At 39.9% G+C, this 72,089-nt stretch overlaps 1 protein-coding gene across 1 annotated transcript; it reads left to right on the top strand.

Annotated features, from left to right (window-relative positions):
• The first annotated feature begins 35,656 nt into the window (after positions 1-35,656).
• Positions 35,657-59,908, top strand: MEX3C (mex-3 RNA binding family member C). The gene is made up of 2 exons (XM_079109350.1): positions 35,657-36,528; positions 56,884-59,908. Exons 1-2 carry the CDS (start codon positions 35,787-35,789, stop codon positions 58,107-58,109), a joined length of 1,968 nt encoding a protein of 655 aa, XP_078965476.1. The 5' UTR covers positions 35,657-35,786; the 3' UTR covers positions 58,110-59,908.
• Positions 59,909-72,089: the final 12,181 nt, after the last annotated feature.

Here is a 72,089-nt window from a genome sequence, read left to right as displayed (position 1 = left end):
AAGGAGGAAGTCTTGGCCACTCATTCAATAAATATTGTTTCAAGAAAAGAAAGCTGAAATCCTGCCAATTGGCAGGAAACTACTAATCCAGCAGACTTAGGGACACAAGTACATTACAAAATACTAATTCTAGTGCTGGTTGAGGTAATGCACACAGGTAATCCCACAGAAGATGAAATAGGAGGATCACAAGTTTAAGGCCAGCCTCAGCAACTCAGGGTAAGAAAGACCCTGTCTCAAAATAAAAATTTTAAAAGGCTTGGAATGGAGTCAGAGGTAAAGCACCTCTGGGTTAAATCTCTAGTGCCATAAAAGAAAAGAAAGAAAAAAAAAAAGAAAAAGAAAGGGAGGGAGGGAGGAAGGAAGGAAGGAAGGAAGGAAGGAAGGAAGGAAGGAAAGTTGTCTTGAGTCTTAAAATGTTTTAGTGTTCATTTTTTTATGTTATACTACTAGTTAAATTCTTATTATAGGCCAGTATCTACTGTGTAATAACCACTGGAAACATTAGCTATGTAATTCTTAACTTAAAATGCCATTTTAATAGTTTTAATGGTGAAGTTCAGAATTATGTGGTTAATATAGCATGTGGGGAAATAAAAATACTAATAAGATATAGGAAAAAACCCACATCAGGGAAGACAGTGATCAAGATGCAATAAAAAGTATGCTGGTAGAAGACACCTATGCAATGCCACCAACTCAGGAGTCGGCACAGCAGCAGATGAGGGGTCTAGTCAGTGTTCGTGATCACAAAGATACTGCTTAGTCTGTGTGAGAACCCAAGAAACAAGAAGCATCCTGATGATCTAGCTCATTTTCAGTGATTAGTTCTCCAGTGGGAGACAACGTCCAGGAAGCACCTGGCCCCATCAATTCACTCAACAGCCATAAAAGGCCTTGAATACTGATGAAGTCAGGATACCTGGAAACAGCACCTGTCTCCATTCCTCTCATTTACAACTTGCTGGAACAGGGGCCCTTAAAGAGAAAAAAAAAAAAAAAAAAAAAACTGGGAAAGATAAGAGACACCATGAGCTGTGCTCAGCCCTCAGTCTAGTGCTTGTCTCTTGCCACCTCTTTTCTTCAAGGAACCGGTCCACTGCCAATCTTTTGCCTGTCACACCTACGATGTTGACTCCAATACCCCCAATCCTGTCTTCTCTCCTATGTGGCGGGTATTTCTGCATGAATGGTTTTTGTTAAGAAATATTATCTTTTTCCACAAGAGCTTCCTCCCCAGGCTTCTTGGGTTCATCTGCTTTCGTTATTTTCCTCTCCATCTTCTCCCGATCACTTAGGCTCCTCACATTGGCCTCTGAACAGTCACAATAGCCTGCCAAGTGATTCTCTAGTCCCTCCTCTGTCCAATGCACCTGGCACACAACAGCCAGACTAACCTACCTGAACTCAACCTTCATCTTCACTGTGCTCAGAAACCGTCACTGACTTCCTAATGGCCTGTAAAACAGCCCAAAATACTTGTGGGGCACTACAGGTGTGATGTAGGGTGCTCAGGACTTCTTCGTTCTCCAACCCTATTTCTCCCACTGTCTCTTCATAGCAATTTCTCGACTTCGGCACTGCTGTTGATGTTTGGACCTGGTTGTTGGGGCTTGTCAGGCACATGGTAGAACTTTTAGCAACATCTCTGGCCTCTTCCCAGATGATGACAACCAAGAATGAGCCTTGTGGGAGACAAGCTCACCCACTTGAGAGCATCATTCTGCAGAAAGGTGTTATGGTTTGAATCTGAAATGGTCCCCCAGCAGCTCATACATTGAAAACTGATCCCTGATGCACCATTGTTCAGAGGTGGGGCCTTGGGGGTGACTGGATCATGAGGGCGCTGAGCTCATTAATGGTTTAGTCCACCGATAGCTTCAGACCATAAGAGGCTGGCTGGGAGGGGCTCTGTCATAAGCAAGCTCTCTTTTCTTCCTGGCCTCCATGAGGTAAGCCGCTTTGCACCCTCTGGTGCTCCCGCCTCCCACACATGATATTCTGCCTCACATCAGGCCCACAGCAAAGGGGTCAGCCAACCACGATTTCAAACTGTGAACCAGAATAAATCTTTCCTCCTTTAAGGTGAATTCCTCAGACGTTTTATCACAGTGAAAGAAAGCTAACTAACATAAAAGGCCACACTCCTTGAAATGCAGGTCAACTCATTCTGCCATCAAAACAAAAAGCAGGCATTTATTTATATATTTGTAAATAAGTGTTTGTGTCTCCTTGCTTTGCCTTATTGCTTCCCCTTCTGGAATCCTTCAAAGGGCTTAAAACCTTCAGGGGAATAGAAGTCTGAGGTTCCAGCAAGATCAAGATCATACAGATCTTACCATAGCACACGAAGCCCTCCATCTGCTGGCCCAGGCTCGTCCCTTCTGCCTCATCTCCCACCAGTCCGCCTTTGTCTTCGTCTTCATGTCTTCCTGGCTTGGCTCCAACACACAGTTCCCTTGAATGCACCACAGCTTTCACATTACCCATTCTGCCTGCACAACCAGGGACAAGAGGGCCACAGATTCTCCTTGCCTGGACCACTCAGGGTCCTAAGCATTTATTTAGTGCTTCTCTAAATAGCCTGTGGCCCTGTGCACACCCCAGCAATATCCCTAGCAAACTTTATTGGCATCGTACATTTATTTCTCTGATTCCCATGTTAAACCACAAGCAACCTAAAGCCTAACTGTGTATCATACCTGTCATTGTTTCTACAAGGCCGAGTACGGTGCTCCTGCATGTAGTCATAATAAAGACAGCAAATACGTGTTCAGTGGTAACTGTATTGACTACCAGGAGCTAATTTTATTTATTTATCAAAACATATTTTTATTAACTCAAAACAACCACAAAATGGAAGATACCATTATTACCCACATTTTAAAGGTGAGAAACCCCAACTCATACTAGAAAATAAACCAACACAGGCTAGTTTCAAACCTTACACTCTTAAACCACCCTATTAAGAGATAGCTAATAAATGATATTGCATCTAAATAGGAAAATCAATATATACTATGCTCTGGTCTTCTTTCCTAAGAACCAGGTTCTACCTGCTGGCTTGAGTCCTGTGGTACAACAGCAGGAAGGAAGAGAATATTTGGGCTTTGTATTAGTCAGGGTTATCCAGAAAATAGACCCAAAGTATGCGGAGAGGGAGAGAGAGATTCATCTCTTAAGAAATTTGCTTTTGTGATTGTCTCCGGCCTTCAGGACAGGCCAGGAGGCTGGAGACCAGGGAAGAGTGGATGTCATAGTCGAGTTTGAAGGCTGTCTAGAGACAGAATTCCTTCCTTCTTAGAGCATTTCAGTCTTTTTTTAAAATCATAGAGGGTAAACTGCTTGACTCAAAGTCCATTGGCTTAAATGTTAATCATATTCTTAAAAATACCTTCACAACGATATCTAAACTGGCGTTTGAATAAATGACTAGAGAGTATGGCATAGCCAGGATGACACATAAATGAACCAGCATACTTTTGGACAAATCTGGGGCAAGTGAGAATTGGTATATTCTACAGCAATCACTCCCTCTCACCTGCTCAATAATAATAATCATCTGTCCCACCCATTTGAGATGGGTTTGATGTGCTTTCTTGTTTCATCTTTGATTTCTATTTCTCTTTTTTCCTTAACTATACTAAAAACTCCTTCAGGCAGGGAACATGATTTTTAATTCTTTATATTCCCCTTAATACCTTATCCAGAGATAAGCATAAAGTAGACTCTTAGAATGTTTGAAATAAAAGAATGAGTTTGAGGAAGGATAATGAATATAATAAACTGAGAAAATGCTTGGGATAGATAAAGCCTTAGAGTTAGTGAACGAACTGCCAGAGGCAATTTGTCTAAAACATAAAAATGTCCTCTTCTCCTGCCCTCTCCAGGTTAAATTCCCACCTCTCTAGAATTTCTTAACATTGCCAAAGTGATGTTTATCTCTAAAGGGTCCAAGAATGGAACCATATTGGATGGACATGAACTCCATAGTGGTCTGTGACCCAGAATGTCTCAACCAACAAGAAGCACGATGGAGATCGTGGTAGAGAGAATGGCAGGCTTGTAACCACAGGGCTTGAGTCAGCAGTGGGTCCCCTGGAACGAGAATGTTTTGAGATATGTGTGATGACCTGGTAGAGCATGTGACTTCAAGGAATGGTCAACATGAGCAGAATCCTCCTTGCCAGGCCAGGTCTCTGCGGGCAAGACTCAGACTTCCTGACGCTTCAGTCATGTTGAGTGGCCTTTCTCCACTGCTTTTTCCTGCCATTTATATTTTATATGTGCCATCTTCACACTCTATTGTAATTGTGTGTTTACTTGTCTGGGTCTCTTACTAGACTAAATCTACCTTGTTCATCTTCCCATCTCCTAACACCTTCAGCAAGTGACTGGCACACACTTGGTAGGGAGAAGACTTGGAAGGAAAAGCAGAAAGGGTCATGCCCCTCAGGCCCAACCAAGAGAAGCAGTGCTACGCCAGTGGAAATGCAGTCTAATTCTGACTTGCCTGTGAGCATGAAAGTGAGCAGGGAACTGGAACTTTCTAGGCCTCGGTTTTAACATCTAATAGACAAAGAATGTGTGCTTTAGAACTGTATGAACATTCAAGGAAAAGGAGAAGTTGCATTTTTTGCCTTGTTTTGTTTTTTAACATAATTGTGCAAAAAATATAGCTAAGGTTGGGGGTGTCGCTCAATGGTAGAACACTTACCTAGAGCGTGCAAGGCCCCAGATTCTGTCCTCAGCACCACAGAAAATAAGCAATATATATATTTTTTTAATTTTAAACTAGGGCTGGGGATATAGCCAGTTGGTAGAGTGCTTGCCTTGCAAGCACAAGGCCCTGGGTTCAATCCCCAGCACTGGAAAAAAAAAAAAGGAAAATTTAAACTAAGCCTAAAACAGAGATTTGATTATTTTATGGGAAAGAAGGAAAGGAGAAAGGAAGGAAAGATGGGAAGGAGAGAGGGAGGGAAAAAAATGGAGAGAGACACATCATGTTAACCAGAACTCTCCCTAATTAGAATTTGGCTTAAGAGACTGTATGATGTAGGGCGATTTGTTCTCAAGTGCAAAATAATATAACTATATTTATGATATTGGGCATAACAAAATCCATAATTTGAAGACCCAGAGATTACAATCTTGACAATGCATAAGCAACCATACTTTTGAGAAAAATAAAGAAAATGTTATTTGAACTATACCAGAGCACTAAAATAAGTGAAAGGGGGCAGTCTAAATTATTTTTTGAAGCTAATATAACAATGATAACAAAACCAAACAAAAAGTCATAGCAAAACTTCACACCAGTATTCCTGTTAGCATCAATTCAAAACCCTAACAATAATAAATACAAGAGCAAACAAAATCGGGCAGCTTCTAATACTCCATGACTAAGTAGGACTTATTGCAGGAGTACACGGTTATTTCATTATTAGGAGATTTAATATGTAATTTACCGTGTCTGCAAATGAAAGAAAAAAAGATCATATAATTATTTCCATGGATGCAGAGAAGATATTTGACTTAAAAATATGTAGTCCATTCTTAATAAAATCTCTTATTAGATATACAGTCTCTTTAATTCAATTAAACCAATATTTATTGAACATTTTTTATATGCCAGACTGAGTTCTAGGCATTCAGGATAAGACAGTGAGTAAATAAAATAGACAGAAAAAAATCTCTGCCCTCTTGAGACTCACATTTTAGTGGTAGAAACCAACAATAAATAAAAATCACCATAAACAAGTTAACTACCTAGCATAGTAGTATGAAGAATAAAGTAGAAGATAGGAAAAATGAGGAGAGTTCAGAGTGAGAGGCAAGAGTGACCCGTGAATTGAGTGGTTAGGGTCAGCGCAGTGAGGCAGACGGTGACATTCAGCAGAGTGGAAGGAGACGAGGGCACGGCCATGTAGCTCCCTGGAGCAGGGGCTCGGTGGCAGAGGGAGCACAAGGGTCTAGTTGAACATCAAGGAGGCCAGTGTGACTGGAATTTACATTAGTATAAGGTGTGAGGTGTGAGGTCAGGCATGGGGCTTGACGTGTGACCACTGCAGCCTCAGGGAACCACATCAGGAGGCAGAAAGCACAATATCTTCCACCAAGATTCCTTCCATCGGGAAAGAAAGTATATCCCGAAGCTCTCTAGCAGTCCTCTTAAAACCGCTCATTTGCCCCTAAATTAATCTATACATTTCACACCATCCCATTTTTAAAAACCAATAGAATTGTTTTAATGTGTCAGCAGATGCTCAGATTCTTAGGTGAGAAAAAACAAGCAAAATTAAATACAAAACTTCCAAGACAGAAGCACAAATAAGGAAAACACCCATTATCAGCTAGGAAGATAACCAGATAGGCCTTTGAAAGAAAAGAAGTTTAGATTCCTACCTCAAACCTCAGCCTAAAATAAATTTCAAGTTTTTCAAAAATGGAAGAGACCTAAGTAGTTGACAACAGTGGATAGAAACTAATTGTTTACTATAAACTCTTGGGTCATTTTAAATTTTGGAGTGCATGCATAACATATTTAAGATTGATTAATTATTTAGTATTCCAGCTCTTATGTAAGCAATATAATATAAGAGAACAATCACAGTCCTGAGATTCTAGAGGTCTCTTCTGGTACTAACGTTATGCTACTGTAATTAACTGGTAACTTGGACAATTAACTTGGGCAATTCATTTCATCTTCTTTTCATATCTAAAGTATTAGTATTAGGTTAGATGGATTATTCTCTGAGTTCTATTACTTTTTTTTTTTTTTTTAGGGCTGGGGATCAAAGCCATGACCTCACATATGCTAGGCAAGCACTCTACCAATGAAGTGCATCCCCAGCTCTCTTTGAGTTCTAAAATTCTCTTCTCTAACACTCTATGTTTAAGTTTACAAACCAACTTAAGTGCTTTTTTATCTACTGTAACTAATTTTGATGGTTCTTCTAATAAATTTAATAAAAAATAAATAAACGGTATTCAGTGCCCATTTCATTCACACCATTACAACAGAATTAAGACAACACCAGAAGTTAGGAGTTAATCTTGGAGGTAGCTGGATCTCCCAACAACCAACTCAAAGATAAGGGAAGGATTGCCTCAGGAGATGGATGCTTAGAAGGGGTGAGTCTGTGACTCGTACCAAAGGGACACCACAGTCCAGGGTCAGTCAGTAGCCCATGGCTCAGAGATCTTTGAATTTTTTTTCTGTGCTTCCAAAAATATAATCTACAAAATTTTTCCACCAAAAAAAGGAAAAAGAAGAAACATAAATCAATCTGACTACTCGTTGACAACTTTTAAAAGTATGGTGGTGGTGATGGTGGTTTCGATAATGGTTTAATTTAATCTGCTCTGTCTGGACCTCAATAGTCTTCAGACCTCTACCCTTAGGCATCAAGCTTCTAAGCAGGATATTTAGGGAGAGAACTAAACAACTTCTGTTTGAAACTGTCCTTGAGGAGTTTTCTTACCCACCCTCCCGGCCACCACTGGTCCCCTATCACTTGTCCAGAAACACTGACTGACACTTTTTTTTTTTTTTTTTTTTCTTTTTGTAACCTTCAGTCCCTCCATTTCTACTTCCATCTCCAGCCAAAATGATTCCTAGAGCTCACAAGGTCCTCTCAGACACATGCCCAACCTAATTCTACCCAGGAAACAGCTGTCAGCACATTTCCTTTGGGGTTTGTATTTCTCTTTAACTTAAGTAGGTCATTGCACTAAAGGAAGTGTAAAGACGGAATGAATGAAAATAAGCTGCTAGATCTGGCTGGTGTGAGATCTGTAAAAACTTGGGGAAATGGGCAGAGTGGCAGGGCTGGGCCGGCAATGAGCCTGCCATGAGCCTGCCAATGACTCAAATCTTACAGCATTACTAGTCACCCAAGCAGAACCAACGTTCAAGAGACTGCAGTCTTAAAGAGGTGACGTCACTGTCTTGCCTACGTCCATGCACATTTCTTCTGCTGGAGAGGAGAGTTCAGCAGAGGACAGAAGATAAGTTCCATGGAAGGATGCCATTTGCACATTGAGAAGGGGTGCTTGGGCTGAAAAAGTAGAAAGGGGTGACCTGAAATGCAAAGGTCTTACTAACAGTTAAAATTAAATTATCCATTTCTCACCCAACCAAGATACCCCATCTCTCTTTGAAGAGTCCATTCATGTAAGGAGAGAACCACTGTTTACAAAGGAATATCCCCAGTTGGATGCAGGGTCATGAGTAAAATAGCCTGTAAATTAGATTAGACTGGATGAAACCAGAGTAAAATGGCAAGTGTCATCTTCTGAGGTAAAAGGAGGAGTCACCAAGAGGAAATAGGGACATTGTAGGGAGTGAACACAGCTAGCAGGTAGCAGCCCAAGTGTATTCCTATAATTGATGACACAGTTGGCCCTCACATTCTCTCAAAACCACCTGGAATCCTGCTTTTACCAACTGCAGCAAAGTCCACTCTGCTACCTCAGCACATTCCTTACTCCATCACAGACTATGGTCTATGCCGTTGCTCAGCCATTGCTACAAAACCTACCAGGCTGGAGATGTCTTGACTTCCAGGAGATATGATGGTGGAACATCATTAAATTCACAGGTTTTTATATTCATATCTGAATATATGACCAGTGTAAGTACACATCATGTACAACCACAAGAATGGGAAGTTATGCTCCAAGTATGTACAATCTGTCAAAATAACTTCTGCTGTCATGTATAACTAAAAAGAACAAATTTAAAATTTGCAGGTCTTATCATTGTTGCCCTGGAATTTTTTCACTTCTTTTTCTTTTCTTTTCTTTCTTTCTTTCTTTCTTTCTTTTTTTTTTTTTTTTTTTTTTTTTTTTTTTTTCTTTTCTTTTTGGCAGTGCTAGAGATTGAACCTAGGGTCTTATGCATGCTGGGCAAATACTTTCCTACCAAGCTATACCCCCAGCCCTGCCCTTAAAACCTTGACTCTGAAGTTATATAGTGACACAGACATCTGTTGATCCTCAAAGTGAGACTGCTCCCTAAGACCCTCTGCTCTCTCGGAATGCACACACTTCATTCATTCATTCATGTATTAAATATGTGTGGGGCACCTAGTATACAAAAGGCAGCATGTGAAAGGACACAAGGGCAAGAAATGTGCCCCCTTGAACCTGCGCTCTAGTGGAAGAAGTACTGACTAACCTGGAGAGGTAACAATGTGAGCTGTGCGTGTAATTTTAAATTTTCTAGTTGTTTTAGTCAGCTATTTCGCTACTGTGACTAAATGACCTGACCAGCACCACTGTAAAGGAGGAAAGGTTTATTTGAGAGCTCACAGTTTCAGAGGTCTTAGTCCGTAGAAGGCCAGCTTCATTCTGTGGGGCTCAAGGTGAGGCTGAACATCATGGCGGGAGAGGGTGGCGGAGGTAAGCAGCTCACATCCCAATAATCAGGCAGCAGAGAGTCCACTCACCAGACACAAATATACATACCCCAAAGCCACGCCCCAATTCCCACCTCCTCCAACCACACCCCACCTGCCTCCAGTTACCACTCAATTAATCCCATCAGGGATTAATTCACTGATTAGGTTAAGGCTCTCATAACCCAATCAATTCTCCTCTGAACCTTCTTACATTGTCTCACACATGAGCTTTTAGGGGACACCTCACATCCAAACCATAACACTAATAGACATGCTTAAAAAGTAAAAAGAAACATGTAAAATTGATTCTAACTTTATTTAACTTGATAGATCCAATACCATTGTCTCAACATGTAACATGCAATCAATATTTTTAAGTTATTGCAACATTTTACATTCTTTTTGTAGTATGACTTTGAAGCCCATCTCTATTCAGACACTTCTATCGCTTGGATCTGGACTGTCCCTCTCATGTGTTAAAGACTAGGTTCCCAGCCTATGGCACTAGGCATCCCAGCTGTGGGATGTGGTGGAACATTTAGAGGGTCGAGTATGGTGACAAAGTTAGGTGATTGGGAGCACGCCCTTGAAAGGGATATTGGGGTACCCCATGTCTCCTGCCTCTCTCTGTGTTTCCCAGTAGCCACAAGGTGAGCAGTTTCCTCTGCCACACACTTTTACCACAGGCCCAAAGTGAGGGAGCCCAGCAACTATGAATTGAAACCTCTGAAACTATGAGCCAAAAGAAACCTTTCTTCCTTTTAAGTTGATTATCTCGGGAACTTTGACCCAGTGACAGAAAGCTGACTAACACACATACTAAATTTCATCATAAATATTTGATCTGTATTTGGATTTCATAAAGTTGACAAGTAAATTTACACGCCCGCAAAGTTTCAAACATGCTTACAAGTTTTCCAGTAACTTTATTCTTAGTTTTTAAATTTAAATTAAGTAAAATTTAAAACTCAGTTTGTTGGTTGTGCTAGACCCAACCCATGTGTGGCTGTAAGCTACAGTATAGGATAATGAAGATTTAGAGGGAAAGATGGACAATAATCAAATTAACTACAACTGCAAAGCTATAACTGTGATAAGTGAAAAGGAATATAGTTGCATGGTGTTATGAGATTGCATAATACCCAATTTTGAGGGAAAGGGAGACTTTCTCAAGGAAATGCTATTTAAGCATTCTGAAGATTAATGCAGGAAGAGAGTGCAACTTGGGAAGAAGGGCTTTCCTGGCAAAAAGCAGCAGCATTTACCAAGGCCCTGAGGCAGAAGGGAACAGGATGAGGTCTGTATTAGTCAGCATCCTGTGGGGAAACAGATGGCCCTTTCAGACTGGGTAAATTTAGGAATGTTTAATACAGAGACTATTGAACAAAATGAGGAAAATAGAACAGAATAAGAAAAGAATACAGAATAGTGCAGTACCCTAGGTTAGCAAGAGCAGGGAGCCATTAGCCACCACCATCAGCCTAGCTTAAAGGGGCAAGAGGGTAGAGCAGTTATTAGAACCCAGAGTCCATATGGGAAGGCAAAAGCTGTGCCCTTCCGGAGGGAGACGCCATCAACCTGCGTTCCATAAGGGTGATAGCAGAGGAAATAACTAGCCCAACTTGACCTTCTTTGCACCCTCCAGTATCGTGTGTCTCCCTTTACCAAGCCCAGCCAGGACCAGAGGTAACAGATCCCTGATGCCACACACACAGATCAGCCTTGAGGTGTCGTCCTCTGGCACGAGATAGTGGAGAGTGTCTGGAAGGACAAAGTGAAGATGTGCCACTCCATAGTCGGTGTAATTTTTCTGTTGCTCCTATAACAAAATACCATCAATGTAGTGGCTTAAAAACAACACAGAATTATGATTTCACAGGTCTGAAGTCCCAAAATTGAGGCGTTGGCAGGGCTGCATTCCTCCCAGAAGCTCAGAAAAGCCTCCATTTTCTTGCCTCTTCCAACTGTTAGAGGCTTCTGCATGCCTTGGCTCACAGCCCCTCCTCACCTCCCTCCAGCCCCTGCCTCCATCATCACGCCTCCATCTCCACCTGTGACCCTCTTGCTTTCCTCTTATGAGGATCCTGGTGACAGCACTGGGCCCAACTGGCTAATCCAGGATATCCCAGATTCCCATCTCGAAATCCCTACCTTGGTCACATCTGCCAAGTGCCTCTCACCACATAAGGCAACACATCCAGAGGTTTTGGTGATTACCATTAGGACATCCGGTGTTGCGGGCATTATTCAGTCACCATGTTGTGCCGGGAGAGTGAACCACGGTGGAATGCAAAGGGTGAGGAGGGAATAAAGAGAGTTATGAGGCCTGGAATAGGAAGGCAGCCTATCAATCAGCAATGTTTGGGATTTTGATTGGGATTTTGTTCTGTATCTTAAAACCAATGAAAAGTCATTGAATTTACATTGTTGAAAAATGCACTCTGACTGCAAAACAGAAACTAGATTGGGAAAAAGGCAATAGCGGTTGAAGGTGACTTGAGAATTTGTACAGCAATTGGATAATTGAAGAAAATGGCTGGCACTAGGAGGTGACGGTAAGAGCGGAGAGAATCCGAAGGATCTGAGAAACACTGAGAAAGTAGTAGGTCAGCTGAGCAATTCGCGGTGAAGGTGACGCACGTGATGCTTAGGTTTCTGACTTCCTGTTCTGGATCGATAGTGATACAATTCCCTGCAATGAAAAAACTATGTACCAAGAACAGGTTTGTTTGGGGGGCAAAGGGATGTGGTTTTGAACATGTAGAGTTTGAAGTGACTTTAAGAGAAACTAGTATAAAAATCAAATGGGCAGGTGGAGAAAGATAGATAAAAAGTACAGGGTTTCCTCTGGTTTTGAGAAACTATCTCAAATTCTTGGTTTTTAAGTAATTATTAAAATTTAGGGGGTGCATAAACTCACGTAGAAGGGAGTACAGTTAGAAAAGTGCCTAGGACCTCACCTTGAGATACTGGATCATTTAATGACCAGAGAAAGGAGATAATGACCAGATAAAGGGGACAAAAATCCAGGACATCACAAAAATCAAGGAAATACAATAAAAGAGGGTGTAGTCAATAAAGTTGATGGTTCCCGAGAGTTGGGTAAGTGGTTGTCTGGAAAGCAAATATCAGTTCACCCTCAATATCAGTCCCTGAGATTCTGGTGAAAACTTACAGCCTTAAGGCCAGGGATGCCTACCCTGCCTCTCTACCCATTTGAAGAAACATGGCCATGGTGATTGGTTTAGGGTGAACATACAACCACTGAAAGCCAGTAAGATGCTCTGGTTGAGACGTCTAGGAAAGATAGTATCATTCTTGCTGTCTTGCAATTTGAACATATACAGGCCCTGGAACCAATACTACCCTCTTGCTACCAAATGAAGCTCAGTACTAAAGGCAACACTTGAAAGGCAGAGAGAAGGATGTGAGAAACCAAGAATTTATGATATCATTTGAGTTCTAACTCTAGCTGCACCTGAAGCATGATCTAGTTCTGTACTTGGAACTTAGAAAAACAGTAAATTCCCTTTTTACATAATCCAAGTTTTTTGTCACTTAAAATGGAAAGAATGCTAAATTCTAGGGAAGGATAAGAGAAATATCTAAAATCTTTAGATGAAAAAAAAATGTTTTGTATGTAGATCAAGTTGATCAAGGCATTGACTGAAATTCTCATCAAAATCATAATAAAGCTATGAAAACATGTAAGACAGTCTTGAGACCAGAAAAACAAAATGGAAGTATGAAAGGACTTTCTATGTTAATGAACCTCCAATGGCTACCAGGACTAAGGCAAGAGAATGAATCCAACAGAGCAACAGAGGAAAATCCACAAACATCTACTGAACCCACCACATACAAGATGGCCTGCTAGGCACATGCAGAGGCTAGAGGCACGGTTCTTGACCTCACAGAGCTTGGAAGTTTGTGGCAAAAGAAAGACACAATCATGAAGAGTCCAACATAGAATAAAGAAATGTGTAATAAGTGCCCCCAAAATATAGTACAAACAATAAGAACTTGGGAATTGGACAATCAAAAAAATCAGTATGGGGTGAAATATCTCTGGGTGGGTATAAATGAAGGGACAGAAAAGAAGTGCCACACTCTGTTGGCATAAAGATCCATGTTAACAACAATTGAAGTGGGGATAGAGGTTTGTAGGTGACTGTTATAGAACAGGCTGGCTGAAGCAATGATTCTCACAGGATTTTAATTGTGAAGAGTAAGGTTTAAAGGGCAGGGATGGAATTGAGTAACAACCTAAAAAATATAAACCTCATCTTGAATCAAATCAAGTATCGAAGACTGTGTTAAGGACTAAGTCAATGGAAAGAGAATAACCCTATTCCTCAGTATCAAGACCTGGACTGGAGGGTGTCGGGGGAAAGGCACACTCATACATTGTTGGTGGGACTGCAAATTGGTGCAGCCACTCTGGAAAGCAGTGTGGAGATTCCTCAGAAATGGATCCACCCCAGGGGCTGGGGAGATAGCTCAGTCTGTAGAGTGGTTGTGTTGCAAGCACAAGTCCCTGGGTTCGATCCCCAGCACCGCAAAAAAAAAAAGAAATGGACCCACCCTTTGATCTAGCTGTCCCACACCTCCATATAGACCCAAATGACTTAAAATTAGCATACTACAGTGATGCAACCACATCATTGTTTATAGCAGCTCAATTCACAATAGCTAGATTGTGGAACCAACCTAGATGCCCTTCAATAGATGAATGGATAAAGAAACTGTGATGTATAAACACAATGGACTATTACTCAGTCATAAAGAAGAATGTAATTATGGCATTTGCAGGTAAATGAAAGGAGTTAGAGAATATCATGCTAACTGAAATAAGCCAATTCCAAAAAACCAAAGGTTGAATGTTTTCGCTGATAAGTGGATGCTGATACTTAACGGGGCAGGGAGCAGGTAAGGGAAGAATGGAGGAACATTGGATTGTATAGAGGAAAATGAGGGGAGGGGAGGGATTGGGGGAAGGAAAGATGGCGGAATGAGACAAACATCATTATTCTATGTACAAGTATGATTACACGAATGGTGTTCAACCAGAGAAATGAAAAGTTGTACTCCATTCCGCTGTCTTGTATGACTAAAGAGAATGAACAATAAAAAGAGCCTGGGCCTGATTTGTGTGTGTGTGGAATAATAAGCTTTTGTTCAAGGATGCCGTGCAGCATGACAGGTGAGAAGTTAGAGAGGCGGGGACTGGCTCATGGGAAACCTAGTCATTGTACTGACAAAGCAAGGTTTGCCTTTCAGACACCGTCCTCTCCTCTCAAGGCTACTCAGAGGATGGATTTAACCAGGGTGAGACTGGAAGGAGGCCAGGTAGAAGGCCACGGCAAAAGCCCAGGCAAGAGCTCATGGTGACAATAAGAATGGGAAGGAGAAAGACTGAAGGTTTATTTGTGATTCAACATTAGGACCTGGAGACTTTTGTGAACTGCCAGGGTAGTAAGAAGGGAGGCGTCTAGAATAAGCCCCAGATTTTCCAACTGGGAGGATGCTGGGAACTGAATTATGTGCCCTATACACACAGTTTTCATATGCTGAAGCCTTCACCTTCAATGTAACTGTCTGTGGAGATGGGGACTCTGGACGTTATTAAGGTTTAGAAGAGATCGTAAGTGCCCCACAGGAAGAAACCCCAGAAGGTTTACCTCGCTTCCCCATTTCCCACCCTGTAAGGACACAGGGAGAAGATGGCCATCTTCAAGCCAAGAAGAGAGTCATCACCAGAGAACAAAACTGGCCAGTGCCTGGGTCCCAGACTCCCCAGCCTCCAAAATTGTAAGAAATAAATTCTTGCACTAGGGTGGAAAAATCAGTGGTAGAGCCCTTGCCTAGCTGAGGCCCTGGTTTTAATGCACAACACTGCAAAAAAATAAATAAATAAAAATCTTATTTAAGCACTTTACAGCATTGACAGCTGGAGCTATTACAGGGAACTGGGTGGAGAATTGTACCATTAACCAGGATACAAGAAGAGGTTCCTTTGGGAAAGATGATGGTTTGGGGATTAAACATTGTATAAACCAGGACTCTGTCTGCAAGAGAGAGAAACCCATATCAAACTATCTTAGGCAACTTCTTAAGTTTCTGGAATGGGAGGGTGGGAAGGTAACCTGAAGACTAAATCTAAGTTGAATGCTTAGATTAGACTAAGCATCTAATGCTCTCTGGCTTGCTCTCTGTCTCCTTCTTTCCTCCTTCATCACTCTGCCTCTCCACCTGGCTTCTGCCTGTGCTCTTCCTTATCACAGCGAAGGCTGGTTCTCTCTATAATTCCACTGAGCTTCTCCGAAGGCAAAGACAGGCTGTGCGTGTTCAACCACTGTACGAATCCACCAGTCCAAACCCAGGTTCCAGTCCTTCACCCTGTCTTCAGCATGGCAGTACATGATCCATTTTGCCTTTTTTCTGAACCTCAATATGTTTCTTCAGCTTTATTAGATGCTAATTATATTTTATTCCATCTCGTGTTCAGTCTCTCAGTAACAACTACCGAGGATTGCTTTCTGCGTAACACAGTACTAAGCCCGATATCTAAGACAGCAGCCACCTCTCCTCAGGGCTCAATCCAAAGTGTGACAGAAACAGCAGTTACTTGACAAATCTAGATGAGACCCCCTCCATCTCAATCCATGAATCCAGGTAGGTCCCCCCAAACCTCTTCCTTCTGATCCTAGGGGGCCCCACACGATTTGCATATGGTCATGGTCATTCTTCTCCCAGCCTGTGGTGACCTCTAACTCTCCATCACTATGTGAGGTTCCCAGTTTCTCTGCTGCTACCACCACACCCCAGCGTCATCAGGTTGATGTGGCCTCAGTCACAGCCAAGGAACATTTCTTTTGTTCCAACTGAACAACTGCAGTTCAGGCACATTCTTTCAAGGTCCTCCAAGTGGCAAAGGACATATATCTTCTAGCAGTTCTAGAATCTAAAGAAAGAGAGCTACCTCTCATGCTACCAGTTTGAAAAATTCCAGGAAAGAGACTGAATAGGAATCAAATGTTGGTCTCTCTCTGTCTCATACACACACACACACACACACACACACACACGCACACACACACACACACACATACACATATACACACTTGTGCTGTGCTCTATTTCTAATTCATAAATACCTCTACCCCTGGCCCCCATTTCTTAGAGCACTCTGAAGATTTGGTTCTTGACTTCATTTGCTTGGCTCAGGAACAAATCTACTGAAACTAACTAAACACTATAACACTGTTGAAATGTCAAGGAGCTGGGCCAAGAGATCTCCTAGAAACCTCCACCCTTACCTGCCCTGAGCATCCTGTCCCCACCAAGGTCTTGCACAGAGCTCCTGTGCATCCTTTCCCCAGGCCTGTCCTTCACTTGTGGGTGCTACTCTAAGAGGCTCCTGGCTTCCTTCCATGCTGCTCGGGAGTCTGGGGCCTGGAATGAGGGTAAAGGAAGTGTGGCCCCTCAAAGGAGTCCACAGCAGACAAACAATGTAGGCCCATGACCCAGAGGATCCCTCTACATAGATATGATTTGTGGATAACCATTTGGAATTCAGAGCCATTTTCCTAAAAAAAGAAACTACGTAGGAAGGGTTGGGAAGGTGCCCAGGAGAGCTCGCAGGGGTCCAGATGACCCGCAAACCTCATCTGGAGTTCTAAACGAGCCATAGAACCTACCTAACAGTATACTTCCGTTTCTATGGGGCACTGAGTTCTGAGTTCCAGTCATGAACATACCTCTGCCACCACCACCAGTAGGAACAGCGCGACGTTCACCTTGTGCAGCCTGCCACTCCAAGGGTAGGGAAACGCCTAGGGGAACCAGAGAGCTCTGTGTTTTAAGAAGGAATTGGGAGGCAAGGAGGATGTGGCTCTGGGAGGTGAAGAGGGGAGTTCAGGGGGACCAGGGGTGGAAGAGCCTGGCTGCCTCTGGATTTTGGCTTCTACAGAGACAGGCTGAACTCTACCCAGAAGCCAGACCCTGGTGTCCCCAATGGAACTGGAACCTTTAACAGAAAAGTGGTGGGGATTTTAGAAAACCTGTCAAACCTGCGTGGTTTTCCGTCTAAGGTCAAATAAGGAGTTAATGAAAAAAAAAAAAATCTTTCAAAAACTAAAGTTAGATCAGTATTGTGATTAGTACTACTTACTCTTAATGTTAATGAGGTCAAATCCAATCGATACACTTATCATGAACTTCTGAAACATGCAGCTCACAGAAATATTTAGTGTTTGTCAGTCCCAATAGATATTGCCCTTTTGTAGACTTGAGAGAACCCTTGACCTTCGTCTGTGTCTAATTTCTCTTTCTTATTTGCACTTTAATTACTATTTGGTTTGTGTGGAGTCAGGGTAGATTTACTTAAAATTTTTAAAAAATTAAGTGTGCAGAAGAGCATGAGCCTCTGTTTTATTACCTTGGATCTGTTCAGAAAGATATAGAAAACAAAGTTTTCCTAGATGGTAAAGTAAAAGGAGGTGTGAAAAAATTGTCTATATGTTTAATAACCCTTGTCTTGGAGACTCAAAAGTAATTAATATAAATGACAATAGTAATATGAAAGTGTTTCTTTTCATTGCAAGTATGAATGAATTTAAGCCAGGGTTGTTTTCGTTTATCAAAGTCTACTCTTACTTTATTTAAGAATATTCTATTTATGAATATCAAATTATTTTCACATAACCACAAAAACTGAGGTAAAAAAAGAGAAAAGATGATTTAGAAAAGGTACTAGATTCAGCAAAGGAACTGATGAGTTAATTTAAGTTCCAGAATTCTTGTAACTTTGTTAATACATTATCAGATTAAATAAAACCATGAGGATTATTTAGATGTAATCAACTCAGTGGTATTTTCAAGACTCTCAGGTGCTATGTGTAGTGTGTCACAATGAAATCCTTCCAAAATGCATGGCTTGGTCCCAACACTTACAGAGTTTATAATTATCTACATATATGAAAAAATAGAAAACTCTGTTCAACATGCAACCAACTACCAAATCAACGCCTATTGCCCTCAAATGAGAGAAGGGAAGGACCCAAAGTGAACTTCAAGAAATGGTTATGATCTACAGAAGTTGAAAGGTCCTTTGGGGTACTGGATATTAACAAGAACCCAAGTTGAGTTACCCTTGGCCTTTATAGGAGACTCTAAAGAAAGTGGCCTGACTCCAGTTGGGAGTTGTTTTGGAACGACTGGGGAGACATGAACAGAGGGAAGAGCAACTTTGGAAAAGACGGACTTGTCGGTGTGTGGAGCTGGAAAGCAGGAAAATACCTCCATTATGAGGTCACTGCAGTCTTCTAAGGGGGAGGTGACAAGAGTTAGCACTAGTGCCAGGAGTCATGAAAATAAAGAGAAAGACAAAAATCATTTCAACAGAAATACCAATGTAATGGTAACGTGCAGCTTACGCAGTAGGAGACAACTCCTTCCCTTTTAAAAATTGTTATCTTCCCTTTTAAAATTTTGACTTGGCGGGCGGGTTTTTTTGTTTGGTTTTTGTTTGGTTTTTTGCTGGAGTCATTTCCTCTACATCTTTCATTTATATGACTTGATTTTTGTTGGGCCTTTTTTTTTGTCTTGTCATTTAATTTTAATTTGTATTTTATTTTTTAATATAAAAATATGTACAGGGCTGGGGATATAGCTCAGTTGGTAGAGTGCTTGCTTACCTTGCTTGAACAAGGTTGTCGGTTCAATCCCCAGCACAACACACACACACACACAAAATATATATATACACACGCGCACGCACACACATATATACATGTATAAAAATATCCACATTTAGTTTAGAAATTTTGAAAAGATATAAAGCAGGCACTAAAAGCGCCTGTACTCTCACCACTCAGAGATGATTTGGATAATGTGTCTTTCCCACCCTGATGGATGCATTTAGGAGTGCCATGATATTACTATGGGCTCGGTGCAGTACGAAGACAGAGCAGCTTGAGTTCTGTCCTACCCGCCTCTGCCTCCAAGCTCTCCATTCTCTGTCCTCAGCCACAATTCACATACACCCCATTGCTTTCTTATCATTTGGGGGTATTGGAACTGTTTCCTGTGCAAGCATTTAAAAAGCCCAGTTCCATCTCAGTCAAGTAAAGACTCTGCCTTCCCTGAGCCCAATTCCTCTAGCTCAGGAATTGCCATCTCTAGCAATGGTCTGATCATTCTCCCCATCCCACCTCTCTCACCCCATGGAGAATCCACACACCTGTACCCGAGGGTGGAAGAGAGGCATGTTCCCACTGCTGCCCTCTCTCTCTCTCTTTGCCCTGCCAGTGTGGACTGCACCAGCTGACTTCCCATCTTTGCATCCCAGAGCCTTCAGGCTCCAGGGTCTATGCCAAAAAGCATTCTCTGCCTCCATGAATTCCTTTCAAATTATTCTTTCTGAGTGATCATCTCTAGACAGTTGCTGTGCTCATGGTGATCACTAGGCTTTTTTTCTTCTTTTTAATCTTAGTAAATATTGTGGAACTGTGTCTAATCTCATTGTTGAGGATGAGGATACTTATTATCAATTATTCATAGCTTTGGACTGGTCAAAATTTCAAGACAATATAAAAAGTCTCATTTCATATTCTAATACATACAAACATGCATAGTTTTACATGTAATAATGATTGAGATCTTAGCCCATAATTTTGCATCATACTTATTTTCCATTAGTATTATATACTGAGCATTTCCCATGTGAAGGAAATATATTCTAAAAACATGAGCTTTAGGACTGGGAAGATAGCTCAGTCGGTAGAGTGCTTGCCTTGCAAGCACAAGGCCCTGGGTTGGATCCCCACCACCGCAAAAAAAAAAAAAAAAAGAGTTTTTATTGACTCACAATTTTCCATCATAGAACTGCCCGTTGTTCTTATCTCTTCAACCATCGCCCAATTACTCATTTGTAATTTGGCTAATATAAATATCACTGCAATAAACATCATTGTCTATGAATCTTAGTGCATGAATACAATAGAAATATTGTGTATGTGCACACAGATTTCTGTATAAGGATGTTCAATTATATCCTTAGGATAAATCCTAGAAATAAAATGTTTCAATCAAAGGTTGTGGACATTTTAAAGACTTTTTAGGGGGGAGTGGTAATGGGGAATGAATCCAGGAGTGCTCTACCACCAAGCTTCATCCCCATTCCTTTTTATTTTTTATTTTGAGAGAGAGTCACTAGGTTGCTGGGAATGACCTTGAAGGCTCTTTATACATATAGCAGAGAAAACTCTTAATAAAAGTGAAATAACCCTTACACATACATTGTACCCAGACATTATTCCCCTACTCTTCACCATTGCCATTTGATGAGTGAAATATCGTATTTTGCTGTTTCGGTTTTTATTTGTTATTGAGGCAGACTCTTTGCTTATACCCTGTTTTTCTTTTTCCGCATATGATCTGTTCATGGCATCTGGTAGCGTTTCTCTTAGGATGTTAATATTTTCTTCCTGATATATGAACTTTCTTCATGCAGTAAGGATAGTTACCCTTTTGGACATATTATATATGTTACAAATGTTTCCCAAGTGGTTCGGCTTGGTTTTGTTGATCTATTTTGGCTTGAGAATCTTCTTTGTGTAGTCTAATCTACTGGTGTTTCCATTACACACTCAGCGTTAAGTGGAAAGGGATTTATTTATTGGAAGGACAGTGGCTAGCTCACAAACTTTCAAGTAGACATCTGGCAGAAATCAGGGCAACTCTATGAGGCCTTAGGAAATAAAACTAATCTCGACACTACCGATCCTCCAAGTCTTCCTGCTTCTCCTCTAATCCCTGTGGTCTCTCTTTGGCTTCGGATACACCCACCAGAGGCCTTAGCCTGATTTATAACATTCTAACTCCTGTATCCAGAAAGGCCAAGAGAATTTATCTTTAGGTAGAAAAATTCAGAAGAAAGGCTGTGACTGGCCCAGCCTCATCGTACACATCCCTCCAGAAAATAAAGTACTCTGACTGGCCAGATAAAGGGCATGTCCCCAAAGCAAGAAGAGAATGGCTAACCCAAGGGAAAGGGCTGTGCAGGGCATGGGGCAGACCAAGCAAGCAAAACAGAAACACAAGCATTCATTACAGGGTTTTCCTTAGCATACTCATCTACAAATTGGACACTTCTTTCTTTATCTTGAAACTAACATATTTTTCTTTTGGATTTCAATTTCTACACGTAGCTCTCTCTTCTCCAGACCCCTTCATTCTTTCCATCTGGTATTCACTTCCTCCTCCCCGCTGGCTTGGCTCCAGTACGGCTAAGCTCAGGCCCCCGTGTCCTGGTGTCTAGTACCCTCACTCCAATACACACCTGCCCCTTTCTCCGGTTCATTCTACAACCATGGCAAAAGTAAAATTCCCCGAGTCCCACATCCAACCCTTTACTGACTTCGCTTCCCTTTGCATAAGCCCTCAGGGTTGCCTCCCTGCCCCACCCACCACCGCAGAGAAGAAATGACCGCTAATGTGATGAGGGCTCTTTTGGCTGGGTCACAATGAACTGTCACTCCATGTAGCCCCACAACACTGCTGGGCAGATGTGATCTCCACTGTTTGGAAGGGAAACAGGTCCAAAGAGGTTAAAGCACCAAGTGACATATTGTTCATACATGGTGGAACAGGGTTTCATACGGGGTCGAGCTGGCTCTTGTCTCTAGCATGCCTGAACCCTCACACGAGAAACCAACCACAGCCAGGCCTTTCAAACTTCCAGGCTTTGCCCCCTCCACTGCCATCTCTCAATTCCTCACTTTAATCAAACTTGTCTACTCACCTCCCACTCCTGCCAATCCCAAGTCTGTGAGCACCTCTTTTGCTTTTGAATCTCTATTTGTGTTTCTTACCCAGAAATTACCCTCTCCCTCCTTTCACATACAGAGGTCCCCCTTGTCCTGCTGGTTCATGTTCCACAGTGTCAGTTACCCACAGTATGAACATATTAAATGGAAGATCACAGAAATAAAAGTTTGTGACTTTAAATTATAAGTCATTCTGAGTAGTTTCATAAGATCTTCCCACCACCCTGCTCCATCCTGCCTGGGGCATGAATCTTCCTTTGTCCAGTGTTTCCACACTGAATATACTATCCACCTGTTAGTCACTTGGTAGCCAGCCAGGTAAAGCGATCAACTCTCCTGGCATCACAATGCCTGTGTTCCAGTGACCCTTATTTTTCTTAATAACACCAGCAAAGTGCAAGATATGATGTCAGTTATATTACAATTTATTTTTATAATTGTCCTAATTTAATGTTAGTTATTGTTAATCATTTATGGTGCCTAACTTATAAATTAAACTTTGTCATGTATGATGTGTATGTATAGGAAAAACAATCTAACTAAGGTTTGGTACTACCCCTAGCTTCAGGCATCCACTGGAGGTCTTGGAATATATTACCCATAGAAAATGTGTATTTAGAATTCATCTCCCTCACATCTTAGCTTAATTTTATTTCTATGAAGTTTTTCCTGATTAGTTCACAAAAATACCTGGAATATGTCTCTCTGATTCCATTTAATTATTAGATAGTTTTCTATGCCCTTATATATATTTTTTAAATATTTTTAGTTGTAGGTGGACATAATATTTTTATTTACTTATTTATTTTTATGTAGTGCTGAGGATCAATCCCAGTGCCTCACACACACAGGTTAAGCACTCTACCACTGAGCCACAATCCCAGCCCTACCCTTGTATGTTTTAACTTTTTACATTCTTCTAACTAGATTCTGAATCGCTTCAGGTCTAGCCCATGATTTATATTTTTTCCATCCTCCCACATGCTAGTTCAAAGCCTTATAAGAAGTTCATAAATACCTGTTGATCCATGTCCTTTTTCTCTAAGGTTCTCTAAGGTGCATAATAATTCTTAAAGAGTTTTTTTTCCTCTGTTTGGCAAAATATTGATTTGATCTTAAAACTTTCAAATCTTTGGACTTTTCTGTTAGGATTAGTGATTTTCAGAAGTGAGCATTATAACAATTATACAATTCTGAGGACATAGATATATTGGAAATTTTTCACTAGCATTTTGTAGTTTACCTTGCAACATATGCTAATAAGCATGCAGAGGAAATTTACTACTAAATTTCACTATCAAGAAGTTTTATTGATACAACTTAAAAATAGTTCATGGTACCTAAAGATACAGGAAATCAGTTTTAGAGGACATTAAACTTTTTATCCATTGATCTTTACTTTCTAGATTTTATAATATTATTCTATATAATAAATAGCAGTTACTGGAAAACAAAGTGATCTGGAAGAATGTGGAGAAATTGTCTAAAGACCAGTTTACATGGGGGTTGGAGCATCTGTTTCAACTGATATTGCTTGAAAATTGCATGAAACTTTGGGGATGACGAATGTTTACAATTTGCATCCACATTGTTACTAACACAATAGCCTGTTAAGTCCCTTGCCAGGAATGCGAGCAGACTGCAGGCCATTCGCGTTATTTATCAAGGGGGGAAAAGCATCATTCACAAATTTTAATTGCTCCTCTGGCACCCACAGCCCGAAAATGAAACATAAAAATGTGGCCTTGGGGAAGTTTTGTTGTGCAATGACTTTAGTGCAAACCTGACCGGAGGGAACGATGCCTCTGTCACAATAACCCAAGGACCTGAATAAAATAAGTTAATAGTTTCAACCCAGGCCCTAGTGGACAGTTAGCATATTTTAAAACTCATTTTATCTACTGTAAACTCAACAACTCCTACACATGACCCAAAACAAATAAGCCAGAGACTCGACTGATGTGGAACTGTATTTTATACTCCTCCTTCAAAGGAGTTTTTCCAGGTCAAGGTTCAAGTATTTTTCTAAGCACTGAAAGAAATGCTTTCAAGTTTTCCATATGGAGAGAAATCAACCCTCTAGCATTGTAAAGTCAGCATCAAATTTGCTGGGGAGTGTGGCTCAGTGGTAGAGTGTGCCTAGCATGCCTGAGGCCACCAATCACCCTGAAACCTTTGAAACCTTTAAAATCTGAGAAATATTTATCCCAGCTTGCTCTGCCTGCAGTCCTCCCATTGATGGCAACCTTGCCCTTTGAGTCAACAACCTTGGATGGCACTGTCTTCAAAAAAAAAAAATGTGTCCCAAAGCTCATTACTTCTTGTCACTCTGTTCTATTCCTGCCTCCTGCCGTCAGTTCTCAACACCTATGTAACATCACTTTGCTCAAAACTCGCAATGGCTTCTCATTTCACTTAGTAAAAAGATCTTTAAATGACCTAGGAAGCTCTGCATGATCTGCTCACTGCCCTTCCTGGAATGCTCTTCCCCCAAGCATCTGCTTGCCTAGTTCCTTAACCTCCAAGTCTTTGTTCAGACATCACCACCTCATCAGGCTCCCTGCCCAAGTTTAAAACTGCAGCCTGCCGGGGTACTCCTTACCCTGTTGCACGCTTTGATTTCTGGCTGGCTTGTTGGTTTCTTATTACCTTCTAGAGTACTGCATAATGTACTTATTATATTTGTTGTTTAATTTTTTGCATCCTCCCCACAGAACATGTAAATTCCAAAAAAGAAGGGATTTTATTTTAAGTTCACCAATAGAGTTCAGATTGATAGAACAGCGCCTAGGACTTAGTATAGGCTAAATAATTATCTATTGGATAATAAAATGAATCCATATTTTATTTGTGAAGAAAATGAGGCACAGACAGGATAAATGATTTGTCAAACGATAAGTAGCAAACTCCCATTTGGTTCCCCAGGGTCTCAGGAAAACAGATTCTGTGGGTTAGGTTCTTATGAGAATATAGTATTTTTATTAGTGTTAGAACACCATGGCAGAAATGCCAACTTGAACTAATGAACCTCAAAAGTTAAGAAAACCAGCATTTCATGGTGATTCAATGTTAAAGGCAGGTATATAATTAGAAGCAGAGTAGGATACAGGAGAAGGAAGAATTCCAAGTCAGTTGATATCATCAAAAATTAGGGCAGAAATTGAAGTAAGAGGAATGTAATTGTATGTGGATCAATCCTCTCTTTTATGTAGTAATTTAATACTTGTTCAACATAAGTTTAAAATGTGTTAAAATCACATTTAAAATATGTTTATGTAATATATTTTCAGATTTCCTTTTTAACCATATAAAGACATTTTCCTTAGTCCATCAATGACTTCATTTCATGAGTCCAGATTAACTTTAATATTTTTCTCTTTCCCAATTTCAAACTGCACTTCATTTTCTTCTTCAGTTTTTCTAGTTTTACTATTTTTGTTAATTTTTGCTGTTTCATGTATTTTATATAGAATATGCCATAGCTTATCTCTTTTTCAAAAGGTTGAAATCTTTACATAACTCAATTTTTTCTAATTATTCTAACTCTTTGATGATTCTTAAATTGCTTTTCATGGCAGTATTTTTTTTGTAGTAACTCACCCTTCAGATTGAGTCTCTCAGATAGAATCACTTCAAATTTGGGGGCCATTTGTGCTAATTTTTCTCCTTTTATTTGAAAACCTGAACTTTAAAATTGAGACTGCCTTCCCCTTCAGAGTCTCAGGTAACTTTCTATTTATATAGATAAATCCATCTAAAATAATATTACTTCTTTTCAATCTATATGTCTTTTATTTCTTTTTCTTGCCTTATTTTTATGGTTAAAACTTCCAGTACTGTGTCAAATAAACATGGTAAGGGAGTAAACATCTTTGCCTTGTTCCTGATCTTAGGGGGAAACACTGAATCTTTTACCATTAATTATGTGAGCTGTAGTAGAGTTTGGAGTTTTTGTTTTTGATGACAAAAATGCTATTTTTCTTGATAGATGTTCTTTACTATGTTGAGGAAGTTCCCCCCTATTCCTCGTTTTCTGAAAGTTTTTATTATGGATGAATTTTCTGATATGGTTTTTCTACATCAGATAATATTATATGACTTTCTCTCTAGATTGTTGTGGCAGGTTATATTAATTTTTTAGCTATAATTCACATACAATATAATTCACACATTTGAAGTGTATAATTCTGTGGTTTTCTAGTGTATTCACAAGGTTTTGAATCATCACTACCAATTCTAGGACATATTTTTCTCTCCATAAAGAAACTTTATACCTAATAAAAGTAGCTCCCTTTCTTTTTTTCTTTCCAGTTCTTGGCATCTTCTAATTTACCATCTTATTTCACACATTTGCCTATTCTGGATATTTCACATAAGTAGAATCACAATATGTGGGCTTTTGTGAATGATTTCTTTCACAGAGTAAAATATTTTCAAGGTTTATCTGTGTTGGAATAGGTATATCAGTATTTCATTCTTTTTTGTGGCTAAATAATATCCCATTGAATGGCTATACCTCATTTGCTTATCCACTAATCAGCTTATAGATATTTGAGTTGGTTTCACTTTTTGACTATTATAAATAATACTGTGGTGAACATTCCTGTACAAATTTTTATGTGAACACAAGTTTTTGATTGGTTTAATTTTAAATATTGAACCAGTCTTAATATCTAAAATGAATCCCTCTTGTTAGTCGTATATGACATCTTCCACACATTGTTGGATTTGATTTGATAATACTTAGTTGAGGTTTTTGTGTCCGTATTCATGGGAGACTTTGAGCTGTAGTTATACTTTGTTATTGTTTTTACCTGGTTTAGTATCTGTACCAACCTCATAAAATAAAACGTGTTCTCTCTTCTTTTTTTCTGAAATTATATAAAATTGGTTTTAATTTCTCTTTAACTCTTTTGTAGAATCTCCAATGAAACCTGGGGATTTTCATTTATAAGTTTAATTTTCTTATTATTAGGGGACTATTCAGATTTTCTCTTTCATCTTGGTTGAATTTTGGCAGTTCATGGTTTTCAAAGAATTAGTCCATTTCTTTTAAGTGGTTGGATTTATAATCTTAAAGTTGTGTATGATATTCTTCTTTTATCCTTCCAGTGACTGCAGGATCTATAGTGATATTCCTATTTCATTGCTGGTATTGGCAATTTGTGTCTTCTCATCTTTGTCAGTTTTATTAAAATTTTGTCAATTTATTGATTTATTTCTAAGAATCAGTTTCTTGTATTGATTTTTCTCTGCTGTTTTCTTGTTTTCAATTTCATTTATTTCTTCTTTCAGTTCCTTCTGTCTGCTTGTATTGGGTTTACTTTGTTCTTCATTTTCTCATTTTTTGAGGTAAGAATTTAGGTTATTGATTTGAGACTTTTTTCTGTCTAATATAAGCTTTTTAGTGCTCCAAATTTCTCTCTAAGCTCTGCTTTAGCTATGTCCCACAAATTTTGATGTATTTTTATTTTTATTTTAATCAATGTATTTTTGTTTTCCTTGAGACATTCATTGACCCATGAATTACTTATAAGCATGTTGTATAGTTTCCATGTATTAAAGATTTTCTTGTTCTCTTTCCATTATTGATTTCTGGTTTTATTTTGTTATAGTCAGAGTGCAAACTCTATAGAATTTCAATTTTTCTATATTTGTTGAGGCTTGTTCCCAGCCCAAGATAAGAGCTATATATAAGAATATTGCATAGGCACCAGAAAAGTAGGTATATTCTGCTGTTATTGGGTGGAGCAGTCTGTAAACATCAATTAGATCTTTTTGGCTGATGGTATTATTTGGTTCTATTTTTTGGCTGGTTCTCTGATAACAGTTCTACTTACTGAGAGGTAGATGTTGAAATCCTCAACAATTGTGGATTTGTCTGTTTCTTCTTTTCAGATTTATTTTCACATTTTAGTGGGGGTTTTTATTCCCCCATGTATTTTTGAAGCCCCGTTGTTTGGTACATGCATATTTGGGATTACAGTGTTATATCAATTTATTGATCCTCATCTAAATAGTATCTTTGTAGTTCTGTCCCATGTCAGATTACCCCAGCAATTTGTGATCAGAGCATATAAGTAATCTAAACTAAATATTATAAGTGAGAGTTTGGAATTTTTTTTAGTGGACTTTATTTTTTAAAGCATTTTAAGGTTTCCAGAAAATTTGAGCAGAAAGTACAGAGAGTGCCCATACATGCTTTCTCCCTACGTATACACAACCCACCACTATCAATATCCCACACCACAGCAGTACACTCATTGTAATCCACAAACCTGCACTGACACATCATTATCTTCCAAAGTATGGTTTATATTAGGATTTGCTGTTGGTGTTATAAATTTTACAGGTTTTGACAAATGTATAATGACATGTAGCCACCTTTGTAGTATCACAGAGTGGTTTCACTGCTATAAAAACCCTTTATGCTTAACCTATTCATCTCTCCCTTTTCTTAACCTCTGGAAATTACAAGTATTTTTATCATCTCTTACAACGGGAGGAGGAGTAAACTGGTGTCTTTTATTAGTTAAGACAGGCTTACTGCTGTAGCATATGTATGCAAAAATATATACTATTACAAACTCAACAATATTTTTCACTTACATTTCCAATGGGAGGGCACTTCTACGCCATGTGGTGATTTAAGCTCCTTTCATCTGTGACTCTGTCATCTTAAATGTGGCTTCCAAGGTTATCATATCCATTTACATCCACAGATGGGGAAGGAACACGGGGAATAACATGAGGGCTTTTGAGGGACAGGACTGGAAGCAATGTACACTGGACTCAGTCTTCTGGATATACCCACCTATTACCGAGTCCAGGAAATGTAGTCTAACTGCATGTTTAGGAAAGAGAGAGAACAGGTTCAGTGACAATCTAGCCAGTTGGATCCATGGAGAGAGTTTAGGGGGTTATCTAAATATCCAGAAGATATATACAAAATGTTGCCTTCATATGCATTTTCCTGGAGAATGATAGAGAAAAACAACCCCTGATGTTATTAACTGGCCCCTGATTCTATTAACTAGGATTGAAAGTTGAGAGAAGAAGTCAAATTTAAGCTGAAGCTTAAAAAGGTATAGAGATGGGAAGGGTAGGATAAAAGGTAAGGGAAATCTGAGAAGAAACACACAAGCAAAGGCACAAAGATGGAGATTACAATGTGTATTTGAAAAATGGCCAAAAGTTCACAGTAGATGAAATACTGAGGTTAGTGGGAGGAATATCCATTTAAGTCGGCGAACACATACTAGCCCCTCCTGTTTGCCAGGTGTCATGGTAGCCACAGCTTTAGAGGGATGAAAATAGAGGAAGAGGGACAAGTAAACCACACAGGTAATGAATGCCACTGGGATGCACAGGAGGTTATGAGGGCCTCCTCTGGGACAGTTGCCTTACCTAGAAGGTTAAGGAAGACATCCTGGGAAAAGTGACATTTACTGAGCCCAGGATAATCAGAATTTAGACAAGCTAAGCATGAAGAGAGGCGAGCCATGCTGTAGGCCTGGAGGCAGAACGAGTGTATAACACATAATGGATATCTGCTAGGGTGTTCTATGGCGGGTTCAAGGATGCAGGAAGAAGAATGGCCTGAAATGAAGCTAAAGACATAGACAGGGCCCAGAGGCAAAAGACCTTCTAAGTTTGTTAGGAAGTTTGTACACTATCCAAAGGAAAACAAAAAGGATTTTAATCACAGAAGTAGAAGGAATAAACCTGAATTAAAATCATTCCAGCTGCAGCATAGAAAATTAATTACAGAGGAGCAAAAATGGACATAATAATACAGTGTGGGGGACTATTATAATAGCTCATTATCTAAATGTCTATAGCCTAGAGTGAGTAGTAATGTTCTTTTTTTTTTTTTTTTTTTTTTTTTTTGGTTATAGATGGACACAATACCTTTATTTTATTTATTTATATGTGGTGCTGAGACGCAAATCCAGTGCCTCACACTTGCTAGACAAGCACTCTACCACTGAGCTACAACCTCAGCCTAATAATAATGCTTTTGAAATACTTTTACTCTCAGCCCTTCTGATACCAAGAATTTGAGGGTTTGCCCCCACACCAAATAATTCTCCAACTTTCCAGACTAGGTGTCTCATAATTCAGTTCTAACACTAACTACCTAAGGTGGCAGAAGCCCCACAGGTCAAGGGCTGAGTCCCACGACTGCCCCTACTTCAGATGCCAACTGCAAGTTTGGGGTGCTCAGGGTACCTACCTTTCTGATCAACTTGAGAATTAAGTTAGAGGCTCCTAGTACCCCCTCCTCAGGAGTGAAACTTTGTTAGAACAGCTCACAGAACCTAAAAAAGACGTTTCTTTTATATACGGCCAGGTGAAGAGGTAACTCAGGGCAGGCCTGGAAAGGTCTCGTACAGACAAGTTTCTGTACTTGTGGGTTTGGGGTACGCTTCCCTCCCAGTACATGCACACATTCACCAAAGTAGCGGCTCTCTGAACTCTACATTCAAGGTTTTGGCTTTTTGTTGTTTGTTTTTGTGGTGCCAGGGATCAAACTCAGGGCCTTGCCCATAATAAGCAAGTGTTCTCCCTCTGAGCTATGCCCCCAGTTCATTTACGGGTTTTTAGGGAGGTTTCATCACATAGGTATGATCAATTATCAACTCAATCTCCAGTCCTACTCTTTTCCTCAGAGGTTGGAGGATGGGCCTGAAAGTTAAGGTTTGGCCTTTCGGATGACCAGGCTCCATCCCAAAGCAACTAGGGAGGGGAGTGGAGGTCTGCCTAAAATAACCACATAAGAACAAAAGATGCGCTATAAAATCCCAAGCTATGTGTCAGAAACTGGGAGGAAAAACCAAATATTAAAATGAAAAAAGTTCGTAAAGCCCCTATCACCCCAGAAATTATAGGCATTTTTAGGAACTCTGTGCCAGGAATCAGGAGGAAAAAATCAAGTATAAATTCCTTGTTAAACATCACAGTTGTTAAGATGAAGAAAGATAGGTGGATTTGAGAATTAGGAGGTATGACTAATGGGATCTATTATTTCCCTGGCTATGGGGATTAAAAGAGAAGTCAAGAATGTCAACCAAGTTTTTGGTCAAAAGAACTGATAGTGGTATTATCTAGTACTAAGCTAAAAAACAAATTTTAACTTAGATTTCAGCTTGGGATTTGGGCTTAAACTGAGGTTGAATTTGAATTGCCAAGTGGAGATATCCACAAAATCCATATCCTATTCATATCCAATCAATCATAGTGAGATTTATGGATCTGGAGTTCGGTGGGAGATGATGAATAGGCAACAAAGACCTGAGAACTATCAATAAGACAACAGTCACCTTGGAGAAAAGCATAGGAATTTTTAGGTGGAGAGTGTGGAATAAGTAGAAAGGAGGCCGGAGATAGATCTTCAATGAATACCAAATAATAAGTGATAAGAACGCAGTCTGCAAAGTAAACCGAAGCAAACTAGAAGTAGGAAGAAAAGCAGAAGAACACAATCTCAAGGAAGGCAAGGGAGAGTGGTTTCAGGAGCAGTCAATAATATCAAGTCCTGCATGGAAAGATCAAGCTGAATTTAGCGATCAGGTGAGGATAATTTCAGTGAAGCATCAAAAGCCCTGGTTGGATTGCAGGGTGAGGTAAACAAACAGAAATGGAGTACAGACCACTGATTGGATGTTGATTTGGCGTAGAAAAGACAGGATGGTCACAAGAAGGAGATGTGGTATCAAGGAAGAGTTTCTGTTAATAGAGGAAAAAGCAGATGAGCATGTTTGTGAAACAATTTTGAGCACCCACCAGAGTATTGGAAGGCCTAGATTTCCAGGTAGGGAACTATATTCCTAGCTAATGCGGAGTCTTTTCAAGTGAGAGAATGGCAAGATTATGGTCCTGCTGTAAGAAGGCTGATCTTAGAGTTTGGTACTGCTGATCCCAGGATACACCCTACCCTCAAGAAACTCATTCTGCCTTAAAATGAAGCTTGTGTTTAGTTTGGGCTTCCAGGTGAAGGTCTTAGCAGAGCTTTCCTCCATGAATTTGTGCCAGTCTTTATATAGCCTTACTTCAAAACTGTGGTCTAATTATGGGTTTTCCTATGAGCTTAACACCTTGTTAAGCTCTATTTAGTTTGCAATTGTTCCGACCTTAATATTACATTTGGATGGATTGGAAGAGCTAATTCAGCAATAGACCTTATACCTGATAAAAGGTAGTCAATTCTGTAGTTTCCAAGATCCTTAAAATGACTTTTCTGCCCCACTGTATCAAACTGCTTCATAAACAGCAGCAGCATAGGAATAAAACAGAAATCTTCTTCAGGTGCCAAATTAACGTATTGTATAACTGGGGAAAGGTAGAAGGGATTGGGTTAATAGATTTAAATGAAAAAAACCCAGTCATATATTTATAGCAAAAGCAAATCTCAAATTTGCTTCATAGGCAAGATTTAATACAAGATAATAAATTCAGAACCAAATGGGAAAGTTGGTGAGTTTCAATATCTCCTGCCTTGTTCATAAATCACAATATTGATCACATATAAATTAATGCATGGATGTATATATTTATGTACAAGAATAAATGAAGCCTCATTTATTATGTGAAAATGAAGTAGAAAGCAATTTTTATATTATGAACATCTAAATTAAACCATTTAGCATTTTTCTTTAAAAAAAAATTAGCTAAATGATTCTTTGTGTATCTTATCTACCTGAATTGTTTTGTTTTGTTTTTTCCTGTGCCAGGGATGGAACCTGGGCTTCATGCATGCTCAGCAAACACACTACCACTAAGCCACACCCCCAGTCCAACATGAGTCTATTTTTCAAATCATCTCTCAGTGTGGATTATCACTCCTGCTATAGCTTTTGCTTTGGGTCCTTGGGAAGAGAATTTAAGACTGAGATGAGCATTAAATGATAACTCATGAACAGAGGGACAGCCAAGAGTTTCAATTTTAATTCTATTACATATTTCCTTTCAATGACAAATATCCTGTAAGTGCCACTGCATGTTTTATTTGGCTATCTCCCTTGACTGGATTTCTTTATTTGGAAGTTTTACTCTTCAGATAATGGCTATATGGTTATCATTTAAAGTGAATTGTCAGGTAGTAAGCTTTTTTTAAAATAACTATTCTACTAGTAAATGTCTAGTTATACAAGTTATTCACTGGTGCATTTTAAAAGATTCACTACCTTTATGTTAAGACAACATGAAATATTTATTTCAGATGATCTCAAAAAGGGTGTACATGTAGTAAGTCAGTCAAGATTATACCTAACTGGAAAGGTACAGACAGAGATTCTGTTTCAGTAGACTTAATAGCAAGGTTTCTTTTGTAAACCCCAAACTCAAACCCTGACTGAGCTTAAGAATAACCTGCATGGCTTTTGAAAAACATGTGTAGGCCTCCATCCAAGAGTGTACCTCTCCCTGGTTGCATTTATCTACTTTTAAAAATACTTCTTGTTTTGATTTATAGCCAGGGTTGAGAATCTCTGTTCAAGAGCACACTGCTAGAAATGAGTTTTTAGGGAAGCAACATACATGGTTATGAGAGTTTGAGAAACTCTGGAGTAACAGAAAAGGTTTAATGTTAGCTAAAATTTGCCAGGCCTTTGATTGTAGGGGTGCAGTAGGTTGAAGGAGGGTTGTGCAAATGGCCCTGTGGGCACAAAATAGGGAAATGGAAACTATAATACAGCCTTCTCTGTACCACTGCCTTTGTAACATCCAAGACAACTTAGAAAAATAGGTGCTAAACTTGCCTCATAAGAAACAAGTTTGAGGCAGCAAGATACAGCGAATAAATCCAATATAAAGGGCTGGGGGATATAGTTCTGTTGGTAGAATGCGTGCCTCACATGCATGAGGCCCTGGGTTCAATCTCCAGCTCCACTGGGGGGAAAAAAAAAAGATAAATCTAATATAAGATTCAATCACTATACCTTCAAAATCTTCGGTTTACAATTCAAAAATCAAGAGATCTAGAACTAATGGTTACTGAGTACATTAAGAGTGCTAGTGCACAGCAAATTGAATTGAGATACACTAGGTGTAAAACACCAGTTTCAAACTTAGCATAAAAAAACTATAAAGAACGTAAATTGTATGTTGTTTACATGTTGAAATAGTATTTTAGACATATTGAACTGTGTGTGTATATATATATAAACTATGTTTCTACTTTAATGGGAACACTAGAAACTTTAGAATTACATTGTTGCTCTCCAACACAGGACAACTATGGAGGTTGACTAACCAGGGGTCTGGTACTACAGAGAGGAGTGGGGCAGTCACAGCCTAAAACAGAGAAACGTAATAAGCTTTGTTTTTAACAAGTCATTTAAAATAACCGCTAGAAAAGATAGCGATGTTGACATCACCTGAGCAATACTGGGGAAGAAGTGTTTTGGGGAGGAAACAATGAATTTCCTTTAAAAGCCCCAGAGAACTGAAGTTCAGCACTTTCGGGCTCCTGATGTAACCAACCGGCTGCACAGGGGAAGCCCGGACAGTTGGGCATGGGAGGACCCAACCCCGAGGGAGGAGCATTCCCAGGTCTTTGCAGAGAGGCCGAGGAGCCACGCGGCTCAGGAAACCACCCCCGCGAGTGGATAGGGCACTTGCTGGCCCCTCCTTCGATGACTCTTCTTAGGCCCTTAAGCTGAAAAGGGCCAGCTCTAACTCATCCTGGGAAAACGACGCCCTCTGGGCCTACCCACGTTGTACTTCAAAGCAGCCTTCCCTGTAAGACCCAACCCAGGTGCACCACAGAACCGGGAAAGCGAGGTGGAGGAAGAACCCATGTGTGCGCCAAAACTACACGCGCCTGCGCGAAAGCCCCGCCCCGCCCTCAGTTTCAATCTCTGCTACAGCACCTCGGTCCCGCCTCCTTTTTCCCGCCCCTGTCGGGGTTCGTCACAGAGAGTGACGTGTAAAGCGAACAATCACAGTCCCTCTACTTCTGAGCCATAGGGAAAAGAGAGGGAGGGGAGGGGGGAGGGGAAAGGACGGAAGAAGCCAGCTTCCAGGGTTGGCTCGTCCCCGTCACCCAATCAGAGAGCTCTGGGGAGGGGCGGGGCGGGGCCCGAGAAGAGGGTGGGGGGTGGGGCTAGGGAAAGGAGTGTGCAGGCTGCGGGAAGAGAGGGCGGGCTCCCAGAGATTAAAAGCAGCCAATCAGAGCGCGCCGGCTTCATTCGGAGAGCGGCGTGGGGCGTCGCCGCCGCCGCCGCGCGCGCCGGGGGCTGGTTAAGGCCATGAAACAAAAGAAACCCTGAGAGGGGAGCCGCTGCCACCTCCACCAGCCCGCCCCGCTGCCGTCCCCACCCACCCACCTAGTTACCTACCTCTGCCTCCTTCCCCTGCCCCTCCACCCCGCCCTCTCCAGTCTCCGAGCGGCCCTGGCGCTCCTCAGCCCGGGTCCCGGGCCCCGCCGCCTCCCAAGAGGAAAGGTGTTTGCGCGCTGAGCAGGGCCCGGGCCCTGTCCGCCATGGGGCTCGCCGCCCGCCGCGCCTGACCCGGCCGCCGCCGCCGCCGCCATTGACAGCGCGCCGCCGCGATGCCGAGCGGCAGCTCCGCGGCCCTGGCCCTGGCGGCGGCCCCGGCCCCCCTGCCGCAGCCGCCCCCGCCGCCGCCGCCGCCGCCGCTGCCGCCGCCCGCGGGCGGCCCGGAGCTCGAAGGGGACGGACTCCTGCTGCGGGAGCGCCTGGCCGCGCTAGGCCTCGACGACCCCAGCCCAGCGGAGCCCGGCGCACCGGCGCTCCGGGCCGTGGCGGCGGCGGCGCAGAGCCAGGCCCGGCGGGCGGCGGGGCTGTCTCCGGAGGAGCGGGCTCCGCCCGGCCGGCCCGCAGCCTCGGAGGCGGCCGAGCTGGAACTGGAGGACGACGAGGAGGAGGGGGAGGAAGCAGAGCTGGACGGAGACCTGCTGGAGGAGGAGGAGCTGGAGGAGGCAGAGGAGGAGGACCGGCCGTCGCTGCTGTTGCTGTCGCCGCCCGCGGCCACCGCCTCCCAGACCCAGCCGATCCCGGGCGGGCCCCTGGGGTCTGTGCTGCTGCCTGCCGCCGGCTTCGATGCTCGAGAGGCCGCGGCCGCAGCGGCTGGGGTGCTCTACGGAGGGGACGATGCCCAGGGCATGATGGCGGCGATGCTGTCCCACGCCTACGGCCCCGGCGGTGGCGGGGCGGCGGCAGCAGCCCTAAACGGGGAACAGGCGGCTCTGCTCCGGAGGAAGAGCGTCAACACCACCGAGTGCGTCCCGGTGCCCAGCTCCGAGCATGTCGCCGAGATTGTCGGCCGCCAGGGTGAGTGCGGGAAGTAGGGATGTCCAGCAGGGCACGGCCCCAGGCGTGGGTGGGAGAAGAAAGAAACGGCTTGAGACGGAAAAAGGTGGAACCCAACGAGTCCACCGATCCAGGGTCTGGGAGGATCCGAGGGGCGACGAGATGAGATGGGTCACCTTGCGAAAACCCACACTGTTCCTCTGGTTTTGACTGATGAAGTGTTAAGTTTCTCGGGTCACCCAATCCGGTGGTGTTCACTTTACTCGGGCTGTATTCGTGGAACAGCAAACTGGCGTGGCACCAGAAACCTCAGCGAGGTGGTAAGAGGTCGGGTCAGAGTTGCGGGGTTGGTGTTGTGTACCGAGAGCTCGAGATTGCAAGTTTGCGCAGCAGAGCCTCTTGTAAGAGCTCCCGACTTCCCTTAGAACCGCGAATTCAGATGAGAAATGGGCAGAAATGGAGGCATGTACAAAGAGCTTATTCGAGAGGGAAGGGATGTTTAGGTGGACGGTATCACACTCCCCCCTTCCGCTATTCTGAAACTTAGCTTTTGAAGAGCAGCCTAACTCTTTTGATCTTACGGTGTTCTCGAAGGTTACATTTTTATTCTCGAAAAGGCACACTGATTATCTTTTAGGACGCTTTAGTGTGCACGAAGAAGAAAAAATTGAACAGTAAGGTGATTAAGGAACTTTAGGCGTTTATGCAGTTTTCAATAAATTCTCTTCTTCACTTGCCAGCACACCAGTACTGCAGACAGACTCCTCCCACATTGTTCAGACAAAGGACCTATGTCTCAGATTCCAGGAGTAGATTTGTGAAGGTGGGGGAAGGGGATGCCCAGAGTACCTCCGTATCCGACATTTTTAGGGAAGGTTCTGTGTTCTTCAGTGTAGCTTCCCCCCCGTCGCACAAAAGGGTAAATATTACCTTCTGCCGCCTATTAAAATATGGTTGAGCCTGGTTGATATATGTTTCTTTACTGTTAGGTTGAGAGCATTGTTGGGGTCAAATAAAGAGATGATGGCGCTGCTGCTTAAATGATCTCATCTTTCCCAAGTGGTCTAAAGTACACATAAATAAGAGGTCTGTTGAAATGGTGGTTTCACATATCAGAGTTGACTTTTCTTAAGGATTTTAATAAGAAAAAAATCTGAAATGTGAATAGAGGAGATAGCTTATTTCAGACAACTTAATTAATCAGATTCACCTGCCTTATTTGTCTGTTTTTGATGCTATTTAGGATAATTCAGGAGAGAATTGTTTCACCTACATAAGATAAAATAATAACATTTCATATTATAAATCCAGAACTAGTTCATCATTAACAATGATGAGGGATCGCTATGTATCAAGCTTGTATTCTGCCAAGTATTGAGTTTATGGTGATTAAGTTGGGAAAGTGAGATTGATTCAAACTTTCTGACCATTATTAAGCTAGCAGTCTAATTAACAGAATGACACTAAACTTAGTATGAAGTTAATGGTACTAACTGTAGTATGATAAACAAAAAGGCACCCAGGACTGCTTTTGAGAATAGGTAAGAGTTTAACAGAAGTTGAAGAAAGGCTAAGGAACAACATGAGGAAAGACGTGGAAGAATTATTTCTAGGTGTGATGGGCAAGTCCTGTTGAGTTTTGGTGATGCTCAAGATTTGTAAAAGGGGAGTGGTAGAAAAGGGCTGAGAAGGAAATGGTTGAGGCCAGAATATAGAACCATGAATGCCATGCTAGGAGGCCGCTTAACTTGGCACAGGTTGCTTCAGCATTTTTATGGTACAGTGTAGGTATGATAACAAAGAAAAAGAACACTTACATTGCCAATTTTATACAGGACATAGGAATATATTTGGTAGATTTAGTTTAATACAAACTTTTGTCTTTCATATATCATACCCTTTAGTACTATACAATGGTCCTTAATTGTGTAAACTCTTAATCTTTATGCAAAACTATTATTTAAAATGAAAGGAAATTTCAGGTTTTTATTTTGTACCATCTATTACATGATAATAAATGAGATAAATTTTTAGTTTTTCTTAGTGCTGTGCTTATTGGTTAATAAGGAAACATAAATCTATGACTTAGAACATGGAGACAAATTGCTGACTGTTCCTTTGCAATTAATATTTTCCCAGAGTTGACAGTACTGTTAAAAGTATGTCATCTTCCTCTATCTTATCTTAAGGGCAGAAAGTCTTACCCTTTTCCTGTTTGAATCATTCAACTAGTGGATCATTGACCCCTTTGCCACCCACGCACCCCAGTAGCATGGTAATAAAACCTGTGAAGTATTTCCTCACTTCTGTGGAGAACTAAGTAACTTCTAATGCTCACATCCTTTTATAATGCAGTAATTTCCCCCATGAGAGAATACCTGTCCTAAGTAAATTCAACAGGGCAAATCATTTCATTTTCTTGTTTGCTTTGAAGAAGCTAAATATTCATCCTTAAGAATTACCAATTCCTGCCATTTATTCATTACCTGAAGTCATAATTTTCTGTTTGACATCTCTTAATTGGTTTTGGAAATAATTATGTCACAGATGGAGACATTTATGACTTCAGCTCTAAAGCAAAGAGTGGGACAAAAGGAATTCTGAGTCACATAGACTGGCAGCTAATGTAGATGGCCTCTGGTTCCAGTGTCTTCCAAAAAAACAAACCACTGCTTTTGATAGTGATGAAAGTTGGCAGAGTGTTTGACCTCAGTATTTTACTCCCTGGTAGCATATGGTCTTTGTGAATGTTAAATTGGCCCTGTTTTGTTTTGTTGTTTTTAGCTCTGCATCTATTGTGAAGCCAACAATACTGTAAAATAAAGTCAGGAACTAAAAAGGTTTATTGATAGTTAAAGAAGTTTTAGAATATGGACATTAAAAATAAGTGACCACATTTTAAGACCTAATTTTGTGAATTTAGAAACATCTGCTTTTTAAGTGTAGCACCTACAACACTCATTGACAGTGGTTAACAGATTTAACTCAACAGGTTTTGTTCATTCATATAGTCACTGATATCTAGTAAGGCTAAAGAGTTAAAGTAGATCTCAAGATGCATTCTTAACTGCACTATAAGTAATTATCGAATGTTATAAATTCAGTCATTTAAGGACTAGCACCTCAAAGTTTTTTATTGCTGTTTAAGATGTGCATCTTCAAATGAAAATCAGTAACTTTAATTGATGGAGTATGTGTGTTCTGTGACCTCCTAGTCTAGAAAAGTCATCCCTCGCTTTTTTATTTACTGTACACTGGGTCAAAAAAGAAATTCAGCTTATACTCCCAATATCTGGACATTTGTGTACGAATAATATGCCTGCTAAAACATTGCACATTGTAAAGCTTAAAAATTTTAAAGAACTGAGTAAAAATGAAAATAGGAGTTCTTGTGCTTTCATTTTTCCTGCACTGCAATGGACTCCAAATTAGATACTGTACCTTTCTAGACTAAATTTATAGTAGTTTGAATGTATTAGTTCAGGAACCATTAGGATAGTTTGAACTACTATCATCACTTTACAAATGGATGTGAATCTCCTGCCTTTTCTTCTTTCCTTATTTAGTTAATTCTGATTCACTAGGAAGGAAATGGGAAATAATGTGGTAATTCAAGGATGTACTTTTTTACCCCCTGGTTATCGGCAACCTAAAAATTATCCACAGAGCCACATATTTGAGAACTGTTATTCTATTAGAGACTTCTACCTGGAAAGATTTCCAACAGTGTTTATGGGTTGCAATTCTGGGTAATTATCTACATCTCAAGTTTTCAAGAAAAGAAGAAAAGCAGATCTGTGACCATCTCAAATGTTACTGGTCTCCTTTTGTGCAGGAGGATAAGAAACATTGCAGAGCACACATTAGTCTTTAAATGTTAGACCCGGAAGTAATAATTATCATATCTGCTCATATTACATTAGCATTATTTCTAATACTTAACATATTGCTGATTTGGCTTTGAATATTTCGGTGTTTGTATAAATTAAAGAATTTATGGCAAGTTTTATACTTTTGCCTTTTAATGCAAAAAAATGTTTACAGTGCATGCTCTAATATTCAAATTACTGTAAACTACATCAAAATGCCTATAACAGTCTCTGTTCAGCTGTGGTATTCTGGAAAGAGCTAGCAATCAGAAGTAGATATTATTGAATTCTGATTACACTATTCGAATAGTTTACTTCAGGGTCTTAAGCAAGTCACTGAAACTCCTTAGGCCTTAGAGACTCCTCTTTTGCAGCTGGACATAATCATATCTGCGATACTTCTATAAACTCTAAAAATAAGTTGACATATATGAAACTGTAAGTAATGAACACATTTTACTTTGTTAAAGCAAATTTGAAGTTAAATTGGAACCATTATAGTTAATACTGTTCACCTTTTCTCAGCTTTCACAGATTCACACATTATATTCTTATGTAATAGAACTAGAATCTACTGATGATTAAATGCATGTTAGATATTTGGCACTTATGCTGTAACAACAAAGAACCCCAACATCTTAGTGTTAAAACACCAAAGTTTACTGGAACTTTGCTCATTTTAGTCATTCAGGGACACAGGCCAGCAGATCTGTGACCATCTCAAGTGTTACTGGTCTCCTTTTGTGCAGGAGGATAAGAAACCATTGCACAGCACACACTGGTCTTCAAATGTTAGACCTGTAAGTAATAATTATCATATCTGCTCATATTACATTAATCAAAGTAAATCATCTGGCCACACCTAATTCAAGTGGACTACAAGGCACGTTATAACAATGTGCCCACAAGGAGAGAGCCAGAATATTAGATGACGACCACAGTGCTATTTTATAATGTATGGGATGGTATAGAATTTTAAACAATGTAATTTCCGCTATTTGGAATTTGTCATTTTAAACTCAAAATGAAAATGAAATAATTTTCATAAGATACTAAATTGATATATTTGCAATTTTAAAAATGTTTTAGAAAGCTCCAACTAGATCATGGTTAATATATTTTAAAATCCCACTGATTTTCGGATGATTATAAAGTAATACATTTCTTATTAAACTGCATTCTTAAATTCCTCCCAGATGGCTTACACACCATAATTTCTGGTCTTAGTTTTAACTTTTTCCCATGATACCTTTAATTCTTATATAGAGATTTGCCAAGATTAAATCTGATATTTAAATCTTTAAAATAATCTTGTTAGAATTACCAAGTCCAATTATACTAAGTTGAGTCTAATTCTGTTTAAACAGTTCTAGTCTTGATTCTGTGACTAATTTCGAGAAACTTAAGTTACACTAGGTAACTGCAGAACCTCTTTCATGCCAGTATTTGGAATTTTTTAAAATATTTTTTTAGTTGTTGATGGACTTTTATTTTTTATTTATATGCAGTGCTGAGAATCAAACCCAGTGCCTCACACATGTTAAGCAAGGGCTTTACTACTGAGCCACAACCCGGCCACCAGTATTTGGAATTTAAGAACAATTCAAGTATACAAAATTCATTGCGTTTGCGCAGTAAGCAGGGAAGCCTTATTTGACCTCAGTAAAGTTATGTCATGGAATAATAAGACCAGGCCATAAAATAATAAAGAAAATTATTTTAATGAAAAATGGAGATGCCATTGAAAGTAAGCATAAAGAATTTGGTCATGAACACAGTTGACATTGATCATGAACATTGTCCTCCCCTCTCAATCATTCTTCCCTTTTGCCTTATCCTCTTTGTGTTAGTTTCACCACTTGTTACTTATGACTTTGGACAAATCACTTGCCTACTTTGAGTCTCAGTTTCCTCTTAAAGGAGAAAACCTATTGCATTTACTTGTTCTTCCGGGTGCCTTCCTCACCTGCCCACCCCCCACATTTGTCAGAGGATCAAGTTTGAGATGTCATTAATATAAATTCATTATACAATTGAAAGTATAGAGGTGAGAAATATATTTAAGGTAAGGTAAAGTTGGGAGTTGTTTTTTGTTTATTTTTAAATGGGGTCTCCAGGCTGGCCCTGAACTCTCCTGGACTCAAGCAATCTTCCTGCTTTAGCACCTCCAGTATCTGGACTACAGGTGCACACCACTGTGCCTATCTTAGAAATGTTTTTTAACTGATAAATTTCTTTCCTACTCTTAATTAAATTATTTAAATTTAAGTTATTTGTTTTGCAAAGTTTACAATAATTTAAAATTCAAACTCTGAAGTTAGGTATATACCTGTAATCTCAGCGACTCAGGAGGCTGAGGTAGAAGGATCGCAAGTTCAAGACCAGCCTCATTAATTCAGAGAGGCCCTGAGCAATTTAGACCCTTTCTCAAAATAAACAAAAAGGACTAGGGATATAGCTCAGGGATAAAACACCCCTGGATTCAATCTCCAGAACCAGTTTTTTTTAAAATGGAGCTTTGAAAATATATTTCCTGGCAGAGATCTAAGCTTGTCTGAAAGGAAATCATTTACAAATAATTGATTCCTTTATATGGTATCCCAAAAAGCAGTTCTAAGATTTCTTTCTTTTCTGGGTTTATGGGGAGTTTTTTTGGTGTTTTTCGTTTGTTTTGGATATACAGGGAATTGAACCCAGGAGCCTTGTGCATCCTAGGCAAGATCTCTCTCTCTCTGCCACTGAACTACACCCTAGTCCTTTTTTATTTTACTTTGAGAGATCAGGGTCTCAATAAATTGCCCAGGCTGGCCTCAAACTTGGGATGCCCCTGCCTGAGCCTCCACAGTAGCTGGTATTACAGGCGTGCACCACTGCTCCCACATAACTAAACTTAAACATAACTTAAAGCTCCCTAGTTAGGAAAATTGTTCTGTCTTTCATCTTTAGTTTACACCATCTTCTGATTGTTTCAGCGTTAATAGAAGGCCAAATGTGAACCTTTTCATTAAATTATCCAATTCTCTTATCTAATATAACTAAGTAAAAACTGGAAAGTGGGGGGTTAGGTTTAGTTTTTGTCCATATTTTTAAAAATATCTTCAGTGAGCAAGAATTTCTTTTCCACTCCAAATATGAAGAAGGAAAAGAAGATAGGTTGGGATAATAATGATTTTAAGAAACATTAGTTTATAACTTTGAGAAATTCTAAGCTTTAGTTTTCTTCATGTGTGAAATGAGAATGAATGAAATGATCTCTCAAAGTTCTTATATTTTGAGTTCTTTCTAAAGATAATTCCTAAAATGTCGAAGTAAACCAGATTTCAAATTACCAATTAGGGTTGATTTCACATCTCCCAACTTTAGAGAGTTTATAATATCTTAACATGTTTTTCATAATCTAAATGTATTTTATCTTTAGAAGATAGATTCTTTAAATGTTTTTAATTTCCTGTAGAAAATCAGCCCATTTGACTTGTTTGTAATAACAAACATTTAAGTGTGTCAGGCATTGTGCAGAATTGCATGTATCAGCTCATTTGATCTATTCTTATTTCCATCACAAAGATAAGGAAACAGGTCTGTGGAGGTATAAGCAAGTTGCCCAAGGTCTCAAACTAACATAACTAGAGACTTCAATCAATGCTCCTATCCCAATGAACGGTAGAACAAGGAGACAAAAAATCATCAAGAATATAGATGATCTGAGAACACCATGAACAACCAACAACATAAGAAAATGATTGATCATCTACATGAACATGTAGAAACACTAAATCATTCTGATGCTTGAAATTGATACAAGGTAGTAAGGACATAACTAAATTTTGGTCATCTTTGTATCCTTAATATCAGTTAAAATGCCGGAAGTAAAGTAGATACTTGCTGTTTATTTGATTGGACTGAATTGCTAGATTAGAAACTTTCCATTTTGTTATTTACATTTTACTTTCTATATTGTAGTAATGAGGACTTTTATCTCTTGCCTTTAATTCCTAGCCCTTTATTTAAGGAGACAGTCCAAGTTGAGGTTGTTTGGAGCTTTTGTTTGAAGGACAGTAAATGCTGCTTGATTGAAAGCATTAAATGTCCCTATGAATACTGATAAATAAAGTAAAATCATGTAAATGGAGCTGTTGAAGGCTGTCAGACTGAGATGAACAGTATTCTTAATCAAAAATTCAGACAATTTTTACTTTTAAAAAGCTACAAAAAAGACACTTGAGCCCTAGAAAGAAAAGCTTTTAGTTCTATATTGTACATTTAGGGATACATTGCATCCTTAAACTAAATTACTTATTATTTAAATATTGGAATAAATTCTTTTATTGAGATTTAGCTGATATTTATCAGACCTTGAAGATAATTCTGAAATTGAGTTACTAAAAAGTGGAGGGAACTTTTGAATAGTCTAGACTATTGCAAAGGAAAAAGGACTTTATTTTTTATAAAATCATTAAATAAAATGACCACCACTTGCTAATTGTAACATATCACAAACTTGAAATGATGTGCTTTTACAGGGAAAGTGTAGAACAGTGAAAAAAGTGTGGAATTAAGACAATTTAGGTTTACGATCTCACTAAACAGCTGGATGATCTTGAGCAATTCAATTAAACTCTATCCTGCCCTTCCTAAAGCACTCTATTCTGATGATTAAATGAAAATGTATCTGGGAGAGAGCCAGGAAGACTAAAAGTGTTCTGCAGTTTTGTTTTGTTTTTTTAATTTCAAAACTAGGTCCAGTCTCCTAGAATACTGAGTTTACTCATGAAATACTTCCTAGGAAAGGTGGAAGAATGTGAATTAGTTCTAAAAAATGATAAAACCTGTCTTTATTGAGCACCTAACTGAGTAATAGGTATTATGATTTTGTTTTTGGTTTTTGTTTTGCTGAGGAGTGAATCCTCGGCCTCACACAAACTAAGCATTCTTATCACTGAGCTACAGTCCCAGTGAGCATTTTTAATACAGTACTTTGTTTAATCATGACAACTAAACAAGGGAAGTATTTTTAATCATGGTTATTCACACATGAAGGAGAGATGGAGGTTTAGTGACCATTCACTAAGCTGGTTTGCCATAATCTATCCAGTCTTATTCTCAATCACTCTTCTACCAACCCTTTGTGAAAGAAAGAATAAATGGATATATTCATGTGAAATATGGTACTGTATGATTATCTCAAGTGCATTTTAGAATTCAGGAAGAGGAAGCGAGAACTATCTGTTTCTTAGAAGAGGGACTTTATCCAAAACGGTAAGCATTAGAGAAGACCTGGAGATTGACTGACCTAACATGGAAACAGCAGGTTACTAGGGTTAATTATAACCCAATCCTACAGATAGTTTTTTGCTTCTTGTAGTTTCATTGAATGGGACCTCAAAGGATTCATTTATGGTAGCTATGATAATAAGTATATTCCCATGTTTTTATTATTCTTGATTTCCACAGAGCTTTTCTCAAACACACACACACACACACACATTTTCTACTTTGCTAAGTGACCATGTTTGTTACTCAGGTAACTCGGAGAAAAGGATATGTTAGGAAGATTTTCAAAGGCTATTTAAGGAAATAATCTGAGCGAAGATAGAATAGAACCAAGACATGCTTAGGACATAATGAAGTTTGGAAGAAGATAGTTTATGATGACAAGAAGGAGGAAAAGAAATAAGAAGGAGAAGAAATATTTTTATCAGGCCAAGAAGTTCAGTTTTCTTGAAGGTAAAAAGCTGCTCAAGTTTCAATTCCCCTCTCTCCATTTTTACTAAAGAATATATATTGATTTCTGAGTAGGATCCTTTTCTCTTCAAAACAAAACCCCTGGGGGTGAGGGGCAGATTTTTGAAGATGGGTATACTCAGAGGACTACCAAAAAGTAAAAGTATATATACAGTTTGTTTCTGCAGTGTTGGGGATCCAACCCAGGAGTAACCAAACTGGCCTAAGTCAAGCACTCAACCACTGAGCTACAGCGCCATAGTGCAGTTCTGATGTTTGTATTTGAGTTTCTTAAATCACTATATGTATAAATAAGTAAGAGAGAGAGAATGTGCGTGTGTTTATAATGTATGTAGTAAATGGAAACTACAATAAGAGTGTGTGTGTATATATAAAATTTATGGAATAAATGGAAACTACAGTTGATTTCATTTCTGAGAAACACCTCCTTGTCAAAAATCAACAGCATAAGAACTTGAAATATATATATTAGATGTTAGAATAGACCAGTATTATATATACCTGGCTTCTGTCTTGCATACTATCTTTCATTCTCTTAATATTTTTCTTCTGGTTATTAGTATGGTTGTTCAGGTAAGTCTCTCTGCCTTAAGTCTCTGTGCACTAACATTATATGTTCCTCCTCTACCCAAAATTCTTTACACCTTCAAGATTAATTCCTTTGTCTGATGTTGAAGACTTCTGCCTTATCCCCATTCTGCTAGCCTTCACAATACTGAACTGGCTTTAGTTTCCCCACTATGCCATTCTGTAATTTTCATTCCTGCTTTTGACTTGTAGTTGTTTAACTCTCCTTTCCACCGGGCAAAATCACTTTTTTCAGGCCTCAGTTCAAATGCCTTTGAAGCCTTCTTTCATTTACTGTAGGCGGTAAAGCCATCTCCATTGTATGCTTCCACTGCTTTGTATACCTGCTTTCATTAAAGCAATTATCTTGTATCAGTATTGCTTGCATGACTGTTTTCCCTCTAGACTGTGAGCTCCTTGAGGTCAGAAATACTTATAACTCCTTACTCTATCTGAAAGTAGCATCTGTACCTTTAGGGGAGAAGTTTAACATTTGAATGGATAAAGCATTAGGTTGAACTTTATATCATAATTGGTAAAATGCTCTTGAGCCCCAAGAAAGAGTGATTCAGCTATAAACACCTAGGCAAAGCCCTTAGGATAAAGAGGAAAAAGGTTACTGCTTATTTTCCACCAAACCATTCACCTCTCAACAGTAAACAGTTACCTAGTAAGAGTCCTTCTCAACAGCTAGCTTGTAGTATACTTCTTTTCTTACTATTTAATTTATAACTCTTGCAAGGGGAGGCTACTGGGGATTGAACCCAGGGGTGCTTTAGCACTGAATTGTATCCCCAGGCCTTTTTTTATTTTGAGGCAGGGTCTCATTAAGTGGCCAAGGTTGGCCTTGAATTTGGGATTATCCTGCCTCAGCCTCCCAAATAGCTGGGATTACAGTTGTGTGCCACCACACCTGGCTTATCTTTTACCTCTATCCCTTTACCCTATTTCATTGTTCTGTGATTTCCTCACACCTCTCCCTGACTATTTTATGTCTGTCCTCTGCCCAGGCCATTAGGTTACCATTCCTGAATTGGGATTCAAAATTTTCACGAACAGATACTTCATTTCTTTCAAAAAGGAAAGGGATAATGTGATAGGCAGAATAATCCTAACCATCAAAAGATGTCCAACTCTTAACCACCACCCCCAGACTGTGAAAATGACAGTGGGCTGTTTTAACTGTTTATTCAAATATAATTAAGAATATGGACCTTGTTTTTTTAAATTTTTTTTTTTTTTTTTATGGACCTTGCTATTTGGAGTGTGTCTGGAATAATCTGGTGGGTCCACATGAATCTGTAAAAGCAGGAAACCTTTCCCATCTGGGTGTGAGATATGAAGAGGGGAGCTATATTCTTGAAATAATAAACTTGGTAATTAAAGCCACTGTAGTAATTTGGTATGGCAACATAGGAAAACAAAAGCAGTAAATAAGCAAATTAAAGGATGGAGAAAGATTTTTGGACTGGCAATTCTATATTTACTATAGCATGTTATTAATATAGTATTTAATGTTAAGCTTCTGCTTACCAGTGAATATTCTGATTGAAAGCCTTCCAGAATATTCTGTAAGGTACTGAATAAGAATATAAGATAGACACATAACATTTTTTTCTGTGCTCCCTTTAGACAGTGGTTGTGGAATTTTTAAAGGCTTAAGAACTACATAGTAATTTTTTGTTGCTTCATAACAGTTACCATAAATTTTAGTGACTTAAAACAACACAGATTTATTATCTCAGTTTCTGTAGGTTAGCAGTCCAGACTTGATGTGTCAGAATTCTTTATTCAGGTCTCATTGAGCTGAAATCAAGGTATTGATCAGGACTACAGTTCTCCTCTAGGTACCTATGTACTCACCCAAGCCCACTGATTATTGGCAGGATTTATTTCTTTGGGATCAGAGGATGGAGGCCTCCATTTTCCTGCTAGCTATCAACTCCAGAGGTCACTGCCATGAGGTCGCCATAGGTAATTCACAACAGGTTATTTGCTTTCTCCCCCATTAGCCAGAGCACATCTCTGACTTCCTTTCAAGTAAAGCTGGTTTAAAAAAAAAAAAAAAAAAAACTTTTAAAGGACTCATGGTTAAGTCAGGCCCACTCAGAAAATCTGGATAACCTCCCTGTTTTAAGGTGAACTGATTTGGATCATAATTACATCTACAGTATACCTTTCCAAGGGCACCTAGATTGTATTGACTGAAAGTATGTGTACTAGGGCCAGGAATGAGGGTAAAGGGACATTTCAGAATTCTGCCTGCCATATCTTCTACTGAAGGATTGTAGATGAAGGACTGTACCTTTTTTAAGGACTTGGTAGTGAATGACGTACAGTTACTTGGTTTTTGTTTTTTTTGTTTTTTTTTTGGAGGTCCTTGGGGGATTGAACCCAGGGCTTTGAGCTTGCAAGGCAAGCACTCTACCAACTGAGCTATCTCCCCAGCCCCAGTTCCTTGGATTTTTGCCACAGTATTAATTCAGTTTATCATGTAATGTTTTTTCTACTGAAAAGTGGGAACAAATGGTAAGGATAGGCTGTGTGGTATTTTTGCCAACACCTGAATGAATGAATGAACCAGAGTTTTAAAAATTAGAATAAACAAAAAAAAAAAAACAACTTGGAAACCCTTGCTGTGGGTATTCAAGTTATGTTTCTGATGGCTTGAAAAAGTTGTTTTGGTTTTGTTGTTGTTTTGCTTTGTTTTAATTTTCACTGTTATTAATATGTCTAAGCTCTCTGGTCTCCAAAAGATACTTTAGATCACCACAGAGCAAATCTGTAGTATTACCCTTTTCATCCATACCACATTCTATCTGCAAAATCTTATCTTCAACCTAGGTCCTCTCAACAACTTCCACTTCATAACACTGATTTTTTGTTGTTGTTGCAAGAACATCGTGATGTTTCATTGAACTAGAAAATGGTCTTTAAGATGGTCTAAGATAAATCTAGTCTAGAAGTTTTAAATTTTAGTGGCTGGAACCCACAGGGGGGGAAAAAAACATTTCATCTTGCAGCTCATTGTATACATATTTAACTGAAACATTGGAACATATTGGTTTTTTCTTCTTATTTTTGATTGTAAAATATTGCAACTCATGGGTTAAAGAACACCAAAGACACTAACATTTCAGTTCCTCTTCTTTCTTTTAACTCTCCTCCCACCAACAAAGGGCCTTCCTCTTGGTTGTTAAGGCTGAAAGAGACTCTGTACTGCAGAGAAGCAAGGTATATACTAGTAGGGAAAGTATCAGAGTTCTGGCTGCAGCTAAAGGGTTTTAGCCTCTGCAATAGATATAGAAAGGGCAAAATGGGTTCTTATACCAACAAGGTAAGCTGGAGACTTTCTATTTGGGGATTTTTTTTCCCCAAAAAAATTAATGTAAAATTATACCTGTGAAATTTGTTAATGCTACACTATTTCTTGATCTCTGAACCACTGGTCTAGATTTGTCTGTTGACAAACTTAAATACAACTTGCCATGTTAATTTTTTTCTGTAACTGTAAGAAAACAAGTGTTAGTCCTTACATTTTGGAGTTATAAAACCTTGTTCAACTTTGAGATTATTAAATCATTTATCCTGCTGTTCATGTAATAAAAAAAAACCTAAGTCAGACTAAAAGTCTAATTAGTTAGTATGACTAGTAAAATTATCATTTATTTTTCTTTTCTAATCACATTTTTTGAAAAGCTATTATGTTTGTATTGAGTATACAGTGAATACTAAGGCTCCTCCTTGCCCTATCCCTCTCATTGAACCAATTTTATAAATGTATAATATTCCATAATATAACTGTGCTAGCCTCATGCTGATCTGAACAATAAATAAGTAATATAATAGAGGGTGTTCTGTATATGTGCCAGCATTTCTACACATGGGGTTGATGGTGGGGGCACAAAGATAATTTTGATAGATATTACAAACACCCCTCCAGAGAGGCAGTTTATACTCTGAACAGGTAAATATGAGGGCCCTTTTCCCCATTCTCACTCGAGTGTTATAGTGTTTCTGATATTTGAAAATCTCATGGATGGAAAATGATAGCTCAGTTCCTGTGGAAATAAGAATTTCCATCTTCAGAGCCACTTGTTTGGTTTCTTTACAAAGGGCTATTTTAGCTATTTTTCTCGACTTTTTAATGTTTTGATATGTAAGGGAAGGAATGGGGATGAGGGAGAGAAATTAGCCATTTGTGAGATAAGTTGTCAATATTTCTCTTTTTTTAACCATAGTTTTGGTGCCTTTTGTCATGCAACTAATTATTTTTAAAAATCCTAAATTTTAATTTATCAGTGCTTTTATGGCTTATGATTTTTTGTGTCACTCTGATTATAAAATATTTCATTATTTTAAAAAATCTTTGCATTTTCAAATTCAGTCTAAAATACATTTTTAAAAAATCCTTACCTTTCCCACCCACAAGATTAAAACAAGTATATTACTTCTTATTTACTGTGTCAACCTTTTTTATTTTTCACTCCCCCTACCATTGTGTGTTAGCTTTCACATATCAAAGAGAACGTTCAGCCTTTGGTTTGGAGGGATTGGCTTATTTCACTCAGTATGATAGTTTCCAGTTCCATTCATTTACTAGCAATTGCCATGATTTCATTCTTTTTATGGCTTAGTACTATTCCATTGTGTATATATACCACATATTCTTAATCCATTCATCTATTCAGGCACCTGGGTTGGTTTCATAGCTTAGCTGTTGTAAATTGAGCTGCTGTAATCATTAATGTAGCTGCATCACTGTAGTATGCTGATTTTAAGTCTTTTGGGTATAAACAACAGGAGTGAGATAGCTGGGTCAAATGGTAGTTCTATTCCAAGTTTTCTGAGGAATCTCCATACTCTTTTCCAGAGTGGCTGCACCAATTTGCAGTCCCTCCAGCAATATATGAGTATAGCTTTTCCCCTACATCCTCACCTTCTATTACCCTTTTTTAAACTCCACCTATAAAGTAGTCCCCGACCTTACAATGTATTCATATTCTAGGAATCATCTGTTATTTGTTTGGAACTCAGAATATATACATAGGTATAGGATCAGTGAGGTTTCCTACAGTCCGAATCTGTTTCAGGTACTTTGTTAAAACTTGTAAAAATTTAGGGGAAAAGTACTTTCCTCTGTTTTTAATTGGCAATGACTTAAAAAGGGTTGACTTTGCTCTCTTCCACTTATTTCTTTTCCATGATGCACAAAACTAAGCACATGTCTCTTCTAGATAGTATAGACCTTTCTCCGTGTCTCAGAAGTGATTTAAATTCAAAATATTCATCTTTTCTCTTTCCAATGAGTCATATATTGAACACCCATTTTTAGTAACAGCCATAGGCCAGATATTGTCCTGTGTACCTTTAAGAACACTTCCTTGGTTAATAGTATACTTATGAAGTATTAAACAGAAAATATTCTACAGTTTAACTGACAGTTCCTTAATAGTCTCAGAAGTATTTATTTAGAGAGGTTTCTTAATTCAATTTTCCACTGGTAAAGGTTAAAAGTGGCCAATCCTAGAACCTTAGACGAATTTGCCCTTTGTCCTTAATAGAATTTGCCAGTATTTTTCTGCAAGATGATCAGGACTGTTGTTGGGAATGTGACTAACAGACAGCCTTCTTATCTTGTCAGGCTGTTGCCCAGAGTATAAACTCATATAACTGAATAATAGCTGTAACTTCTTGAGTAGTATGCATGTTTATACTTTCAGATTTTCTTTTTTTTTTTTTTTTTTTTTTTTTTTGTTATTTTTGCAGTACTGGGGATTGAAGCCAGGGGTGGTGTACCACTGAACTGTATCCCCAGACCTTTTGAAACTGGTTCTTGCTAAATTGCCCCAACTGCCTTCAAATTTGAAGTCATCCTACCTCAGCCTCCCAAGTCACTGGGATTACAGATATGTGCCACTGCACCCAGCTTCCTGGTCCTTTTGCTATGGCTATAACAAATGCCTGTGACCAGGTAATTTATGCAGAATAGATGTTTATTTGGCCAGTGGTTCTGGAAGCTGTCAAGTCCAGCAGCATGGTTCCAGCACCCACTCAGCATCTGGTGCTGTGTTATAACATGGCAAGGGGATCCCATGGGGACACAGGGCAAGCACATTAGCTCAGGTTTCTCTTCTTCTGCTTGTAAAGTCACTAATGCCATCATGAGGGTTCCCCCCTCATCTGATCCACTTACCTCCCAAATGTCCCACCTCCAAATACTATTACCATAGGAATTTTCAGATTGTTTCTAAAATGACCAGGTGCAGTGGTGCACACCTGTAATTCCAGAAGCTCGGGAACCAGAGGCAGGAGGATCACAAGTTCAAAGATAGCCTCAGCAACTTAGCAAGACCCTAAGCAATTCAATGGGACCATGTCTCTAAATAAAATCCAAAAAAGGGCTGGGGATGTGGCTCAGTGGTTAAGCACCCCTAGGTTCAATCCCTGGTACCCCCCAAAAAAAAAAAAAAAATTCAGTGAACTTTCTGGAAACATTCATATCACAGCACCACGTATCTTGAACAAGATCCGACACTTAGTAGGTGCTCAACAAACATTGAGTGCAGGGATGGACTAGATAGTGTTACTTTAAGCAAGTTATTTCCTCTCCCCAAACGTCCATGTGTGAACTGCAAAGGGGCGAGATAGCAGCTGTTTTCATTAATTCAAGAAGCATGTGCACATCTGCTGCCCCACCTGACTGTTGGGCACCAGAGACCCAGCTGTGAAAAAAAAAAAAACTTTCAGATTTTCTTAAAACATCTATCAATCACAAATTGATCAATGGAATATGATCTCAATTCTTAGTCCCAAGCAACGTCTACTGTGCTGAGTAAAGGAGTTTTGCATGTGTGAATGATAAAATATGAAAGATGTGTTGCTCCAATCTTCCAACTCATATTCTGTTGTAGAGCAAAAGCAGAGTGTGACATATACCTAATAGTTACACTACCCTTTTAAATGTCCTATAGTTCAGTCAGGCATGGAGGCACATGCCTGAAATCCCAGCTAATGAGGAGACTGAGGTGGGAAGAATACAGGTTTTCTCTGTCAGTCTGACAATTTAGTGAGATCCTGTCTCAAAATTTAAAAATAAAAAGGACTGGGGATGCAGCTCATTGGAAGAGCGCCCTGGGATTCAAACCCCAAAAAAAAAAAAAAAAAAAAAAAAAAAAAAACCTGTAGATTTAAACTTATAGTAGCATGCTGTAATGAGTTTTCACATTTACAGTAGCATGAATTTGACTGTTTCCTGAAGAACCCCCAAATCACCCCTCCCTTAGCCTCTTATACCTCCTTTAGTTCCTAAGCTAAGTACTTTCTGTGCAGTTTTTCTTTTGGCCCTTTCCCCCCCAGAGTCTTCTCAAAGGAAGATGACCTTAAAGTTACAACATCTCTAACCTTGATATACTATGTTTCTTATTTCTTTAACTAGCAACTCAGTCTTCAGTTCCCCTTTTCTGAAACTAGCTTTGTAGCCAGTGGTGAAATTTTCGAAAATTGAGACACTGGGAAAGCTCTTTGAGGAAGAAAGGCATCATCTTCATGTCACTTTTGGTGATGCTTCCATGTGTTTTATTGCTGTTTTCAGAAGAGCATACCCAAGTGTTCTCATGATAATGTACCTAGGATCCAGCAGTGAAAAGCCAGCATTTCTTTTTAAGTTCCAGTTTGTTAGACAGAGGAACAGAATCTTCATTTGTGGTTGAGATCTAGATGTCCAATAGTAGGTTGAATAAAGTTGTTCTTGAATATGCAAAAATTAAAATTAGCTTAATCAGCTCCCTTCTTTAAGATCGAATTAGCAATATGTGGCTAGAATCTGAAAGTCTTGAAAGCTAAGAGGTGGGGGAACAAATAAAAAGCTTAAACAAAAAGCAGTGTGGTAAGAAAGGCCCAAAGTCCTTATACAGAACAGTGATCTTCTCTCAACAAATGTTGCACGGCCATCTTGCAGTAAACATTGATGGTCAGCTGCCCAGTGCTTTTGGAATTTTGAGGAAAGACATATCAGCCAGTCCTGGGAGAGGCAAAACTTCATAGAGGATGAGGCGTCTATACCAAAACCTGAAGGATTAACAGAAGTTAAGCAAGCAGAACTAGGAACAAAGAGGCAAAGGAAGACTCTAGGCATGGGAGTGAGGGAACATGGATGTACCATGGGTTGAAACACACTGAGGAGGGTAAGGAAAGAGGACGGGGAAAGGGAGCGGTAAGAGATGAAGTTAGAGGCATTCAGATAAAAGCTGAAGAGGGGCCTTGCATGCTGTATTGTTTGGACTTTACCCTTAACGATAAAAGGGAGCCAAAAAAGCACTTTATGGAAAGAAGTGATTGTGTGACCTATGCTGTATTTATAAAGATTCATCTCCTCAGAGAGAACGTTGGAGAAGTAGTTGGAGGAAGGCAGGACTGGAAACAAGGAGACATATTTGGGCTTTGGGGATGGGGGGCATAATTCCAAGTCTGTGGGCTAGAAATGATGTATATAAAGTCTTAGTTTTTACACATTATTAATTTTTCAGGGGTAAGGAAAGGGAAGGAGGGTTTAAGGAAAAGACCTGCCCAAATTGTGGCTCTTTGTCTTCAATAGCACCTAGCTTCTTTATTTTTTGTTTGTTTTTTATTTTTTTAAACAGTAGCCCACCCCTACCAGCCTTCTTTTTTTTTTTTTTTTTTTTTAATTTTTTAGTTCTTTTTAGTTCTAATTTTTTAGTTCTTTAGTTTTTTAATTTTTTAGGTGGACATAATATGCATGCTGTATTCATGAGATGAATTTATTTTTCATGTTAGGTCTTTGAAAAGTATAACCCCAAAGTTTTATGCCTTAGTTGTGTATTTGACACTATAGGTTATAGTGTGAAGCCCTATAATCTTACATTAGTGCTGATAACCACTGATTATTCAAATTAAGTTGACTAAAGTCAGGAATTATGAAAAGTTATGCATATATGTCTTCAGTATTTTATTTAACTTTAATATTCTTAGAATTTGAGACTGAGGCCTTTTAAGTTTGGGTCTGCCAATCAGAGTAGTGCTTTCTTAATAAAACCACATTCAACACCAGAATTCCATATAGTCTCCAGTATCTGTTTCTTATGAATGGATCAAGAACTTTATAGTTGGTGCTAAATCATTCTATATTACCTTTTTTTTTTTTTCAATCCCGGGCTTTTGTGGTTGTCTCACACATGCAAAATTCAGGGACAGCTTTTCCCCCCGTGAGGTGTTTACCTTTATTGGAATTTTCAAAAACATTCCACTCAGTTTTCATAGAAATACAATATCTGTTTCACATTTATATCTCACAGTTTTATGTAATAAGATGAATAATTTAGATAATTTCATTACTAGCATGAATACAGCTAACATAAACAACATGGGAGTAAACACAATTGATTGAGCCTGGAATTCAACCAGTGGGAGCACAAGTGAGATGACCCGTATTCAGTTGTCATCAATTGAGTTTTACAAAGGAGAGAGTAATGTTAAGTTCAAATAGTTAAGACCATTGATTTTGAAGTCAGGCTGAGTTTAATTGGCTCTGCCACTTACTAGTTGTGTGAACTTGGGCAACTTATGCAATTTTTCTGAGCTTCAATTTAGTTTCCTTAGCAGTTAAAAGAGTGTAATAATCTGGTTCTTAGAAGTAAAAGGAGCACTATAGTCTGGTTCTTAAAATTATTGTGTAGATTAAATGAGACAATAAATGTTAAATGTCTCACCTGCACATTAATGTTTTTTTGCTACTAGCACCCTACAATGTAGTAAATTGTTAGTGTTCTGAAAATCAAACCCTTGGTATAGCTTATCTATATAGAAAACTTCATGCATCATTTGCAGTGACTAATGACAAGAGGAAGTAGCCAATGAGACTGACTTCCGAGTTACAACCTTCCAGTAGAGGTACCATCTCTGCCCAATTGAAGACCAACAGATAAGTACACCTCCAGATATAGGAACACTAGTAGAATGAGGAAAGTTTTATCATTTGGTGATGTTTTTATGGCAAAGAACAAACTCAAAAACTTTTCTGAAAATAAAAACTGCCCATTGGCAGACATTAGTTTGAAAGAGCTCTCTGATTTGTCTTTACAAATATCTTTGAAGTCAATAAAAAATGATCAAAAAAATTTTTAAATCAAATATCTTTGAAGTCAGTATTGACTTTTGTGAAATGTTTTCTTTCAAACAGGTTGTAAAATTAAAGCACTGAGAGCCAAGACAAACACGTATATCAAGACACCTGTTCGTGGTGAAGAGCCCATTTTTGTTGTCACTGGACGGAAAGAAGATGTTGCCATGGCCAAAAGAGAAATCCTCTCAGCTGCAGAGCACTTCTCCATGATTCGTGCATCTCGAAACAAAAATGGCCCTACCCTGGGAGGGTTGTCATGTAGTCCTAATCTGCCCGGTCAAACCACCGTCCAAGTCAGGGTCCCTTATCGTGTGGTGGGATTAGTGGTTGGACCCAAAGGAGCAACGATTAAAAGAATTCAGCAGCAGACCCACACGTATATAGTAACTCCAAGCAGAGATAAAGAGCCTGTCTTTGAAGTGACAGGGATGCCTGAAAATGTTGACCGAGCACGGGAAGAAATAGAAATGCATATTGCCATGCGTACAGGAAACTATATAGAGCTCAATGAAGAGAATGATTTCCATTACAATGGTACTGATGTCAGCTTTGAAGGTGGCACTCTTGGCTCTGCGTGGCTTTCCTCCAATCCAGTTCCTCCTAGCCGCGCAAGAATGATATCCAATTATCGAAATGATAGTTCCAGTTCTCTAGGAAGTGGTTCCACAGATTCCTACTTTGGAAGCAATAGGCTGGCTGACTTTAGTCCAACGAGCCCCTTTAGCACAGGAAACTTTTGGTTTGGAGATACGCTACCATCTGTAGGCTCAGAAGATCTTGCAGTTGACTCTCCTGCCTTTGACTCTTTACCAACATCAGCTCAAACTATCTGGACTCCATTTGAACCAGTTAACCCACTCTCTGGCTTTGGGAGTGATCCTTCTGGTAACATGAAGACTCAGCGTAGAGGAAGTCAGCCATCTACTCCTCGTCTGTCTCCTACATTTCCTGAGAGCATAGAACACCCACTTGCTCGGAGGGTTAGGAGCGACCCACCTAGCACAGGCAACCATGTTGGCCTTCCAATATACATCCCTGCTTTTTCTAATGGTACCAATAGTTACTCCTCTTCCAACGGTGGTTCCACCTCTAGCTCACCTCCAGAATCAAGAAGAAAGCACGACTGTGTGATTTGCTTTGAGAATGAAGTTATTGCTGCCCTAGTTCCATGTGGCCACAACCTCTTCTGCATGGAATGTGCCAACAAGATCTGTGAAAAGAGAACGCCATCATGTCCAGTTTGCCAGACAGCTGTTACTCAGGCAATCCAAATTCACTCTTAACTATATATATATACATAAATACTATATCTCTATATGGACTCGTAAAGGCATGGGTATAATGGTACCCCCAGTAAACTTCCTAATGAATTCTTATGACTGTTATCAGGCTTTATTGGGATTAGGCTAAAGTTGTTAGTAAACTTATAAAAGGCTGCTATGGTAACACTAAACCTAAGTGGTCTCTTGTCTATTAGTTTGGTTTAAATTATTAATACTATCCTGTAGACCCGGAGACATAGCTTGCGTAAGAATTGCTAAAGCTGAAATTCACCTTGACTGAGCGAAGATCATAGGTTGTGTGACCTATGAGAAAAGTGTATACATCTGAGATTCCAAACACTGGGTCCCAAAGCCTAACCACATTAAGAGTTTATGGAGGGTACTTGGCATTACAGATGACTCAGACACTTCCAGTGCTGCCTTCTTTACACTGCCAGTTTTGACAAAACAGGTTTGTTTTTTATTTTACAACAACTTATGCCTAATTCTGTAGGATTGCAAGTAACTTTTTAATGCATTATGATTACTTATTGGTAATAATAGGGCTGATGGCAGTTTACTAGATCACTGGTTATAATTTGGGACAAAAACTGCTACATTGACTTTCATCTCGCCCAGAGTGCTCAAGGCTGGTATGATCAATGGATCAGGAATGCAGTTGTCTTGATTGTGAATTCCTACCCATAGCCTCCCTTAATGAATGTGGAAATGGCCACCTGGGTTTTCCCATTTCAGGAAAGGCTTTGGGATGCATCTATATTGGCTGATAATAGAGGATGCGAACATTCCATTCATTAGTCTGATCAAGCTATTAATTAATTTTTAGACTAGATCAAAATGTGAAACGTTTTATGTTCAATCCATATTTGTCTTGCACATTATAAATATATTTTTATTTTTTAGTAATGTAGGGGAGGGGGAGGGAGATAATAATGCCCTTGGCATAATTCACGAAAGCAGCTGTGACGACCTCCAATCAGTTTACTTCATTTCAAAACTATTTCCAATCACAAGGAAAGATTTCTTTAAAATACACTTGTACATTTCACCTGTGGATGTCTATAACTTCATCCTCAGTATGTTCCCAAATCTGTGCTGGCATTGAAAGGACAAAACATTATACTGGTGGGTTTTTCTACTAATTATTTTTTGAAGCGTTATTTTCCCAACACAAAAGAACTTTTTTTCTCAGTATAACAAAAATTGAAATCCTATGTGTATTCAATAGTAAATAGACAAATTTTATTTTTTATTTCCACTTGAAGAGTTACATTTCGTATAAAAGTTTACAAATAACGGTTTTTATTTTGATTTTTTCAGTATAAAAAAGTTGCCTTGATGGCATATTATGATGTAATGCTAATTGCTTGTAGGATAGTTAAATGTCAGTATTGAAACCTAATCTCTAGCTGCCGTCTTGTAGATATGAACGAATGTTCACCAAGCATGTATTTTGTATTTTGTTGCATTGTACACTGCAACTAATAAGCCAAGGAATCGACATATATTAGGTGCGTGTACTGTTTCTAAAAAACACAAACTAAGAATGATAAATTATCAATATAGTTTAGTATTTGCTAATTTTACTACACTCTTTTGTTATGTATATGTAGGGAAGTCATAGGGATTATAAATTCAATTTGAGTAAAGTTTAAAACCATATATTTTATGATAAAGGGCCTTTAACTTAAGATGGCCAAAGCACTGATATTATATATTTGCTGTAAAGAGAATTATAAGAGTTTTATTTTTCTGATATTAAAAGTTACTTAATAAAGACTTGTTTCCATTAACTTGAATGTATTCTCCTTGGTGTTTTTTATACAATTATTAGCAGTTTATCTTAGATAAGAGAGCTACTTACAATGGAAAATTTCCTCTTACCAAGTTTCCCCATTCTCTGACACCTGCTCTTCTTGTGACTGTTTTTAGTATGCTCCTAGTGTTAACATGGCACCTATGTCCAGTCCAGGTTTAGCCTTTTTTATTAAATAAGTGTTACGTTATAGTGAATTGGAGATTTAGCCAGTTTTAGATTTAGTCCCATATTTGTGTAGGCTTCTACTAAGTGTATATGCTTTGTTTACAAAATTTTGCCTTTTTAACACCAAATCTATAAAACTAATTTCTAATATGAAAGTATAAGTTTTAAGCTTTCAGTTAAAAGTACCTTCTGAAAGGTAGGTTTTGTGATAGACAAAAACATTACTCCATATATGAAATTGGTTTGATGCTGATTGGAATAAATAGTTGCCATTTGGTTAAAAAGAGATTTCTGAGGTCATTTTAAAGAACTTAAATTTCTATTCACTCAAAACTTGAAGTATCACACAGCCATCCTAAGTATTTTTGTTGTAGATTTTGGACAAATTCTTAGGCGGTGCTTGAGACTGAAGTATGTGGATTCAATGATGGGAAAGATCATTGCCCTAGAATTATATGCCAGAATTTTATCAGTTTTAAGATTGCCTCCAGAAGTATGAAAATTAATTTTGGGAAGTCCAGTTTAGATTGGATGACCTATGAAATGAACTTCTTTTACCTCTAATTTGAAGTCAAGATCTTCCAGAGGACCTTTAAAATAATGTTTTAAGGCTTTCCTTGCATTGGTTAGTCAAAACTTTATCTGGTACCAATGTTAGCAAAACTGATAAGCACTTAACCTATTTCTAAGTCTGCACCTGCCTTTCCATGGGTGGTTGTGCAAATTTTCTAATTTATAAAGCACTGAGTAAGAGAGGCCCCAGGAACTCGACTTGTGTTAACAGCAACCTGGATAATCTGCATCGGGAAGAACCAAAAATTTGGCCAACCTATTGAGAGAAGGCTTTATATTAATTCCATTTTCACAACCTGGGAGGATAGGTACTAAGCTGAAGGTTTGCCTAGAAGCTTAGTTATTGTAAAGTTATGTAATTCTTTCTATAAAGGATTTTATCAAAACAATCCCTATGCAAAGGTATTTAATAAGACTAAAGAAGGCTAGAATGATTAGATTTAGGAAATAGCAACAGAAGAGGTGCAATAAATTTAGTTATTACAAGTTAAATTATCCTCTTTGGTGGATCAACCAAACCAGTCACTGGTTCTCACTCAGTCTACTATCCAATTCCTACCTTTCCCTTAAGTTTCTACTTTTCTCATTCCAAAACTTTTTATGAATAACAAGGATTGGAGGTGTTTATTATATATTGTGAACATCTTTCACATGTCATACTTTTACAAAAATTTGATATTTGTGGTAATACTTTATTTTGTGACTGTTCTAGAACTCAGACATTTACTGTTAGTGATTAAGTAACTGAGCAATCGAGCATTGATAAAATATAGGAAAGGACATTGAAAAGCCTAATGAGATTCCATTCAATAAAGATTAAAAATAGGGCTGGGGATACAACTAGCAGTAGAACACTTACCTACCATGCATGAAGTCCTGAGTTTGATTCCCAGCACCACAAAAAAAAATGAGTAACTGATCTGTGTAGAGTGGAATACCTCCCCACCTGATATCTCAGTAATTATCTGTATTTTGTCTCCTGCTAACCATGTGGAGTAGTTGAAAACTGCAAAATAATTCCATTTTTCTGCTGTTCAGATTTTCTGCTACCTCCATTTTCATTTATCTGTTCATTTTAAAGGATAAACCATTTTTTAGGAAAGAGTAGAATTAATCTGACATAACTTTCCTATGTCCATATATGAATTCATGACCAGTGTAACTCCACATCATGTACAACCACAAGAATGGGAAGTTATACTCCACATATGTATGTCAAAGTACACTCTACTGTCATGTATATCTAAAAAGAATTTTTTAAAAAGTATAACCAAACATCACTCCTCTGTATTTCAGGGCTTAAATACTGTAGCTGAATAATGGGGGTGGGGGGGAGGATACCATTTTTAAAGTGCAGGAAAATTTCAATAGGGAGGACAAGTGGTCAGATATTTAAAATAGTAAATGGGGTTCATTGATCAGAGATAGGAATTCAGAGACGAGGAAAACAACTAAAGAGAAAGCACACATTTCTAGGTCCTCAAGTTGATTTTAGACTCTCTTAAGTCTCATGGTAAAGAGGATGTTCATGAACTGGTGACTAAATGAGTTACAGAAATACTTTCCTGGTGCCTTTGAATGTGTTTAAAGTCATAAATCTTTGTAAGAGCATGTACACAGATCCCTTCCATTTTTCATAACATGGAAGGCTTAACTCTTGAGCTGAATTCACAACAAAACTGAAAAGAACTGGCGTAGTAGAAAAGAGCTTGTTAAAGAAGAGGCAGTAAATGAGAGTCAAGGTTTTATGTAAGTCTGCTCAGTGCCTACCGGCAACAATTCAGTGTTTACCCAAGGCTTCTAGCAATAGTATACATAATTTAATGCTTATATTAATATTGAACATCAGGAGGGGAAGTCAGTCACCATTTTAAAGGCTGTACAGAACCTCGAAGCACAGGAATGTTCTGTTGAATTAGAGTATTCTAGAAGAAGTTTGTAATTAAACTTGTAATCAGATTGAGAATTTGAATCTTATGTTGATCCAAGAACTACACATATGTAATTACTTTAGGAAAATAAATTGTAGGTATTCCCGTTTTAAAGCACCAAGGCTTACATCTATTTTGTGACATTTCCCAAAGTCAAAACCAGTGAAACTTTGACAAGGTCTATTCCCACAATTTCAGGGGAATTAACAAGAGACATGAATGGGGTAATGGTTTCAAGTTCACTTGAATCAAATGTGATGTGCTGAAGTATGGAAACTACTAGGCATTGTAGACAAACATAATTCTAAAGGTTAAAATAGAAAGCTGAAATTTCAAAAAAGATTGCAGGAATACTTGATAATTTGTGGGTTTAGCTTACACTAAATAAACACTTGTAAATTATCTGGACTGAAAATATGAAGTTTATTAAATGACAAAACAAAATAGAGCTAATACCCATACCTGTGAAGTTGTTGGTACTTTTCATGAAATAAAATTTTCTGAAAAACCATTTAAAACCACAGAAAAACTGAAGAGATAGAATACTTCATTTCTTCCATGTTGAGACTACAACTAAAACTTGCTAGAAATAAGAATTTACTTGCAAAAATAATTGAATGAGCATCTGAAAGCAGCTTTTGAAGCTATTATGTCAGCCTATACTTCCTGAATTAAGGACATTTCTCTCTACGCTACTGATTTAAAAAAAAAAAAAAAAACTATGATTGGTTGGGTGGTGGAGCGCTTGCCTATGATATGTGAGGCACTGGGTTCGATCTTCAGCACCACATAAAAATAAAGGTGTCCATCTACAACCAAAAATACTTTTTTAAAAAAACTGTGATTGGGCTCTTGGTTGTGTTTGAATTGCTTTGCAACTTTCCTATTCTATACGTCAATGTATATTTGGAAACTTGGTCCATTTGTTAAAATCATCCAATGATGTTTCTCAGAATGCTTCTTTTTTTAATTATCTCCATCTAGCTATCTAGAAGCTAGGCAGATCTTCTGGGTTTATCTCTTCAACAAATGGATGAAGGTTCTCAAAATTTATACTTTGAAAGCTACTGTCTTCCTTTGGTTTCTAAAAAGTAGACTCCAAAAATGTGCTTGTCCTGGCCTGCTCTCCATGGCCTTTCCTGAACTGCATGTAATCAGGGAGATGAGAAAGGTCTTCTCCTGACTAGAAGCTTGTAAGGAGAGCTCTCAAATCAGTCATATTTTGGTTTCTTAAACAGGAGATTCTTAAATCTTGTAAAATATGTCCTACAAAGATCGTATTTGTGGTCAAGACTTGCAGAAATGGTCTATTTAACGAGCTTTTCTCAACGTTGCTAGTTCATTTCCTCAACCTTTTAGGTGATCTTACTTCACATCTGGACCCTCATATATTCTCTTCCAAGGATCTGGTCTTTTAATCTTCTGCAGGAAGAGCATGTTCCCTTCCACCATCACCCCTGTTCAGACGCACTTAGGTGTAACCCCAAATGGAACCACTTGGACTCCCTATCTCTCATTCTGAGATCTTTAAATCCAAAACAAAACATCGAAGGGCATTCTGTCACCTTTTGTAGCATCTGATTTTTCAGTCATTTCCTGTGCGCTCCAAATCCTGGTAGTGTAACCTAGGATACTGCCCCCACACACAGATCTTCCAAGGCACAGCAGTTGTAGAATTTCGTTATTCTCCAGTCTTGGACTTCCATTACAATTCAAGTTCTCTTGGCTTTACTGCTTTGATAGAAGGCATCTAATTCAATATTTTGCAGATTTTGTACTTTGGATCTCATTTTCCTTACCTGTAAAATAGAAATAATTACCTCCAAGGACTGTATGAAGTTCAAGAAATTAAGAGATGCCATGAAATAACTAATTTGCTTTCCTAAGTAGCATCTTCTTTGTTCGGATTCTTTTAAAAGCCCAGCCAGCATGACCATTTTGAACTGCTCCTGAAGAGCAATGTAAAGTAAAAGTAAAAAGCCTCCTTCCGGGTTTTAGAGCACTATAAATCGTGTGACCCACTTAGTACAAAGTGAACTGAACTCGGGTGCATAATCTTACTTGATTTTTACCACAGCTCTGGGAACAGGGACTATTATCTATCTCTTCTGTGTGTGTGCGCGCGCGCTAGGGATTGAACCCAGGGCTCTTTACCATCCAGCCATCCACAGCCCCAGCCCTTTTTATTTAGAGACAGGATCTCACTTCAGGATGCTTAGGGCCTCACTAAGCTGCTGAGGCTGGCTTTGAACTTGTGATCCTCCTGCCTCAGCCTCCCAAGATGCTGGGATTATAGATGTGTGCCACCACGTCCATTTTATCTCCATTTTGTAGAGAATTAAAGCTGAAATTTGAAGCCTAAGTAACTGACTTTTAAGGTAAAAATTAAGATTCCTAAGTCTAAATGCATTTTCAGCAGATTCCATGGAAAATGCCTGATTTAATTTAGTGGGTCCTAAGCATGCCAATCAAAACACTTCAGTAGCACTTTTTAATATGATAGGATTAATTTGTATTCTCAAACTTTCATTACTGAGAAAGGCTTAGGCTAGGTACCAGTTCTTGTTTCAGAATTGATGGGCTCACTGTGCATTAAAGTGCTCTGCCACGCAAACGAAATGTCAAAATTGGCCGAAACTATGGTGAAATCAGGATTTTCCCTAAGTTTACTTAATTCTTGAGGCTGCAGCATGAGCAAATAGTGGCCTGGCCAGATAACTTCGCTGACTTTCCAAAGAACTGGTCTTTTTTCAGAATCACGCAAATTCCCATTTTCTTGGTATTTATAGTTTGTTTCATATATGGTTTGCCTTATCTTAGGAAGAAAATCAAGAATGGAGCCAAATCATATTTGGCTACTACGTATTACTCCCTTTTTTTTTTTTTTAATTCCCTTAGACCACATTTCAATCTCTAGCTGCTTTTTCATTCTGATCCTCCAATTTCTATACTTTTTTCATATCTTACAAAACTATGACCTGTGATTCAGTTTGTCTTATACCGCCCCCCTCCCCCGCACTGGGGATTGAACCCAGGGCCTCCCATACACTTGGCAAACACTTTACCCTGAGCTACATCCCAAACCCATTTTTTTTAAATTGTATTTTAAGATGGTCACATCAAGTTGGCAATGGTGGCCTCAAACTTGATATCCTCCTGCTTCAGCCTCCTAAGTAGCTGGTTTTTCAGACATGTGCCACCATACCCAACCTGACCTATAAGTCTTAATTCTGAATCAGGAAAAAAGGTGGGGGGGAGGGCTACAAAGGATAGCCCTTGTGTTACAGCTTCTAAAAGTGTCCTGGGAAGAGGGTTCCTCCTCCGGGATGGTGGGAGTAGTTTTCAGGTGCCTCCAGATCCCACACCCGTAAGCCTACATTCTTCCCCACTTTCCTTGTCTGGATCAGCCAAGCCCAGGTTCTCCATTGAGGTAAGGGGTCCTCATTTGAGGCCAGATAACTTGTTGGGAGGAGGTGGGTAGAGAGACTGTCCTGTGCATTATAGGATGTTTACCAGCATGCCTGGTCTCTACCCACTAGATCACAGTGGCACACACACACACACCCCCAGTTGCAGCAATCTAAAATGCCTTTTGATGTTGCCAGTTATATGTTGGGGGATAAAACTGCCCTCAAAGAAGAACCATTGCTTGAGTCAGATGGAAAATCAAGCCCTCATTTAGCCAGTCACCTTGAGCAAAACCTAGGTACTAAGGCAAGTGATCGAAATGCTTTTAAGTGGCCTAGAGAACCACTTTTAGTACTTGGGTTAAGCATGCTACTGAATGTTTTATAATCACATTAAATCCTAAAACTCTAGAAAGGCAGTAGTGTGTCCTCTTACAGGCGAGAAAGACTCAATCAGAAATGAATGGACTTGCCCTGCCTGAAGTCACAGTGAGAGAATCGGCACTCAGCCCAGGTTGGTGGCATTCTGATGCCAGGGTCCCCTGCTCTCCCACTTTCTCCCGCACCTGGCAGTTTGCATTCTCATGGAGAGGCTTGAGCAGAGGTCCCTCTGCAAAACTGGCTCTTGCATTTTCCAAGTATTCTAGGACTTTCTGCTGCCTGGAGCCCTGGGGCTGCCTTAGAGCTGCAGATCCTCCCCTGGTCCCTCCCTGAGCAGTGCTCTGCCTAGGACAGCCTCCATTCCTGGCCGCCCCATCAAGTTCCCCCAGAATCTGTTTGGTGAAAGATGACATTATAGAACAGACAATGAAGAATAAGCTACCCAAGAACTCATTTTCTTAGGTCTCAAGTAAGATTTTATTTGAAAAGTTAGAACATCTGTACGTTTCTAGGAAGTCACATTTTTCTCTGGTTTTCTCATTGACCCTTTCCCAGGAAGGAACAAAGTTCTCAGAACCATCACCTTCAGGGTCAGAAGTAGCTGGGGTGCTGTCTTGCAAGGCTTCGAGAGTCTCCTCTTGGCTAAGTCCTCAGGGGTTTAGGGGGACACCCTTAGTTTATTGCCCCACCCTCCTTGGCAAATGATGGGGGAATAACCTAAGTATGAGTCCTTGGTCCTCTTTGCCAGATCTGTGCCAAGTCTCAGTATGCTGGAAGCACTGCCCTAGACCGTTTTGATCTAAACCCAGACTTATCCTCTAGGACTTTGATGTCAGGACTGGTTTGATCCAGCAAAACTCCCTGATGGATTTGTCACTAAACTTCTATCTTGAAGAAATCACTATGGCTCATCTACAAAGGAACCAGAACCAGTGCCCAGGGAGTGTGCCCTGAATGTCCACCTCCTGCCTGAGTTTCAAGAGTGAATGCAACCATGAGCCAGGCTGCCTGGAGTCACCTGGGAGGCCCTCCGCCGTGCTAGCACTGAATCCCACCCTCAGAGAGCCCACCTCTGTTACTAGGGCTCCGGAAAGGAAGTGGGAGTAGGGTGTTCAACTTTCCCTGCCAGGATTGTGGACAACTGCTTGAAGCTGCAAGACTGAAATATCTCTGAAGGTTTGTGTTTAATTTTACTCAATGAACAGTAGGCATTTTCTGAACATTTAAACTGCTTGAAATTACTTAACTCCCCACACACCCTCTCAAGAGTAAAACCCAAGCACAGAATGATGTTGTCACATACCTCCTGTGTTGCTCTTTAGCTGCAGGCAGGTGGGCATAGCTCAGCAACTGTGTCCTGGAAGGAAACTGGCCAGCACCACAGTCTGCTGGTCCCTGGCCCTGGGGGTTCTGTCTACAAGGGTCTCCTGTGAATCTGTGCATGCCTTTGAATCAGATTCCCCAGGGGATTCAGGAGCTGCATGGTCGCAGTTGGTTCTAGATACAAGTAAACAACAGAAAGCGGCGCTCAAGCTTTCCATTTTGACTAGGTAGGGCAACCCACATGAAGGAGGACCTTCCAGCAGTCAGCAGGGGATTCAGGTTGGGGGCAGTCTTCCCCTTCCTAAGTTATCAGGCCCGGGGACTCCTGGTGCTCACGCTTAAATTCCTCATTGTTTTTTCCTTTCATTCTGGAAAGAATTCCATATGGTGTTACATTTGACTCCTGCCAATCCCAAGAGGGACAATTACCCCATTTTACAGATGGAGAGTGATGGGTGAGGCTCAGCAGTTACCACAACAGGAGATCAGAAGCAATGGTGCCAGGGGAACGACTCAGTGCAGGGAAGGGTGGAGCAGGCTGCGGCTGCAGGTGCCCACGGGGTTTGGGCAGCCCTACCTGCACCAACCTGGAACCTACTTTCCTCAGAATATTTTTAGCATTTGAAGCCCTCTGAACACACACCTTGTATTAACTATGTTGAAACGAATCTCCCAGGTGTGAAATGCTTCGTTCATAAAAGCACCATCCCAGGCTGTTCATGGTATCAGACCCCGGGCCGCTCCTGTCCCATTCCCCTTGATGTAGTCCCAGCCCCCTAAGCAGGTACAAAACAGCATGGAGCACCTTAGGGTGGCCTTGATCCCACACCATGCTTCAAGATACCTTGTGCCTTACACCCTGAAGGCTTTACAGGGGACTCAGAGACCCATAGATCTGACAAGCTGGCATGCATGGAGACCAGAGGTCTGGCACTACTCCCAACTGGGAGGCAGGCTGGCTATGTGGTCACTAGCATCTAAAACAACCCAGGGAGTTGCTGGGTGTGTGCTGGCCACATGGAGGGGTCAGCATGCAGGGCATCCGGACCAACCCTACTGGGTTAAAATGGAACCCAAACACCACTTCAGAAGGGGGAAGGGGCCTAGCAGAGGAAAAACTGTATTAACTGGAAACAGTAACTAGAAAGAGACATCAGAGAAAACAGCTCAGTGGTCCAGATACTTGACCGAAGTGTCCAATAATGAGAACAATTTGGCCAGATACAAGTTGTGGCCAGGGATGGGGCTCTGGCAGGGGCAGGGTGATGACTGCCTCGCCTGCAGCCCTGTGTATCAGGCCAACTGGAGTGGCCGAGCAGACAGATGGGGCTCTGGGGGTGGCAGCTGAAAACTCTGGACCTGGATGGATCCTCAGGAAGTGCTTCCGCCCCCTTCGCACCCCCAGGCCTCCACCCAGGCCTCTGCCTGTCATCCAGCCACCCTCCTCATTCTCCCTCCCACTGACATTTGTCAGCTGGGCCCAGCATTCAGCCTGGGGAAACAGACACATAAAAAGGACTCTGTCCTCAGCTAACTGGGACCTCCCCTCCCACTCAGATCTCCCCTAGGGTTTAGGAAACGGGGCTTCAATGCATTCTTCTGATGCTGACTGGATTCCTCCCTTCGGGGCAGCTTTGTTGGCACAGAGTAGGAAAGGAGCAGGAAGGACTTAAAATAGCACACAACTGGCCAATTTGCACTGCCAACATAGACTGGCTATTATAAACCAAAAAAAAAAAAAAAAATTCCAGGTGATGTAATTTGTTGCAACTGTCTTTGGCACAGGCTCTGGTGTGGGTTTGCATTCTTCAGCGTACACATGCTCTGTTAGCGGGACAGAAATAAACCCACGTGCCAATACTGTTTCTGTTGTATGCTGTGGGACCATTGCAGTGTGTGGTGGCCATTCAAGCTGTAATTTGCTTTTGTGCCCAAATAAAATGTAGTTGTCATTCATTCCTGGTCACAGGTCCCCTCAGGTGACTTGTGGTCATGGGTACTGTTGGAGTCAGCAATTTCTAGGAACCGGAAGCAGAGATTTCCATAAAAGGAAGACACTTCCTGTGGCTGTATTTAAAGATATGCTTCTCAAAATGACCACCATAGGCCAGAGTCCCTGACTGCAAATAAATACTAGGCCTAGGTCACTCATTTCCCTCCTGAAGCTTTTGAGAGGGGTCAACATCATTTACACAGAGCTTTTATTCACACAGAGTGCTTTTAGTCACTATTAGGTAGTGACTATTAGTCACTATTAGGTAGTAACCAGGGCAAATGGCCAGCTATCCTGGGACACAGATGCCAGGCCTTTCACAGGCTTCAGTGGCAGCAGATGAGAACTCAGAACATGCCTCAGTCAGATAACAAATAGGCAGGTCAGAGACCTTCTGGGGAGGCTAGGGAATGACAGAAACGTCACCTTCACAAGTGCCAGTGGTCTGTCATAGTCTTGCCAAAGCAAAGATTTTCAGGAGAACTACATCTACAGATGCCTTTGTTTCCTTTGCCTAGAAGGGAAGAAATCTACCTTATCAGAATGCTCTAGAATTGACTAATCCTTGCATTTGAGTGAGCCCTTTAGAACTCAAAGCATTTCACAGCTGTCATCTTCCTTGCGAAGGTCAAGAGGTCAGGTCTTGGAGAGATGAAGAGAGCATCACATGAAGGCCTGTGCTCAAAATCACATAATGGGTTAGTTGAAGCTGAAGTTAGAAACAGGATTCTTGTTACCAGGCTCCCGGCTTCTAGCATCTGTATTACCTGGCTCTAATTCTTCCCATACTCTCCCCTGGAAAAGTTGGCCAGAGGAAGCCACCTGCCATAGAAAACATGCCTGAAATTCCACCATTAGAGCTTCATCTCTTCTGCTTGAAATATGAGTATGAATTAAAGGCAAATGTTTCTGAAAGGAAGGTTTCTCTAACTCAGATTAGCAAAGGGCTAAATAATATTTATCTTAGGTTGTGCTGGTCACACACATTCTATGGCAACCACTCAGCTAATTCTGCCTTTGCAACTGTAGACCACGTGACAAATGAACAAATCATTTATGGACACCAACATACGAATTTCATGTGATTTCTGTGGTCACTCGATATTCTGTTGAATTTTTTCAACCATTGTTAAATGCAGAACCATTCTTAGTTCATAGGTCTTATTTAAACGGGCAAGGACCAGGCTTGGCTTGCAGGCCATGGTTCGCTGCCCCTTGCTCTAAGGTGGCCTCCGTCAGTGGCTGTGCTGTGTGGGTAAAGTTCTGATGAAAGGATTGGGTGGAGAAATTGGGTGAGTGAGCAGGAGACCCCTGGTTGCCCCCAACAGGGAGGCGGGGAATGCAGACTGGTCATTGCGATCTGCAACCCCTGAGCCCATCTAGAAAGGAGCAGCTGCCCCTTGGGCTTTCTGTGCAGCCACTGCGTTTGGGGCAGCCATGGTAGCCACTCAGACCTCACCAGAGCTGCAACTTCAGTGTGCACTGGCCTGCTGAGAGTGAGCCAAATGCCAAACCCTGGGTCACAGCTGTATCAGTATTCACCTCCACCTCCCCCACACGTTCCTGAGGATCCTTGCCTCGCCAGAAGGAGGCTGAGAGGTCGATAATTCCATGTTGCTGTTAGGTTTGAGGGATTTGAAGCACGACATTCAGAGAGTTTGAGGATTTGGAATGTTTCAGAGTCTGGATTTTCATATTAGGGACATACAACTAGTTCTGTCTATGCAAATATTCTAAAATCTGAAAAACTTGGAAATCTTGGCACACTTCTTATTTTAAGCATTTCAGATACAGATGCTCAACCTGTATCTCATTCACTTTTCCTGGGCAGATGTAATCATCACCATTTTACAGATGAAAAACTAAGAGTACTGAAGAGAATGGCCCAAGGCAGAACAGGGGAGCCAGTTTGCATTGAGGTCTGACTCCAGGCTCATTGTGCACATGGAGGGCTTGGGGGTCAGTCCGCAGGAGGCTTCCACAGGGAAGCAGCTTCCTTCCACCCTTCCAACAAGGAGGCTTCTGCCCCAGCCTCTAGCCTTAGCCTCCCCTCCCTCTTTGTCTTACCCAGGCCCACAGGCCTGGCAGCCCCTCTGTGGTTCTTCTGCCATTGTGCCTGGGTGGAGAAGGCTTCCATCTGCTGGCATCCCTGCAGCCTGCCCTCACCCCAACCTGCCCAGCAGCAGTCTCCGAGGAGGCCCACCAGAGCCAAGGCCTTCCGCACAAATAAACCCCCGAGAGGGTTTTGTTCCCACGTGTTTACTAGCTGCTCGTCACACACGCAGGCGGAACCTAGAATACGTTCATTGTATGGATGAACGAGAGAGTTCATTTCTCTAGCCTTCAGACGCTCAGAAATCCCTGGGTGAGGTTCCCTGAGTTTAGCTT

This window comes from Sciurus vulgaris (assembly GCF_902686455.1).
Source record: "Sciurus vulgaris genome assembly, chromosome: 13".
In the NCBI taxonomy this organism is placed as follows: domain Eukaryota; kingdom Metazoa; phylum Chordata; class Mammalia; order Rodentia; family Sciuridae; genus Sciurus; species Sciurus vulgaris.
Note: the sequence above shows the minus strand (reverse complement) of the source record. Positions and strands in the feature narration are given on the sequence as shown.

What these genes read in the sequence shown, in the direction of transcription:
- MEX3C (XM_079109350.1), top strand. Translation starts at nt 35,787, where the DNA reads ATGCCGAGCGGCAGCTCCGCGGCCCTGGCCCTGGCGGCGGCCCCGGCC. An exon ending in CGAGATTGTCGGCCGCCAGG is followed by an intron (nt 36,529 to 56,883) that starts GTGAGTGCGGGA and finishes TCTTTCAAACAG; the next exon opens with GTTGTAAAATTAAAGCACTG.